Source organism: Diabrotica undecimpunctata, chromosome 6, assembly GCF_040954645.1.
Source record: "Diabrotica undecimpunctata isolate CICGRU chromosome 6, icDiaUnde3, whole genome shotgun sequence".
In the NCBI taxonomy this organism is placed as follows: Eukaryota; Metazoa; Arthropoda; class Insecta; order Coleoptera; family Chrysomelidae; genus Diabrotica; species Diabrotica undecimpunctata.
The window spans coordinates 117,667,827-117,719,436 of NC_092808.1; the positions used below are offsets into that span (position 1 = coordinate 117,667,827).

General features: G+C 32.0%; 2 protein-coding genes across 4 annotated transcripts in view; both read right to left on the bottom strand.

Annotated features, from left to right (window-relative positions):
• The window catches only part of LOC140442796 (uncharacterized), a 12,941-nt gene extending 10,336 nt beyond the window's left edge, over positions 1–2,605 (bottom strand). For all 3 annotated transcript variants that reach the window (XM_072533772.1, XM_072533771.1, XM_072533770.1), the window contains exon 1: positions 2,486–2,605. In XM_072533772.1, coding sequence (XP_072389873.1) covers positions 2,486–2,537 — 52 coding nt within the window. In that variant the 5' untranslated portion in view covers positions 2,538–2,605. The remainder of the gene's footprint in view (positions 1–2,485) is intronic.
• A 17,631-nt stretch (positions 2,606–20,236) lies between these two features.
• On the bottom strand, positions 20,237–47,882 carry LOC140443781 (uncharacterized). The gene is made up of 4 exons (XM_072535224.1): positions 47,724–47,882; positions 36,624–36,779; positions 30,367–30,645; positions 20,237–20,547 (listed from the first exon to the last, which is right to left on the bottom strand). The coding sequence occupies exons 1-4, from the start codon at positions 47,749–47,751 to the stop codon at positions 20,507–20,509; spliced, it is 504 nt and encodes a 167-aa protein (XP_072391325.1). The 5' UTR covers positions 47,752–47,882; the 3' UTR covers positions 20,237–20,506.
• Between the last annotated feature and the right edge of the window lie 3,728 nt (positions 47,883–51,610).

A 51,610-nucleotide genomic window follows, 5' to 3' on the forward strand; every position in this document is an offset into this window, starting at 1 on the left:
GCCACCAACGCGAGTCGCGCGGTCTTTGACTATATTATGAAAATAGATGAATGTTATCTCAGCGGATTTTTCACGAATTACAACAAATATCTGCTGGCTGCTTGGAAACACTGGCATATACTGGAGTTTGTGTTTGGTTTTCGAATTTTGATGTTAGACTTTATTCTGAGTACATGACAATGTATGAATGTTACCTCGGCAGATTTTTCACAAATTATAACAAATATCTTTTCTCCCATTGATCAATTGGATGATAAAATATAAAATCCTCAATTTCAGTGCTTACTTTTCAAATATTCATGCTAGACGTGCTCGAAAACGACAAAATTAGCTGTAATAAAAGGTTGTAAAGTAATAAAAGTAAAAGCATCGGTAAGCTTTGAAAAAATCACAAGATGTATTTAGATTATATTACATTTCCAATAATTTGTTGTATTATCATAATCCAATCCCATCGGTTTATTTTGCTATGCATTCAGTAATATTTTCTACGCCTTCGGTGTTGGATGTCTTTTGGTTTTACTGTGAGCCATTACACGTGTTTAGCTAAATACCTCAGTTTTAATTATTTTTAAAATGTGTGATGAATATTGCCAACCTTCGACTTCTAAACGATGTAGGTGGGAAACTTCGCTGCCAATCTCAGATGATGAATTATTACACATGTTAGAAGATTCACATGACGACAGTGACGCAAGTGATGAAGATTTATATTGTAATGAAGATGATCGGGCAGACGATCCTAATTTACCAGAAGAATCTGAAGATGATGATGGTGATGATGAGTCTCAAAATATTATTGAATTGTTTTCAGAGGTTCAACATCCTACAGTACTACCATTTACAGCAATACCAGGATTGAAAATTAATGTGGGTGGCAGAAATCCTAGTCAGGCAGGGCTGTGTCCTGTCTCCTACTTTGTTTAATTTGTATTCAGAGGAAATAATCCAGAAAGCACTAGAAGAACTAACTATGGGAATAAAAGTAAATGGCCGACCAAACAATAATATACGGTTTGCCGAAAGCACTATTTTATTAGCGGAATGTCTTGAGAATTTACAACAAATGGTTGACAGAGTGGTAGAAGTCAGTGAAGAAAATGGACTGTCCCTAAACACAAAAAAGACACAATTTATGGTAATTACAAAAACCCAACAGCGCCAAGAAAACATAACAATACATGGAGAACAAATTAAAAAAGTTGAAAAATATAAATATCTGGGTACAATAATTAACGAAAATAATGAGTCCACAGAAGAGATTAAGGCAAGAATAGGACAGGGAAGAAATTCTTTCAACAAACTGAAAAAAGTACTCTGCAGCAGGGACATTTCAATTTCTTTAAAGATAAGACTTCTGAGATGCTACGTGTTCTCAGTATTATTTTATGGGTTAGAGGCTTGGACTTTAAAGAAAGATGCTTCGGACAGATTGGAAGTCTTCGAGTTATGGGCCTACAGAAGGATATTAAGAATAAGTTGGGTGGATAGAGTCACGAACGTCGAGGTGTTGAGAAGAATGGGAAAAGATAAAGAGGTTTTAAATACAATTAAAGTCAGAAAATTGCAATATCTGGGACATGTCATGAGGGGCCAGCGTTATAACTTGTTGCAATTAATAATGCAAGGAAGAATACAGGGTAGAAGGAGTCGCGGAAGAGGACGCATCTCCTGGTTAAATAATTTGAGAGCTTGGTTTAACTGCACTTCTGCTGACCTCTTTAGAGCAGCGGCGTCGAAAGTGCGAATTGCCATGATGGTTGCCAACCTTCTTAGAGGAGATGGCACGTGAAGAAGAAGAAGAACGCATATGTGTCATATATGCATGTAAATTCTCAATATAATAGGAACAAACTACATAAAAGAAGGCTTTTTATAAAAGAATTGGCATATAAAAATGTTGAACTACCCGAGTGACAACAAACGTTCCACAAAAAATCCAAATAAATTTACATGCAGTAGCTGGAACAAGTGGAAATGCAAATGAAAGTCCAAAACGTTGAAGGTGTAAAGACTGCGGATGGGAAAAAGACAGAAAATCTCGTACAAGATGTCAAGCACGTAAGAAGTTTATTTGTCCTGATCATTCAAATATCTTTTGTAAAAGTTGCATACTTTTAATTGATTATAAAGTTTTATTATATTTTTTATTACAAAAAAACTGGCTTTAGTTTTGATACATCGATAACATGAAACTACAAAAGCTTCTACGAATTAATAAGAAAAAATTGGAATCTAATTCACAACAGGTATGAGTTTTATCCACTGGGTCCACCCGTACCCATAGACAAAGAATGTAACATTTACTTCGGAAGAGTAGGAAGGTTAAGATTGTGAGTATTGGCTTATTTCCCATATAATAGTACTTTGCATGAGTTGCCTTGTTATTGAGAAACCATCAAAGAAAGAGTTACTTAACTCTTAAAACCTTAACTGAGTTATACAGGTAAATAACTAAATTTACAGTTTGTCATTAAGTACTTACATATGAAAAACATGGTCCTAGAAATACACTTACTATTGTTACAACACAACATATACTAACAATTTATGACCACAAGGTAATACTTGGTTTACTTGTAAATTAGTATTTTATAGTTTCTAAATATTTAATTTATAACTAATGACCGTTTTTAAAAATCCTAATGAATCACTTTTAATGTATTTTTTTACCATTGACTGATTGTGTGAAGAGTAAATGGTATATAATATGTTTTTGACTAAAATACAAGAATTTTAAAAATTTAGCTGATTTAAACAGAGAAGACTAAACAAATCAACAAAGTAACAAATTATTCTTATAGTCCAGTAACTTAGGCGACAAATAGGACCTTAACTCCAAATTCTGTCGGATTTTCATTACTGTGGGGACATATATCTCCCAGCAGATTTTAAAAAATCAGCTACGATCTGTTTGTCCCTAAAGCCCATGTTGTTTGAACCATTATAAACGGTAAGTTGTTGCAGCTGATGATGAAGGGTAAAATCGAAGGAAAAAGAGGTCCTGGTAGACGACAAATATCCTAGCTGAGAAACATTCGCGACTGGACCTGGAACATCGCCTTTGCCGATGACGTAGATGCAGTAGCACAGTCAACATTAGAAATTAAGGATATTTTCTCGAGCTTTGAAGAAGCTGCTTTAAACATCGGTCTAAAAATAAATGAAGACAAAACAAAATACATGGTCGTCTCAAAAGAAGAACGACGGCGAATAAGGCAAAACATTACTATAAATGATCACAACTTCGAAGTGGTTAAAGAATTTAAATATCTAGGAGCAACAATCACAAATGACAACAAATTAGAGCGAGAAGTTGAAACTAGAATAATGGCAGGAAACAGATCTTTCTTTGCAATGCAACATCTAATGAAGTCAAAACTTCTTTCACGAGATACAAAAATCCGGATATATAAGACCATAATACGACCAGCAGTCGCGTGTGGAAGCGAAACATGGACGCTAACAAAAAGAGAAATAAATAAATTGCTGGTGTAGGAACGTAAAATTCTTCGAATTATATATGGCCCTTGCAGAGACAGCGTGACAAACGAATGGAGGGGCAGATACAATAACGAGCTAGAGTCTCTATTCGGAAAAGAAAATCTAGTCAGATATATAAAGGCCAATAGACTCAGATGGGCAGGGCATGTGATACGCAGTAACGACAATCGCCTTATAAATAATGTGTTCTGGGAAAGGCCAGAGGAAAGAAGGTATGTAGGGCGGCGTAGAAAAATGTGGAAAGATGCAATCAAAGAAGATCTAGAGAAAATGGGAGTGCGACAATGGGAATTACTGGCACAGGACCGACAAACATGGAAGGCAATAGTAAACGCGGCAAAGACTTACGAAGAGTTGTAGCGCCATTGATGATGATGATGATGACTGGACCTGGACCGGGTTAAACACACAGACACTCTTAAGAAAAGCAGAAGATAGAAACGAATTTGCAATGGTTATAGCCAACCTTCATTGGTGGAGATTGCACTAGAAAAAGAAGAAGAATTTAAACGATTCCCTATTTTTAGACATTCCTTACCCATTACCTAGTAGTATGCAACCTATATATCACGTCTGTAACCTATAAATTAATGCTAACTAAACACGTGCATCAACAACTCATAAATAATACAATTTTAGTAAAGAAAAAGTGACTGCTCTGTTTTTTTAACGGATTATATATAATTTGGTTGTCGATTAACACAGATATATATATATATATATATATATATATATATATATATATATATTGTTAATTTTTGATATTGTTTTTATCGATTTTAGCATAATTTCTAAACGGACTCTAGTGCCCCAGTAGTAGTTTATACCGGGTCGTATTTGTCCCATTAGTATTGTTTGGTTGCACACTTACTATGGCATCTAAACGTTTTCTAACACAAAAAGCTCTCAAATATTTCTGAAAATAAATCAAGCATTTCAAGGATAACTATTTTTTACAAATTAAAAGGAGTATGCGCTAGAAAACTTGGATACCCATCATTATTCGCTTATGAAGAGGAAATATGCTTCATATAATGCATTCATAGCCTTAGTGATGCTGGTTTTCCTGTTACTGGAATGAAATTGCGACAAATAATCAAGACTTATTTAAATCTCCAAGGAAAAAATAACTCGCTTTAAGGCGAGTAGGTATACTCACCTAATCCATACTCCAGGTATGGATTGGGTCAAATCATTTTTAAGTCGTCATAAGGACCTTACTGCAAAGATAGCCTAAAACATAAAAAGAAGTAGAGCAGCACTAATGACTGAATACATAAAAAATTGAAAGTGAAGCCACATGCTATTTTTAATTATGACGAGACTAGCTTAACAGATGATTCCGGACAAAAAAAATATTAGCTAATCGTGGGGTTAAATATCCTGAACTAATTTGTAACTCTCCAAAGACTAGTATTTCTCTTATGATGCGTGGAAATGCAGCTGGTAAGCTACTACAGTCTATCTACATTACAAACCGTTGCACGTCATCGGCGTCATAGCCCGTGACGTCACATGATACCAACACGAAATATTTAGGCGATAGGTGTGTTCTTTTTTAGAATCACTTTGCCGAGTACACTGGCATTACAGCCACTAGACATATTTTATTATATACGCGTAGAACTAATATTTAAAGATTTCTATTAATGTTAACTTAAAGAAATAGACAACAATATGTTTCATTTAAGTTGTATAAATGCATTATAAAGCGTTTTTATGAAGAACATTTGTTCGGAACACACTGTAACTGTAATCGAACGAAGGTGAAATTTTGGCATAAATTGGTAACACTTATTTGACAGTTGCGGTGTTGACACTTTTTGTACTTTATTATTTTAAATTATAAAGTGAATACCTCTTGTTTTATATTTTTACCTATTTAATAAAATCTGTTCTTTTTAGAACAAAATTAGTGTGTTTTATTTCAAAAATGTCACGTAAGAATTTAAATAGTCGTTGTAAAGAGTATAATAATAATTATGTGACCTATTTGATTTAAAATGGATTCAGGATTTGTTTATACTTTGGCAACTATGTCAACTTCGATCTCTGACGTAGATAATGACGTGCAACGGTTTGTAAATTAGATGGACTGTATCTCCTTATGTGGTGTACAAATCCAAACATTTGTGGGACACATGGACTGAAAAAGGCCTTCCTGGTACACGTTATGCAAATACAGCATCTGGTTGGTTCGAAACAGACATTTTTAAATTGGTTTAACACTATTATATTGCCCAGACTTAAAAAATTCAGGAAAAGAAGGTCGTTTTAGGAGATAATATTTGTCTTCTCATAATAATGTTGAAGCCTTGGATTTGTGTCGAAAACACATTCATTTTATATGTTTGCCTCCAAATAGCACCCACGTTACACAACCGTTAGATGTCGCATTATTTGCCCCAATGAAAAAGGCCTGGAGGGAAATTTTATCTGAATATAAGGACACTCATGTATTTGAGAAACAGCATTTTCCAACATTTTTACGGTCATTAATCGAAAAACTAAAAAATAATAGCGATGAGATAATAAAGTCGGGATTTTACTCGAAGAGATATTAAACTCTTGGAGCGGTTAAAAACAACTAAGCAATCTAATGTGATAACTGATAGTGATATAACAAATAATAACAATAAAGTTCCTCGGGTATGGAAAACACTTTAAATCGCTATTTAGAAGATAAAAGACAGTAAGCCATACAGTTCTAGTTCCAGCAGGACAAAGTATTGCCCATTCTGAAATTAGTTCAAAAGATCTAATTGAAGCATCTACTTCCACACCTCATCAAGCTGTTGAACCAGAAATAGTAGATGGTTCAGAGGACATTATTTTGGACGACCACTTTCCACTGGGCAGGGATTCATCAGATGATGAAATAACTAAGCTATAAGAGATGGAAGAAGAAAGCAAATTTAATGAAAAACTTGCCTCAGGTTCTCTTGGAACAAATATTGCTGAAAAAGTTAAAAAGTCTGAATTAGATGATGTTAAAAAAATATTGGTGAGAACGTTTTATTTTTCTATGAAGAATATGTTTACCTTGGGGTGATAACATGAATAGAACATGACGGAGCGATGATCAATGCCATGGCCAAATCATTAAAGTTTTGGAAATCTCCAGAAAGACGCGACGAAATATGGTATTCGTGGGGCAATGCAATTGGCGCCATAAACCTTCCCAACAAAATTTCCAGATGAATATTGAACTTTGTTCCAAAATGCGACAAATTGTGTTGGTATTAGTTTTAAACTTTTTTTTTACTATTGTCGTTATAATACAGTTTGTTCATTTAAAATATAGCAATGTTCTTTACTTTTATAAATTTAGGTAGACTCAAACAACTGAGCAGATGATTTTTTCTGAATTATGCAATATGTCTAAAAAATAGCTGTAACAAGAGCTATATTACAACCTGTTCAATAAATATTTATAATAAAAAGTTCAGATCTTCTTTCGAGTGACGTTATATCCACTTTAACAAAATAAAATTAAAAAAAAATGTTGCCAATTAACCCCGATTTACGTATTGTAAATTTGGATATGTGTAATAATCACACAAGAGTTCCTTTTTGTTTTATTGTAGTTCGCTATGACTCTTGTTCCCAATTTTAATAAAAACTTCTTGTTTCTTCTTTCTGTATTCCCAATTTGTGCATTGTTTCCCGTTAAAGTTTCGTTTTCGTGATTGAGTATTAAACCTTTCTTACGTCAACAAATAGTATGTGTATATTCTTGTTTTTTTTTGTTCTTTTTAAGTAATAGTTCTAATTTGTAACTGTGGTGTCTGCGTGTTCTTCTTTCTTCTTTAACAGCCTTCTTTCTTCAGTCTTCTTTCAATATTTTTGATGATATTACACTAATTTTATTATAGGTCTGGTATAATTATTTTGGGTTTGCTTTAGTAATTATTGATGTTATGTATGCTTGTATCCATTTCTTCGGGAGTTGTTTTCCATTTTAGAATAATACTTAGTGTAAATATATAAAAGCGTTAAAAAAATTATAAAAAACCTAATAAATAAATCTGTTATTTGGTGTAAACAAACGAATAATAATTTCAATATCATGTGCAAGTTCACCCATATAATAAACACCTTTATGTTATATTTTTGGTAAATCGTGTAAACAAAATTCGAGACCATAACACGCGATTCTTATGGGTAGAGATTTATAAAAGGCGAAAATCATATGATGACCTAGAAATGATAAATTCTTATTGAAACAAAATCCTGATAAAAACGAACGTGTAGTGAAAATCTACGACGTCGCCGACGTTTATAGACTTATGGTAACCATACACGTATCGACAATATTTATTGTAAAAGACTTCCATATTTTCTTACAATTTCCTATGTTACGTAAGGTCTTTCATTAAAAAAAATGTTTTGTTATTTGGATATTTATTTGGAATTAGTTGACAAATTTACAAAAAATATAAAATAATACAAGCCCAAGACAGTTCAAGATAGTGAAGAGACGCGAATACTGGGGGCGCAGTGGCAAAATTTGTAAAGGTGGGGACAGCTTGACAGTTACTTGAATGCAGTGTTATAACGTTGTGATATAAATATGGAAAAGGCGCAAAAACGATAAGTTCTAAATCATTAAGCGCAAAAAATAATTTACAATGTTAAAATTTACAACAAATGAAGCAGAAAATGGGCAATTATTAATAGATTTAATGAAAGTGTGTAACGGATAAAAACAATCTATAAAGTTTTAATTCATGTAGGTACTTTAAATTCCGTTTTCTATGAAATTTTAATTCACATATTTTAAATTCCATTTGATTCACACAGCAATAACTTTTATTCGATCCTGTATAAGATTTTAAAAACACGCAATACATATTGTCAAATGTTTATATTACCTTGAGTAGAGCGCTTCCTCTTGGAATTTCGTAAGTGGCAATAAATATTTATAGCTGTTTTTAAAACTTTCTTCCTTGATTGAACACGTCACCTCTTCTTAGAACTTTGGATACAGAGACCTCTCTTCTTACCGATGTAAAAATGGACCATTTAGAAAAGTACCTCGTTTCCTATTTATTTTGTTAACAGTTTAGTTTTAACCTGACATATTTTTTTACTTCAACAAAAAGTTAAATGGTTATAAATTATTAATTTTTGTTTAGTTTCCTTTTTTAAAGTTTGTAAAAATGGTAGTTTGTGTGAAATGTTAAATAATTTTAAAATTTTCATCCTTTCTTAGGTACTTTATGAAAATAGGTCAATATTATTCTTTAGATGCTGCCACAAAAATTTAAAATTAACTTAACTTATTACATTATACCTTGACAAAAATAGGTTAGAAAGTATTAATACAAAAAAAAGTACTTATACAATGTAGTTGTTTATTTTCATTTGATTAAAAATATAATCAAAGTACTTTGACATCATATACTGTTGTATTTCATTTTATCAATCAAAGATAGAATAAATTTTTTATTTTGTTATAGAACGCGGACACATAAATTTGCAACGCCCTCTACATCGATTTGTAAATATTTGTTATAAGTTAGTTTTAAGCAGTGGGTTTATCTATAATGAGTTTAACCCTGAAGGACTGAAAAACATTAGTACATACTTAAATGTGAATAGACAATTGTTTCCCGGTATTGGTAGATATTATATTTTAAAAGCCTTTGGTTTTGTTTCGCTGGAAAGGCCAAAGCCACCAGGTAGTTATTATATTTAGAAAGTATAAGATAAAACCGTTATCATTTTCAAAGAAAGTTGTTTAGAAGCGATGCTTGGGTTTTTCTGATGTAAAATAAGAGGAGGGATATAGGAATTGTCTGATTGGTTAGCGAGTTTGGAATGGGGATGAAAGAGAGTGAATGTTTTGAAAGTTTGTAGTAGAAAAGATTATTATGTAATGGTCATCCGAAAGAAGCAGTTGACGTTTTGTGTAGTCAGTTAAGAAGCAAGTGCCAGTGGTGTTAATAGTTACAAGTGGGTGGCTGAAATGTGGAACGAGAGATAGGTCAAAGTTGAGAAGTCGAATACCTCCTTGATTCTATAAAGTCCAAGTGAGTAAGTCACAAGAACTATAACTATTAAAATATTTGCGACAACAAGTAAAAAAAAATACTTGGGTTTCAGGAGATTGTTAGTATATGAAAGAGAGGAGAGAATTTTGGAGTTTGTTGAAAGAGTACTGGTAAAAGAGGCCTGCTCGTGTTTTGGAGAAAGAGTTGCTGGTATGCTGATAGTTTGATACTTAAAACGGAGAAGGCTTTGATTGGTAGCTTAACACAATCAACAAGTGGAGCTGTTTTGGTCGAAAGGAGACGTCGTCTTGTGTGAATTAAAAGGTCAGTCAATAATTTTTTGTGACAGAGATTTTTTGTATGTTCCAAATAAAAGACTCTATACCATCAGAAGATCAAAAATTATCGCTATTTTAAATTACCATAAATTTTATAAAAGCTTAAAAAAAATTAATTAAAGTTTTCTAATTTACATTGCAAATATCATAAAGTTTTTTTAACGTCAAAGGATAATTATTAATATTGCTTAATAAATTTAAAACGTTTCCTTTATAATATTCAGAATTTTATTTTTTTTTGAGTACAAAAACATATGAACAAAGGTTCCATTATTTCAAAATATTCATATTATTTCTTTTGATAATAAAAGTTATTTCTATTTGTTTATTTATGTTATTTCTATTTATTTTCTTTTTATCCCGATAAGGAACAACTAAGAGATATTGGAAGTTACGAAAAAATATAAGTATAACCTAAGCTGATTTTTTTTTTGTATAATAAAATGGCACCCTGAGATTTTTTTTTATGTATGATTTGCGACACTTAGATAATTAATTAAATAATTAATTAAAGTAATTAAATAAATAAAAAGTTAATATAAAAGAAAGAAAAAGCAGATCATAGTAATACATACAATGCTCGACGTTTCGGCACCCATTTTGGAGCCATTTTCAAGATGGATACGGTTCCGTTCGAGTTCGGGGCCTCAATCTGCCTACTAGTATTGTGTTCTGTATAAATACTCGTGACTCGACCCTTAGGAGTAGGCAGATTAAGACATCCGTGCCGTTTGACGGTTCTTTTATTTAAAAAACACCATTTTATTTTTTTTTTACGTTCTCTATAAGCTTTGGACCGTTCAGCACTAGTTTTTGGTGTAGCTTTTGGATTAAGATCTTTTGCATTATTGATGCTCTTATGAATTGCTTTTTTGCGTTCACTATAAGATTTAGAACGTTCAGCAACAGTTTTCGATGGTGGGCCTTTTGAATTACTATGCATAGATCATAGATTTTTCTAAATTCAAGATACTACGATATTTTCCTGTGATTGTGGTAATTATTGTGGATTTATAAAATTAAGTCTTTACAAACAAAGTAGGTGTATTTCATTTGATTATCTTTATAAATCAAAAATCGAAAATATCAAATTCGATATTATTTATTTATGTAATTAAATTATATAATGTACCTGTCAAAGCAATGCATATTATTTTGTACAATCTTTACATTAATATTTGCAATATTGATTTGTTTTTTACGTTTTCTATAAGCTTTAGAACATTCGATGTTTTCTATATCCCAGATATACCCCAGATATAGCGACATCTGAGAATAAATCTCCAAAGTAGAAATGCGAAGATTTCTTTGACGAAACCAAAATTCAGATTTTGCTTTAGGTAATCTGTACCTTCTATAAATTGCAAGGTAAAACAGACGATGATAAAGGTGTAAGAGAGATATGGGGTATCTAAAAGTTGCATTACTCAACATATCTCCTCAACTAAGCAAACATCCTTGATGAACTGGTTTCTTGTACTCATAAACAGTAAACCGAAATAAAAGAAAATACAGTTAAGATTTGATTTCACGAATAGTGCCTCTGTATATTCACTATATTGGCTTATACGTATTTCATCCCACCAGGATTCCTCAGAGCGACTGATATAGAAGCTCTAAAAGTGAAATCAAATATTTTCCGTCAAAAGAAACAACAATAAAATGGCTTCAATATGGACGCTATAACGAAATCTCAGAATAAATCACCAAAGTAGAAATGCGAAGATTTCTTTGACGAAACCAAAATTCAGATTTTTGCTTTAATCTGTGCCTTCTATAAATTGCAAGGCAAGACTTTGAATATAGTTTTATAAAGATTCCCGAAAATATTAGTAAATATATTTTGTCATGTTCTCTTGTGTGCTTTTTAAACTATCTCTGTGGCCACATTAGTAACTGGACGGAATTCCTAGATGCGTTTCACAGTATAAACTTCTAATATTTTCTATCTTTTGATTTTTCTAATATTTTGTCATATATCATAATATTAATCTGTCGATAAATATATTTAGAAATAATAATATTTGACACGATCTCATTTAAAAAATGAGCCTGGCACATGATTACTTCCACTAAAACAAATATTTTAAAACGATTTGATAGATATTTTTAATGATTTCCTTTTCACGTTATGGCATCCAAAACCAATACATTCACTAAAGGTAGCCACACATGTATAGTTTTTTCTTTTAGGTGCTTTTTTTGGTAGGACAGTTAATGCTCTTAATTAATTGTATAGTTGTGGTAAGAACGCTAAAATTTGTAAGTTTTGAAGTTCTGCTTTAAAAATATTTATTTTTTAGTTACTATCCGTTGCAAGATAATTCGGATGGAATTTCCCATATTCAGAGACTAGTTCAATATTAATCACAAAATGAATGTACTCCCTCAATGCTGTAACGAATAGTTACCAATACATTAGGTTCAATTTTAAATTATATCGAAAGTTTAAAGGTTACTTTACTAAATGATACAAAGTAGGTGTAGCCAGGTACGTACTTCAATTTTGAGTTGTTAACGATTGATAAATAAAATTTTAAGCATAATTTCGTGTAAACTTCATTCACAATAATTATAAGAACTGATTTTTTAAAAGTATCCCGCTGATAAAGTCGAGGTCATAAAGGGATTTGCCTCTTCAGGTAAATAGTAAAAAGGGTCGGCTTAACGAATTTTATATTTTATTTGTTATTTACATTACATATTTAATTTAAATAAATATCTAGATAATTAAGGGAAAAAATACATAAACTGATGGAGTATTAGAATTAATTAACCCTTAACTGGTATGGTGATTTAAAATTACACTTAAAGTATGGCGGGGTCAGATTTGACCCTGTGCCTTTTTTTGCATGCAGCAAATAGAAAACAGAAAAATTTTCATTCAGATCGAATATAAATCCTTTTTATTATAAATAATAATGTTTACATATACTTTTTAATAATATCTGGCCTACTTCTGGCTAAACTTATAAAAATTAACATGGCTTTTCTTATCTGTAAAAAAAAATAGAGAAAAAATTAAAAATAATTTTAAACGGAATTGTTTTAATCAAAACAAACCTAAACCTAGGGAAAAATACTTAAAAACATGAAAAAACATAATAAACAAAAATTCTGACAACTACATTTTGCGCAGTATTTTATTGTTCGGAGCAATTTGTACACATGTTGGACGTTTTGCAATGGTCTTTGCAAATATGCCTGCTACACTCGTCACATACAATTGGATGTTTGTTGTCACTGTAAGGGCATAAGAAGCATCTGGCACGCTTAGGTTGTCGACGTTGAGGGTTATCTATGCTTCGTGGGGCCTCATCTGGGATATTGCTGATTCGCCTTATGGTTACCTTCAATTCCCGAGGAATGTTTTTCATTTGACTTCTTCGAACTAAGTGTTCGTTGATCATTTCTCTCCCTAAATCAATAAGGAAACGGTTACGAACCATCTCATTATTTGGATTAGCAGCATTATAAATTATGCCTGCATTTGCGGCGGAGATGTCCATCATTCGGTACCACAAAGTTAGAGGCCAACGCCGAGTACGTCTTCCTACTTTGTAATTGGCACAAATTTGGTCCAGTACATCAACGCCAACTTTCGTTAGGTTATAAAAGGAGATGATGTCTGGTAATTTCTTTGCTCCTTCTTCGACCATGTTATTATGGTGCATTGTAGACATCATGCAAACTGAGCGATTTCTTTTTGGAACGTATGACGCAATTGTTATATCCTTAGTAAATCCAAAAAGCGAGGAAAGTGGTTCACGTTGCTTACTAGCTAGGAACTCTTTAGGTAACTCCCTTTTATTCCGTCTAATAGTACCTACGTATGTCAAGTTTTGGCGTTGCAATTCTTCAACCAGCTCTAGTGACGTGAACCAATTGTCCCCTGTAATATTACGGTTCGAATTTGCTATTGGTTCAATCAAAGTTAGCACAGTTTGGGTTGGAATAGATAGCTTCTTTGGATTTGCCCTATTTTCATCTTTGCCCGTATATACAAAAGCATTGATCAAATAATGTGTACGAGCGTCACACAAACACAATATTTTTAGTCCGTATTTCACAGGCTTGCTTTTTATAAACATACGGAACCTACACTTTCCCCGAAATCCAACCAACATTTCGTCCACGGTTACGTATTCCCCACAAGAATAGTTTATCTTACAGTTTCCAATAAATCTGTAAAACAAATTTGAAATTGCAGCAAGTTTATCTCCGTCTTCAATACGTTGTCGTCTAGTGGCTGGATTGTCAAATCTTAAGGCTGTTAGCAGGAAACTGAATCTCTTTAGAGTCATTGTTGCACGAAAAATGTCACGACCTGTTCCATCTGTTGCAAAAAGCGAATTTATGTCCTCGTGACTCGACTTGAACACTCCAGCTAGATAGAGAAGACCGAGAAATGCTCGCATTTCTACTTCATCGACATGATTAATAAACTGACATGACAAGGCCTGATCGCCATAGGTTGCCTGCAGTTCAGTTATTTTCTCATTCGTTCTTGCGATAACTTCATTTATAATGTATCCATCGAGAAAAAAACTGAGCGCCTGCAAGGGTGTAGTTGGCTTATTGGTCCGACATGGTCCCGAAAGGCCAGGAATATGCGACACTATGTTGGTGACGCGAGTACGGCTAGACGCAGGTGGCGTTTTCGCCCACTTTTTTCTATTTTTTCCGTAGAAATAGCCACTTTCATCCCCAACAATTTCACTTTCAACAGATAAGCTAACTTCTTCGACAGAGTGCCTATCACTGCCATCAACAGCTTCATCTTCACTCTCACTATCAGCATTGTAGTCACTATCCGTATCGTGATCACTAACAATCGTCTCTGCATCGGAAAGGTCGTTGTCGGTATCCCATAAAGTTTCAGCAATATGTTCAATTTCCTTTTGTGTCAAAGGCGCCCTTTTGTCACGCACGTTCGACATATTATACTTCGATCACAACTCTAAATTGAAAGAACAAACAAAATTGTATTTTTTTCTGGAAAAATAACAGTATTGTGCTTCTTACCCGAAAACGAGAAATTATCCTTTAACGGTATGGCAGGGTCAAATCTGACCCAATTCACAATATTCACGTGGAGCCACTAATTGCTTGCGGGCGACTGATAGCGGAACTGAAGCAGTTGCACGCCTTGAAAGAATACCTCAAATGGTATGTTGCCATATCGCCTAGTTTTTCCGAAAATTACAAAAGAATTTCCAATAGGGTCAAATTTGACCCTGCCATACCAGTTAAGGGTTAATTATTATATTTTCTGTGTCGATTCTTTATTAAATATATCCAAATTTTGAAAGTAATAAACAATTTTTGTTTTATTAAACAAATTGCAAGTGAAATAATAAAATAGTGAAGTGAAAATTAAACTGAATTAATGTAGGTATATACATATAGCTAAATATGATTATATTTTATACTTCATGTAAGGGAAGAAGTTTTTCAATTGTTAGTAAGGTATAAAGTATGTCTGAAAAAGTTGGAAACAAAAGGGAAATTTCTTTATTATTAATTTCATGAAAAAAACTATTCTTCATAAACATTTCTGCATCGAATAGAAATCAATAATCAATAATCAAATTTATAAAATTTTAAGTGGTATACAGCGAAAATCAAAAATATTGATTTATGCTTAAAAGTGAAGTGCTTTTAAATTTAGGTGCAGCATAAAATGTTATTTTAATTTGGTTGTAGGAATTAAAAATTATTTTTAAATTTAGATTCATGCCCTTTTAATGATGTATCAGTAGGTGCATTAATTTTTAATTTTATTTCTAATTTACCTTATTCGATATACAAAATCAACAAATGCAAAAGTATTTTTTTATTTACTTTTTACTTTAAATGTATTATTTAATTATTAGAAGGCCATGAATCTAAACTTGGACATAATTTTTAATACCTACATTTTAAAATTACATTTTCCTGCATATCTAAACTTAAAATCACTTTCCTCTTCAGTATTAATTAATAACTAGGGGACCAACTCGACATCGAGTTTTTTAAATGAAATTTTTATTTTGCGAGAAAAATATACAATATATAAAATGACCGGAAGTAAAAATATTTTTATCAATAACTCAAAAACTATAAATGATAATTTCGTGAACTTACATTTTTGAACTCTACGTTGAATTCTCTATTGATTTGACTAATAAAAACGAAACCGGAAGTCGACCTCAAAACCAGAATGCAATTTTTAGTTCATCAAATGTCGACATGGATATCATTTAGCAGTTAATTTTGCATGCTGATCACGAGTCCGGTGTCAGATTTGCTCTATCTTGACGTTTTATGCGCGTTTCGGGTCACTTCCGGTATCGGATCGCAACCGGAAGTACATATTTAGATTCGTCTCGACGAGACCTTTCGATCCATATATACATTGTGGGGTCTAAAACTTAAAAGTAAATTTTAACTTCCGGTCATCTCAAAACCGGAAGTGAACTTTTGTACCAAAAGTATATCTTGACAATCTCATACGTAATACTAATAATATTCCGAAAAATATTTTAATTATCTAATATGGTTTTTGAGTAAAGTGGTGGACAAGAAAAGGGCTTAGCGTTTTAGTATATAAGATTTTGATTTTCCCTATCTACTACTTAATATTTTATAAGATTATCGATTAATGAGTTCTATGTGATGCATAAACTTTAATGAAGAATAATTTTTTTCGTGAAATTATTAATAAAGAAATTTCCCATTTTTTGCCAACTTTTTCAGATATGAAACGGAAAACTTAAACATAACAAGTCAACATGAATAAATATGAACCTTTTAAAACGAGTAAATCGGTACACACCGAAGGGACCTCAGACGTTCAGATACAATTAGCGTCTCTTTGTAAAGACAATGAAGTCGACTTTACTAAAGTAACAAGACATTTACTTAACACAGACACTATACATTACTCCCATGAGTTAGTGATAAGTTATAGTCTAAAAAAATCAATATGAAATTGACTGGCCAGTGTGAAAACCAATGCCAATAAAACACAAAACACACACAAAACATTTTTTTTTAGATTGTAGATTTAATTAAGACCGAATGTAATATTATTATAGCAGATAATTGGAAAAAATGTATAGAGCATGTCAAAAAACTAGAAGAAACATAATTATAGTTCCAAAACATTATAAGTAGAGTAGTTATAGATTTAAACGATAGCGATGATAGCAATACCGATTTAAATATAGACGATAGTTAAGTTTAAAATAATTTTTTTTTGGATTTTTTCGTTATGTTAAATATATATTTTAATATAAAAGTATTGCTTATATGTATGTTTCTTTTACTTTGTGGGATTGCCGTAATTTTAATAAAATGTATCAGTATATAAGTCCGACCCTGTATGCAACTATACCTAGAAAATTAAATCCGAAATATCTTGCAACGGCAGTACGTATACACCGTTAAAATAGGACATATCGTATGTGCAAAAATTAATTTTGACCATTTTTTATTTATATTTCACCTTATAGGGACCCACCTTCTCACTGCCTGCTTGCATTGATACAAATTAATTCACAATTTTTTAAAGAAAATTAAAACTTTAAACGGGTATAACTTTAAGACAAATAAATAAAAAGTAATTTAACAAATTTTGATTGGAACTTTATAAACTAAGCTTTAAAATTAGCTATACACAAGCGCTACACAAATTATCTAGCTCTTTTAATTTACGAGCTAAAGCCCTATAAACAATTAAATTGTTTATACCAATTTTTTGACCAGTCGGTTCCAAATCCACTCTCGAAATTTGTAATCAGCAGTCAAACATATATAATAAAAAACTTAGAGGATCCATCAGAATTGAAAAGGCCACGATGGCCCGGGTACACGTAAACTCATCACCAATTATCATAAATACCCTCGTACATAGTACAAACTCATCACCGCCATAAAAGTAAGGATTTTCAAATAGACCCCGAGAGATTGGTAAACTCATCACTGGCCTACCTGCACCCTGTGGCAGGTATAGACCATAAACCCCTTGCAAACCGCTAAGATTGGGTAATTTGGACAGAATAAATCTAAAATAGATGTAAAAATTTATTAAAATCCTTTATAAAAGGTATATAATACATAAAACAATACAATATACAATAAAGGTATATAATATTATATACCTTCTATAAAGGATTTTAATAAATTTTTGTGATACATGGTATAAAGACAGCTACAGGAACTTAGTTTCCTTGCGGAGATTAAAATAGATGTATTAAATGCAAATGCAATTCATTGGTTTTTATTTGGGAATTCCTCAAAATTCTATTGATATACCTATATATACCTAAAACTATACGCCTAGAAAAATTTCTCTTTATTTGCCATTGTTCCTTTAACATGGATAGTGAGCTGCTCATTACGTTTTGAGCCAACGCGGACGAAAAATGATAGATATCAATAATTTAAAATTAATTCAAAATTAATATTTACAAATCTGTTGTATATAAGTACAAACCAAAGTATGTATATAAAATATGTATGTTACTTATGCATTATCCATTTCAGAAAAGTACGGTAATAATAAGTGTGAATCGGTGTAATATTGAAGATGGTGTTTTATTAAAAACTACCGAAATCATGCGACATGCAACATTTCGTATAGCCCTGCATATTTAGAAGTTTAAATCTAAACACAAATGTATGTCAATAATGTTCTTTAAAGTTTGTTAAGAAATACTCTATTTCTCTTGCTAGATATTTTTAATAAAAATTCGAAGTGCCAGGATTGAAAAATCATTAAGTATAAATAATTAATTTCTGTGTAAAATTGCAATTGTACTTTTATAATAAGTTTTACAATACCAGCTGAAGATCCAAATATTTTTTTGACTTAACCATAAATGGATCATTTTTTATAATTCAATCAAGTAGTTTTTCACATGAAATATGTATCCAACAGCTCTTGTATTAGGAGGAATATGAGCAACGATCGTTTTCCTTTTATGCCACCTGTACATAAGACAATGGAGAAGCGCATCAAGCAATCCGACACATGAATCTAAAGACGAACCCCGATGAATGTTTTGTGTTGGATAACGATTCGCAACAATGTATTATTTTTGCCATTCTTGAGAATTTACGATACTGACGAAAGCAGGGACATATTACTTGGATGGTACATTTCAATACGTTCCAAAATTTTTCTTACAATTATTTACGATCCATAGCTTATTAAATGGGCAATACTCAATTAATTCGTTGCTTCAAAGAAGTTGGTGTCATTTTAAGTCCATTAAGCTTTGTGGCTGATTTCGTAATTGCCGTTCGACGTCTGTGAACCGAATTGGGTGTTTATTTCACTTGGCACAAAGTTGGTTTCGCAAAATCCAAAAACTTGGTTCTGTAATCACTTACAAGAGGGGAGATTACAGCGGCAAGTGGCTGCACCACTTATTTGGTTGGCCATTTTTGGACCCAGAACGAGTTGGCGATTCTTTTGTCAACGACTTCATGCGGATGTCCCTAATTTGTCTTCATTTAGGAAAATGGCCGATTATATGTTAGAGAACTACGTAAGTAATGAGTCTCTATTCCTTCTAACTGTTTGGGTATCCCATTCTAGCCATATACATTTCACCACAAATCCATGCGAATCCTTTCATTCCCATTGTTCCAACCATTTTTAACATTCTCATCCCAATATCCCCACTTTTGTATATACGCTTCTACAGTAGTGTACATAAAACTGCAAAGTTTACATTTACCTGTCCTGTTTTCACAGGACAATGTTTCTTAGGCTTTAACCGTTTATAAAAGCCAGGAGACTGTAAAGCATTTTGATTCCTTCTGTCATAATAAATAGATTTCTAATTAGTTAGTTAGATTTCTAATTAGTTAGTTAGATTTCTAATTAGTTAGTTAGATTTCTAATTAGTTGAGAACTATTTCCGATATATACGGAAACAGCACACCGTAAAAAAATCGATATTAATATCTATTTTAAAGTAATGTGCTCAAAATAATTTCTGAATTTAATAAATTACCACATAAACGAGAAGTGTAACAGGTAACTGGCAATCTTCCGCATTAGAAACCAGCGCTATGGGGCAAAAATACTGGTGATCAGTTTACCTATCTGCGGTGATGAGTTTACCTATCTCCAAAGGATGCCGGTGATCAGTTTACTATATCTCGGAGGGTCTAATAATTTTATGGGGGGCTATAAAGTAATGAGTTCGTAAACGTCCGATGGCCCTTAGCTGGCCCATAGACTAATTGTTCTAGTTCTATACTTACTTCGAATAAAATATGTTTTATTCGGAAATTCCCTATGCGATTCAAGTGGAATACACTTATGTTTATTAAAGAATATATATTTTATTTGCCATAATTTATTATAATTACTAACACTAAGCTTTTAAATGATAATTAACATTAAAAGCGTACATTTTATTATAATTAACATAATTTATTTTTAGATAAATAACTCAGTAAAGTTATCGAAAATTTTTTAATATACTATCAATAATTTAGAAATCTTGAAATGTCTATATCATAAATAAATTAACTATTTTTTTTTAATAAATATCACATTATTACACTAATTTAAGCAAAAATATCTAGAAGGTCAATGGGATAAAATTGTTATGCAATAAATATAAATATAATCAGTCCTGAATGTTATTCATTTATGCAGTTTAAGCCTTACAATGGTTGGCATGTTCCTCCTCTTCGAAGTTGTACATCTGAAATAAAGTAAACAGTATTAAGCAACATTTTCAGGATAAGTTTAACAGGGCTTTTATATCTATGCTCATTTTAGCACGATGATCGCTTATGCCTTCGACATAAGATCGCACAAATTACTTTCATTCAAGAGACGGAATTCAAACTAAAAAGAAGCAAAAGAACTAAATGATGGACACAACTTTTTATGATCAATTAGTAAAGATACTAGATGACTTGAGTTTGGAACTAGAACTGATGCTGTAGATGATATGCGGAAACTAGTAATAGTACTAGATATGGTTAACATTTTTTTGGGCCAATGCTGATTGATACTGACTAATACTTAATGGATGACTCCGGGCAGAACTTTATAGATAAATATACTCGGAATTAGGGATGCTTTATAAAGGCAAAGAGAAAAATGATGAAGAATGCTTTTGCAAGATTCTCAAAAGTTACTTTTTTTTTAATTAATTGGTTTAAGCAGTAACTGATTCGGTTTATGAATTAACTTTTTTTAAGTTCTATAATAAGTTGAGATACAGGTAATAGTAGCTGTATATACTACCTATTCTTTTACCACTCTGTTAATTTTTTATTTTTTCAGAGATGTCAGTGATAATCGGATTATGTGAACAAATTCAAATGAAACAGACTTACACCACACAATTGTTCAAAGCATCAGTCGAACGTAAAAGGTAATTTACCTCTTCCGTTGGTATTTTTATTTCAATCAATTATTACAGTCGAAAAATGATTAACTAAAACTTCCTGCATATTGTGGTTCAGCATTTTGTGGTTGGGTTAGGTTAATGATTATACTTCATATAAATATCTTACAAAATTATTAATAAGATAAACCGAATCTTTTTTAATTTAAAACGGAAGTAAAATTTGGTTAGGAATTGCATCATTGATTGATTTGCAACAGCTAGTTAGTTATTTACGAATTGAATGGAAACTGAACGAAAAATATTATTTTTTAATATAGTTTATTATTTACCAATTAATGATCCAATGCCCACTATTAGTTTTTGTTAATATTAATGATAGTAAGTTGACTAATTTATTTTTTTTCTAACAGAGGTATTCAGATGAACGTGTCACCGAAGGTAAGCAACGTAATCAAGAAATCAAGGAGAAAGAAATCTACACTTCATTTCCAGCATTAAGAACAGATAAAAATTGCTTTTTCGACAAAATAAAATTTAGATACATTTCACATTTTAGCACAGAAGATTTTAGATTGATCCAAAACCCCACAGCGAAGTGAGGTTTATTGGGGAAAGGAAACCACCTCAGCTATTATGTAAAACACACTCCAATAGCAGAAAAACGCAGGAACCTGGATATAGCTGTAAGAAACCTACAGACGACAGTGGATAGAGTAGAAAAATGGAGTAGACTGGGAAAGTTAATTTAAAAAAAGAGGAGATACCCCAGAAGATCAGCTAACAGTGCAAATACTTGGGAGTCACAATGGATTAAGGTTTAATGTTCAGGCCATAGGAGGATTCACGAGAAGAAGAAGTTAGCAATGAAAACCAAATTAAGATTGATTCCTTTTTAGAGTTTTTAGCAATAAAAAAATACGAACAAAAGCCTCGAAAAGAAGAGGCCCGCACACTCGAGCGCCGAGTCACCGAACTGGGCCAAGCTTAGGGCGGGGACTCGGCGTCTTGAAAGCAAGAGCAAACGAACGATAAGTTAGTTTAGGACGATAGTGGGACTATAGCGCCTCACACTGTCCCGCATTATTCAGTTAAAATTTCATATGAGGAACTTTGTATCCAGGACCTCCATATGTCAAATAATTTGATGAAAAGTAGCTTTCATACTGCATAGTGCATAGCGTTCTAGGGGGGTGGAGGATAGCCTTGGAATCATTGGGGTTCGGAGGAGTGGTCTCTGATTTACTCGGACCAATTCTCCTTACCCCCATGAATTACATGTCCGAATAACCATATGAGTATACAAGTCACCACAGGTTGGGTTTATTTCTATTGCTTGCTTGCTTGTACTTGAGAAAAGGGGCAAAAAATCTTGAAAAGAGACATTATTGTTTTTGTTTTTGATATTCTCGCCAAATTTTATCCGTGGTGTTTTTATATTTGTCCGGTTAAAAAAAACTTAATCCATACTGTCTAGAAATGAGATTTGTCAGAGAGACGATGCGATTCACCTGCTATTCAAAATCATCACGGACGAAATAAGACAATTGTGTAAAATTACAAGAAGTATAGATATAAAATGTAAGAAAAGAAATTAAAATTTTATGCTACGCAGACGAAGCATTCTGGTAGTGGTCAACAAAAACGATCAGTAACAAATATATCAATGTATTAAAACCACCAAATCTTTTGGCGGCTATAAACAAAAAATATTTGACAAGATCAGGGATACGTCCGAAATATAAAAATAAAAATACGAATAAAACATGCCAGGAACATCTACAATAAGTAATCTTAGATATCCCAGAGTCGCATTTAGGTCAATTGACGCCCTAGGCAATTCTTTAGTAGCCGCCTTTCAAACATGTACCATTTTTGCGAAAAACAAATTGCAAGCAGAATTTTTTATTTAAAGAAGAATACATTAAAAATGGATTTAAACTACGATGTTTATATACATATAACAGAAAAAATTGTCATTCCAGTTCGATTACATCAGAGATTTCTTCCTTGATTTTTCTTTGACAAAATCATCTATAATGTCGTCATAATTTATCGCCTCTCTTCCGCCACTTTCTATGGAAAAAATCGAAACATTTTTAAGACGTCATTACGTCATAACTGATCGGAAATCACTTTTATTTTCTAAAATGACCTTCCAGCGGACACGTTGGCCACTGGAATGCACAAATAAATGCGCAAAACAATGTCAAAATTAGGGAAAATATCTTTCAATCCACTCTTCTTTAAATATTTAGATATGTTAATTGGTAATTTTATTGTGGTGTCCAAATGACACTTTAAGTGAATGCATTCATGTATAAATGATGTATCCAGGCCGTCTTTATAAATTTGTATCAGATTTTCAGCTTCTTTAAGAATTTCTTCATTATTTAATTTTGGCAAATCTGTTAATACACGAAAACGTTAATAAATAAGTTGATAAGATTCCAGACGTCTATTCAGGTCTATTATCAGAGTGTCTCTTATAATATAGAATGTGCGGATTTTCATCTCATTACTAACTGAAAAGTTTAGTTCATCATTGGCTCCCTCGTCAAATTGAATTTCTCTTTTTTTCTTTCTTATTTCTTTATATGTTTTATTTGGGCATAATTTTTTGGCTTCCTCTTCATAAATGGCAAAATTATTTCTTATTGAGGTAAAGTAATTTAAGAGAGCTTCATACTCTTTAACAGAACCCATATCCATTCACTCCACTCACTCACCCAGATCCACTCTTTTAAATAAATAATGGTGATGTGTTAATAACACTCTCTAAAATATGTTGCAAAATGACAGCTAATAGAGCCATTTCAAAAGTGTCCATTTTTTCAAATATAGAAATTGCTTGATTATTCACAGCTGCAGTTTGATATTCGTAGTTATTAAAAAGCTCATTTTTTATTTCGCTGAAACCAGTGTAAAACGCTTTTGTTGCGTCCGCCCTTGCGGACCACCTAGTTTCACTAAGAGATTTCACAACAGGTGATTTTAAGTTGTCAGTCAAAAATTTCCATCTATATGTGGAAGCCGAGAAAAATGTATGCAATTCTTGTAAAAAAATGAAAAAGGAAGTGGAGTTCAGACAGGATTCTGTTGCCAAAGATCCTACCAAATTGAGAAAATGTCCAGAGCAAGGTACGTATTCAGCAAGTTTATTTGTAATCTTTTCTTGGTACTTCCAAGTTTCAGTATAAATCAAACCAAATCAAGTCTTTAGTTTCTGCTTAATGTGCAAAATACATTTACATTGAAGTGCTTAATGACTAGCCGCCTTTACGGTGCTACCGGCTGCCCAATAGGGGAGGGTGTTCCACAGCGAAACATGTTCCACACTGAAACAAAGAGATTTTAACATTCAAATACCGCGCCAAATCAACGCAACCTTCGCTTCAGAGAAGTTCCCGCCGTCCTCTACTTGTTATCTTAACCTCAGTGTGTGTAAATCCGCCGTTCTGTTGCGACGAAAAAAATATTGTTTTTCTGGTTCCAAGTAAATTTTAAGTTGATATATTTTCAACCCGGTAAGTCTCCAATTATTTAATTTAATATTTGCTAAGAACGTTGCGGGGTAAGGTACATAATTGATTGATGATTTCTGAAATTTGCGGCATTTTGAATGTTTTAGGTTAGGTTGTTAAGTTAATTGTTGGGAAAAGTGCTTAATGGTCCAGATTGAAACAAGTCCATGTGGGGCACAGTGAAACATGTTTCATTGTACCCCATGACACATGCAACAATGTTTTAATTATTTATTTTTTAGTTGTCATCCAAGTTTAAGATGGCTCGTAACCGTAAGCGCAAAACAAACATTGGCAGTTTCAGTCAAGAGCAGATGAAAGCAGCTGTGCGTCTCGTTGTTCAAGAAAATCTGCCTATAAGACGAGCGGCCGAATTACAAGGTGTTGCCTATGTTACTTTGTTTAGGTAAGAAATCAGATGCATTTAAGTAACTTTTTCTGTTGTATGATGCACTATTTTTCATTTCTAAAAATAGTTTTTCTTTTATTTTAGGTATGTATGCAAAGTTAAAGCGAACCCCGATTCAGACACTGTTTTTCGTCCCAAATATGATGTGAGGTTAATTTTTACACATGATGAAGAGAAAACCTTATTTGACTATATTTTGACCTCTGCAAAGATGTGCTATGGACTTACTCCACTGGAATGCCGCAAGCTTGCGTTTGAGTCAGCAATAAGAAACAATAAGGAAATCCCTAATAATTGGAAAGAACAAAAAATGGCAGGTAGAGAGTGGTATTTTGGCTTCAGGAAAAGGCATCCAGAATTAAGTTGTCGAAAATCAAAAGCTTGTAGTTTATCCCGTTCTACTGCGTTTAACAGGCACAATGTTTCAACTTTTTTCAAAAATCTTGAAACAGTTCTTAAGTGTGAGTCTCGTTTTAGTGATGGCAGTAGAGTCTTTAATTTAGACGAAACTGGAACCACCACAGTTCATGCTCCTCCTAAAATTCTTGCCAAAAAAGGTATGAAACAGGTCTCTCAATGTACTACTGGGGATAGAGGGGTTCTTGTAACGACATGCAGTATCATTTGTGCTGGTGGTTATGCCTTACCTCCGGCCATGGTATTTCCCAGAGTTCATTTCAAGGAAATGATGATACAAGATGCTCCAGCTGGTACGTTGGGATTGGCTGCTTCTTCTGGATGGATGAACAGGGAATTATTTCCGCAAGTAATGGAACATTTTATAAAATATTCTTCTAGTTCTTGTAACAACCCCAGCCTTCTCATCATGGATAATCACGAGAGCCATTTGTCAATGAAAACCTTGGATCTTGCAAAGTCGAATGGGGTCACAATATTGACACTACCTCCACACTGCTCAAACAAAATGCAGCCCTTAGATGTAGCAGTATTTTCATCGTTTAAGGCGCATTATAACAATGCCATGCAAGGTTGGCTTCTTAATAACCCTGGTATTCCAGTAAATATTTTTAATGTCGAAAGTTTTATTAAAGTTGCGCATGAAAGATCAATGACACCTACGAACATCAGGTCAGGATTTAAGAAAACTGGCATCTTCCCTTATGATCCAGAAATATTTTCAGATAAAGATTTCCTCATGTCGGCTGTAACAGACAGACCAGAAAATCATTCTGAACCAACAGTTATTCAACAGCCTGAGCAAGAAACAGAAAAACAGCAAGGCATCGAGGGAACTGATGAAACGCCAACAGAAAATAAAACCAATAATAAATCTTCTTTCAAAAAAGAAAGATTCAGAAATCTAGAAGGCAAGGAAAAACAATTATTGCGACTGACACTCCTGAAAAGGACGAACTAGCTAAAAGGGAATTGAGTAGAAAAAAAAGTAAACCAAACAGCTGTTAAAAAGGTGACAAGAAAAATTACAGATGATGATGATGACGAAGAACAAGAATGGCAGGAATCATCAAGTGAAAGCGATTGGACACCGGAAGATCCAATTCCAGATCTTACTGAGGAGTTAACCAGACCTCCAACTAAAAATAACTTCGTTTTGGTACAGTTTACGACCAAGAATTTGATTTACTTTGTTAGAAAAATATTGAACGTTTTGGAAAAAGATGAATTTGAAATTTACTTTATGAGGAAAAGCGCAAAAGTAACTGGCAAATTCTTCTTTCCTACTAATCCAGATATTTCAGTTGTTCGGTTAGAAGATATTAAAATGCTTTTACCTCAACTGATTCTTTCTGGCTCAACGTCAAGACAAAATGCCTACATGAGTTTTGAAATAAATTTTAACAATCATGACGTTCGGTAAAATATATCTATTAATAAGTTCATTTAGGTCCTAGTGAGTAAAACTTGTATGACACTACATATTTTACATTAAACATATTTTTGTTTAGAAAGTGTTTCATTGTACCCCACCGATAGTTTCAGTGTGCCCCATATTTGGGCACACTGAAACAAATGACATGGTAATAAAAAAATAATAAAAGATAGGTAATATTATTAGGTAATTCAAACCAATCGCTGCTATAATGACAAGTAATGTCTAATATTTGCGATATTACAAACAAATTATACAAAAATCTAATTTTTCTAAAAAAAATGTCATTTGAAAAAAAAAAAATGATCCACTGTGGAACACTCTCCCCTAATCCCTAAATTTACGACTTCCGTTATTTTGGAATGAATAGTGTTATAATCTATTTCTAATGAGTGTAGAGTAATAAAATCTCATGAAGTATTCAAAAGCGCTACAGGGTAATCCGTCAATAATCCGTCAATAAATTCCGTCCGCATTGCAAAATTCTGTCGTTTCATAAAGAGCAGGTAGGTATCACCCTGTTTTAAGGGATTAGTCCATTGTTATCGACAGATAAACACTGAGCCAGAGGCGCGCTAGTGGGTTAATTGACAAAAGAATATGCATTCTTAAAAATCATATTATAGGAAATAAAAATGTAATACAGCAGAACAGTGTTATCAAAAAAATATAAAATGTAACAATAAAATATATACGAACCGAAATCGGGAAATACTCACAAACACACACGAATGAACTTTACATATTGAAACACTTGTGGGGAGTTTAAATCAATTTATTCACAAAAACTACAAAAACTTTACTGGATACGTTATTACAATTCTACATCACTATAGTCTTCATCCGAAGAACTGTCATCATCCCCTGGTGTTATAATTATAGGGTCAACCACCTGATCGACCAAGTTGTCCAGTTCCCACATTTTATCTTCCTCTTTTAAAACATGCTGGATTGCTTTTTGCCAGTTTTCTGATGTGATTTCCATAACGGCTTGATCAAACAATACCTTGACATCTTTCATTTTAAATGTGGTATTGTGCCTTGCAACATATCCTTTAACTTGTGCCCATATAAGTTCTATGGGATTTAATTCGCAATGATATGGCGGTAGGCGTAGCACAGTAACTTTATACTTTTCTGCTACATCTTCTACGGCATATTTTATGAAGCGAGATTTATGTTGTTTTACTACGGCTAGTAGTTCCTTCTTTATTGAATTCGTCTCAAACTGAATACCTTTATTTGACAGCCAGTTAATAATTTCTTGCTTTCTCCAAGCTGAAGTTGGTACCTTCTCTATGCGCCTTGAATGGTAGCTTGCATTATCCATAACCACGACCGAATCAGCTGGAAGAAATTTTAACATTTCCCCGAAGTAGTCTTCGAAGACATCCGAATTCATGTCCTCATGATAATCTCCCGTCCGACACGACTCAAAGCTTAACAAACCTTCTTTTAAAAATCCTTCTTCGCTTCCAATGTGAGCAATTATAAGCCTCTTCCCTTTTCCCGAAGGCACTTTAATACCCGTCGAAAGGCCTTCTATGAAAGCTTGGCGAGCACTTGTTACATTTTTATCTTGCCACATTTTTTGGACTATATAACCTTCGTTTATCCACGTCTCATCAAGATAAAAAATTTTCTTGTGCTCTCTGCGGTACTGTTTTATAGTTCTCAAATATTTTCGTCTCCAGCAAATGATTTCATCACTTTCCAGTAATAGTGCCTTTCGATTGTGCTTTTCCCAGGAAAAATTCATACTTTTTAAAGTTTTCCATAAAAGTTTTCTGGATATCAAAGGAATATCGTTATCTTGGCTTATCTCCATTAGTATTTTGTCAAGGGTGGGTATTTCCTTTTTAAAATAAAACGAATGAACTTTTCTTCGAATGTCACGTTTGGTGTCTTCACCTAAGATTTTTATTGGTCTTCCTGATTTTCTCTTGCATGGACTTAACTGGCCTGATATCTTTCTTTCTCGCAATAATTTAAAAATCGTGGACTGTCCAATTCCAGTCATTCGGGCACATCGCTCAACACTTTCTTGCACAGACAAACTAGGGTGATCGTGTTTTATGCAATCATATACATTTAAAATTATAACTTTTTCACTAACAGATAGCGGAGAATTTTTTACACCTCTTTTCTTTGGAGTAAATGTCGCCATTTTATAACTTTTTCACTATTTCTATATCACAATATTACTGTACGTTTAATTCGTGTAGTAACAATTACTAACTCGAATGTCGAATGTCGAATGATAATAATAAAATAAAAGAGGGATTATAATGAAAGTGTAAGTAAAACCTCATTACGCGTTATTAGTCTTCATGTTGATTTATTTTAGTTCTTAGTAATATTAGGAGGTGCGTCATACCCTTATCAGTTTCTTCTAATGCTTTTATTCGTTCAGTAAGGAAGTGAATTTGTTTTTATAAATAAAAATGTAATTAGCTTAAATGACCATATAATGGAATACGAGTTTGAAGAATAAGTTAATCGAAAAATTAAATAAAATTGGTTATCACAAAATATCCAAAATATGATATTTTGAGGTACATCAATTTTTGACGACGAAGTTGACATCCGTCCATTTGCCTACGCCCATGACGACACCGAAATTCAGGCAAATTTTATGACACTTCATGATTTATTACTCTACACTCATTTGAAACCAATTATAAGAGAATGCAATTTGTTTTCTAGAAATAAATGCCCACTTCTATTCCATTGATGGATGTACTTAAATTTTATTCGATTTTAATTTTTATATACAAATATTTTTTTGTGCAGTATTTTTGCTGCCCTCTCATAATTTTCCGCCCTAGACAACTGCCTATCTAAAGCGGCCTTGAAATACCCGAATTAGAGTTATTAAATGCTACATTTGGTCAGTCCTTTTATATAGAGTTGAAGCCTAAACATTAACATTAAATACCATGAGATTGCTAGAAGCCTTTAAAATGTGGCTTTATCGCAGAATATCATGGACAAAATACATAATGAACGAACAGTATTAAATACCAAACAGAGTTGAAACTTCGTACATAGGCCACATAATGAGAAAAGACAAATATAACCTGCTACGAATAATAATTGAAGGGAAGATACAAAGCCAAAGCGGAGTAGGCAGAAGTACAAGGTCATGGCTTTGCAATATCGGAGCTTGGACGGACATGAACCTTTAAGTTTAAGTACTAAGAGCGGCGCAGAATAGGGAAGATTTTGATGTAATGATCGTAAACCTCTAGTAATGGAGTGTACCAAAAGAAGTAGAAGGGATTAAACAGTATTAGAGCAAATTACTATCGTTTTTTGTAAGTTTCACTAAGTAATTGATATATGACAAACAAGTTAGGTATTTATAAACTTTTACTTACTTCTTCCACAACCAGCGGCACAATTAAGTCTTTGAAGGTTGTCATAATTATTTCCATCAGTACCACAAACAGGATTATATTCACTAGTAGTTCGGCAGTTCGTATAGCATCTTGTATAACTGGGCGACGCTGTAGTGGTAGTTGATCCATCTGGAGTAACACTATTATCCGTAGGTAGTTGGTTGTTATTAGGTACCTGAATACTTGGTATTTGGATATTTACATTTGGATTTTGATTAAAATCTTCATCTGTGAAGTCGGGTATATTTGGATTCCATGCTGAAGACACAAATAATCTATATATTATCAATTCGTTAAAATGTTAATACGTTATGTACATATGCAAGGTGTCATTAAGAATTTGTTCTAGTCATTAAACTATGAAAGATACAACGGTAAGGCGGTGGTATGCCGTCTGTGCAGTACGTTCAAACATTAATATTTTGAAAGTCATATATGTAATAATTAGACTTAGGCAAATATGAAAATTGCAAAAGTAAGCATAAAGTGCATATAATTTGAAAATTTGGTGTTAACTATATATTTTTATAGTCAAACTTACAGATAGCATGAAAATGCCAATATTTAATATTGTTTTATAATCACTTCGTATTCAAATTCTTGGTATAGTAACTAATAAAAGACAGCGGCTTATAGTTTTGTCACGTTTTGTCCTGGAATTAAGTCCTTGGTTTCACTTTTGTTGTAAAATTGGAGGCATAAACAACGCGTATTTCTAATTGTGAATAATTATTGTGCTTTGAAAATACCGAAAATAAGCAATGTTTCAACTTGGATAAAAAGAGCTATCTATGAATATGGATAAAGTTTATTGCTCATGTTGTGGCAAAACCGTAAGTACAAACGTATTATTTTTTATTTTATTTTAAAAATTTACACGGTGGTACACAGATTTTAAAATTGGAGATTATGTTTAAGAAAAGTACCGACACAACGCTAGTTCGCAATAAATCGATGTATTTTTTTTTCAAGCATTTCTTAAACTCCTTGCGATAAAAATAGGATACCTATTTAAAATTCAAATCATTCAATAGTCTACTGAAAGGTCGCTAAAATTTTTTTTAAGTTTTTAAGTTTTTTTAAGTTTTTTTTAAGTAACAGTTTGCTTTAATTTTGCTAAAAACAAAAACATATTATATATTGGACTTAATTAATTAAGTTCTTTTAATTTATGCTTACAGTATTTTTTTTTTAATGTAAACAGAAAAGACCAAGAGCCTCTAGTAAATATTTGGGGGTTGATTTTTACTTGATTTAATTTAAATATTTTAATTGCTATGCAAAAACGGTTCATTTTTAGTTTATTTCTACAATCTTAGATTTTAAAAATGGGTACAACTATAGATTATTTATATTCTTTTTAGATTTCATCTGAAAAAAAAAATTGAAATAGATCAGCATGTCATAACCGCGAAACATTTAGCTAAAAAAGTAAAATCCATATCCGGTAAAAAATATCAACCTTCAGTATCCAAGTTCTTTCAGTCAAGTTCCAAAAAACAAACCGAACAAGAAACTTTGAACGAAGACTTGTGTCGTGCATTAGTATCTTCAAATATACCACTTACAAAATTATCTAATGAAAACTTTAGTTCTTTTTTAAAAAATTATTGCAAACAAAACATTCCCAGTGAACGAACTCTAAAGAGAAATAATTTCAATTTGTTATACTCCTCAGTTATCCACAACATAAAAGCCGAAATAGGTAATAATTACTTTTACATATGTGTGGACAAGACCACTGACTCGTCAGGAAGATACATTGTGCACTTATTGATTGGTGTACCTAGCGATGAAACCTTTCCAAAATCGTATTTAATTTCCTGTAAGCAAGTGGAAAAAACCAACGTTCTAACAATATCACGGTTTCTACAAGAAGCATTAGCAACTTGTTTTCCTGCTGCTGTGCCTAATGATAAAGTATTGCTTACTTTATCTGATGCCGCACCATATATGGTGAAAGCAGGACAAAATTTAAAAATATTTTATCCAAACTTAATACATGTCACTTGTTTAGTGCATGGGATAAACAGAGTTGCGGAGGAAGTAAGAAAAAAAATTCCACTAGTTAACAGTTTAATTGCGAGCGTCAAAACGGTATTACTGAAATCACCTGTAAGAATACAATGTTACAGAGATATGATTCTTGCTGTTCCACTGCCACTGCAACCCATTTTAACACGTTGGGGAACATGGTTGGGAGCAGCTAATTTCTATGCTGATCATTTTGTTGATTTAAAAAAAAAATCATTAACCTTTTAACGGATGATAGTTGTAAATCTTTATTGGAAGCTAAGCATCCTCCAACAGCAACTGTCATTCATAAAATCAAATTATAGTTTTGTCCAGAAAACTATAACTCAATTAGAATCCTCCAAATTATCATTGTTAGAGAGTACAGTTTTAATAAAAGAGTTTAAGTCATTGTATCAAAACGTTAAAGGTACTATTGAAAAGGAAATTTTTCAAAAATTTAAAGCAATCATAGAAAAAATAGTGCTTACCAGGTTCTTTCTGAAGTGGTTCAAGTACTAGCTGGGACATTTTCAGAACCACTTAATTTAGAACCATCTATTATAGTAAATTTGAAAAATGCCCCAGTTACATCAGTTGATGTCTAAAGAAGTTTTTTTATTTACAAATATATGTATTCAGATAAAAGCCATAAGTTTTTATCAGAAAATTTTGAACATCATTTGATATAATCTATTGTTACCACAATTCAAAATAATATTTATATGTTAAAATAATTGTATATGTTATCTATTTATAATATTGTAAGTATTTTTGTAAATAAAAAATATTGTAAATATTTTTTATTGCATGCATATTTTCTAGATAAATATGCTTATTTTGCATAAAATACTGCATATTTATGCGCATATTTCATTCTTTTTTATTTGCATATTTGCCCAAGTAATATATACTATATGAATTAATGAGTGACAAAAAGTTGTCGCTTATTTTTTCTGTTCAATCTGGTGTGTGTCGTACAGTCTATACGTCAAATTTAATAATAGGTATGTGCATATTTGTCGATAAAGCTATTCCCCAATCTGCAGGACGGTGTAGAAAAATTAATGATCTGGACAAAAAGTTATTTTCATTTTCAAATTTAAAATCCTTTAGCTTAGAAACATACGTTCTTTATTAGCCTTATTATTGTTAAGTAGAATATTATTATTAGAGATTTATTAAAGATATGTTTTATGTGTCATACGCAGTTTTGCGTTCTTTATTTTTGTCCTTTAATAAAATACAGGCCACCTGTGTTTATAACTATTATTTAAGTTACCCTTATTTTGACGGTGCAAATTCTGCGGTTTATCTCTGCGGTAGTATTATTTTCAGTGGTAAGGAGCGCTCCCAGGTATAGAAATTCGTTCACTCCTTCGATGACGTCGTTTTCTATAACAAGTGATCGTAGTATTTGTCGTTGCGTGCTTATTTTCATATACTTCTTTTATTGATGTTTATCTTCTTCTTCAAGTGCCGTCTCCATCAATGGAGGTTAGCGGTTATGGTGGCAAACGTTTGTCTATCTTCAGCTGTTCTTAAGAGTTCCTCAAAATTGATGTTTATGATTAAACCCATTTTTGTAGCCGATTCTTTTAATTCTACATACGCCTCTCGTACAGTGTTTTTCGTTCTCCCAACAATATTGATATGATCAGCATAGGCCAGGATTTGCACTGATTTATTGTATATTGAACCAGTGGTTGTGATTTGTGACATACCTATTACTTTTTCCAGAGTCAGATTAAACAGTATACAGGAGAGAGGACCTCCCTGGCACAGCCCGTTATTTGTTTTAAAAGGTTCAGACAGTTCCCCCTGAATTCGTACTCTACATTCATCTTTTTCAAGAGTTAGTTTTGTTAAACTTACCAACTGATTTGATATTTCTAGCTCTTTCATGGCTTTGAACATTTCTCTTTTATTCACAGAGTCGTAGGCTGCTTTGTAGTCTATAAATATGTGATGAGTATCAATGCCATATTCAAAAATTTGTTTCAGGGTTGCAATCTAATGAATTGTTGATTTACCACCTCTGAAATTAGCCTGATATTTTCCTACAATCCGTTCTGCATATGGTGCCATACGATGACATAGTACCGTGGAAAGATATTTCCTTTTTTGTGTATGGTGCAAAGTATTCCAATATTCCAATCATTGGGGAGGGATTTCTGTGTCCATATTTCTTTTATAAGCTGCTGTAATGCCATTATGGTATCATAGCCACCTTCTTTATATAGTTCAGTTGGGAGATTATCTATTCCGAGTGATTTGATTCTGATTCGTTTAACTGCATCTTTAACTTCAAGAATCGTTGGTGGTTCCTCTTCCCTCTCGTCTGTTCCTCCTACCTTATCGCTTTCATCTTCCATATTTTCTACTTCTTTCTCTATATTAAGTGCCTGGTTAAAGTATTCCACCCATCTATTCATTACATCTTTCCTTGTTATTAATATATCGCCATTCTGACTTCTACATTTTTTGTGGTTGCCTTGAATTCTTTTCTGTTAATGTGAACTTTCTTATATAATGCTCTGAATTCTTTCTCCCTGTTGAAGTTTTCTATATATTTAAGTTCTTCATTTAGGTGTTTCGTTTTTTTCTTTTGTGTATCCTCTTTTCTTTTCTTCTCTTTGTCTGATAATTCTCTACAGTTGTTCTAGTTCGCCAGGTAAGCATCTTTCTGTCAGCTTCCTTTTTTTTTTCTTTTGTTGCATTCTTGCATTCATTGTCAAACCAATGATTTCTACGGGCACACATTCCTGTTCCTATTTCCTCTTTCGCTGCTGTTTCAATGTCTTCCTTTATTCGTAGGAATCTATATCTGTCTGACCTTCTTCATTTACATTTTGATTCCTTAGCTTGTTAGTAAAGTTTTCTGAGTACCGTTCTGCATGTGTCGCATCTCTCAGCTTTTGCATATTCCATTTTTTTGTATTCATTTTATTTTATTTACTAGTATTTGAAATTCTAGCCCTTAATGTTGAGATCACTAGGCAATGATTTGAGTCTATGTTTGCGCCTCTATACCTTCTGCAGTTTATTACGTCTGATCCATACCTTGAATCTATTATGTGATCAATCTGACTCGTTGTTCTTCCATCAGGAGAGGTCCAGGTTACGTTGTGTATGTTCTTGTAATCCATTATCGCTCCTGATGTTGTGTAGGCTATGCTTTCCTATCGTGGGCATGAAAACTCGCTCTCGTCCTATTCTTGCATTCATGTCACCTAATAAAATCTTAATATCATTTCTGAATATCTCCTATAGTCTTGCCCTAGGTCTTCGAAGAACTGTTGTTTTATTTGCTCTGGTTTGTCATCAGTTGGGGCATGTGTATTGATCAAACTAGTTTTATATTATACGAAAGTATTTAGTGTCATTTGTCAAAATAAAAGATTTCTTAAACATGATGGTAATAAGTCTCTTTTAGTCATGAAGTACTTTATTAAAGGATCCTGTAATAAAGACGGATGACATCTTATGGTTTCAATAACTCTCTATTGTTGGCTTCTAATATATTTATATTTATTTACTGATTTTTACTTTTAAAATTATTCTTAGACATTAAAATAAATATGAAGGAAAAGTATATTAGTTGCACAGTATTGATCTTAAGCCAACATTCCTATCAGATTTACAGATTTTATACTTCCTCATCTTCTGGATATGATTTTGGCTTGGGTTACCTATGCAGGATATTATCTTTTCTTCCGCTACTTCTTTTTGCCGTTATTTTTCCTGCACTATAAATTTAAGATATTGTAAGATATTATGTGGCCCACGTATTACATGTTTTTTTCTTTTGCCGTTATTTTTACGTCTTTATCTTTCCTCATTCTTCTCAACAACCTCATTATTGGAAGCTGGTAAACCAATGATATTCTCAGAGTTATCTCGAATCTAAGTTTCAAAATATTTCTTTAAAATCGAACTTATTACAGTTTTTTTTATATTTTATATGAAGTATGTTATTTTTCATAAGGTTGAAATTTGATGTTAATAGACAATTGTAATTACTATTCACCTTTCTATTTTCTTCCGGGAGAAGTAACCAATATAAAGTGTTTTCTATGTCTGACATTAATTTGACGTTTTGATTTGTGTACCTATTGTTTTTGATGTAGATTGCTTATAGAGGCCCATATTTAACACAGACATAAAAAAGTTTACTACTTTCATAAAAAAATTAATAATCTTTCTATCTCAAGTCAACTTACAATTTGTTGGAATCTGTCTTCCTCCTGCTTGGTTCCATGAATTTTGTCTTGTACCCCGGTTTCTAGACCAATTATTGCCGTTATTTTCCCAATCTTCCCAATTGAACTGGCGCCGTTGTCTTGAAGGTAAGCAACTTACACCCAAAACGGTGATTGCTGAAAATAATAAAAAAGTAGAAGTTTTTAAATAAAAGCAAATGTATTATAATATATTTATAGTAAATAAGAAACATTTATGTATATAGATAACTTTTTAGTTATACATTTTTGCAGAATTTTTAAATACTTATTCTTTGTTTGAAAATGATTTACGGAGTGGAAATTGAAACATCAAACATAACTTAAAAATTTAATTTTCATTACAATAAATTGTGGCTTAATTCCATATAAACAGAATATTTAACTTATGACAAAAATATTAGAATGTATAGAACATAATAAGAAGATCACCAATGTAGCTTGGACGTATCCGAAACTATAAAAAAAAAACTAAACGAAAAAAAAATCCACCTCATAAAACGTATAAAGAAGACGAAATAGACCGTCTGCCTATAATCTACATGACCAAAAGGCATTGATGAGCATGATGTTGTCTTTATCTTAAAATGCTGTTCTACTTCTTGTTAAGTTTTCTTTACAAAAGCAATTGAAATATGCAATATAATAAGGTTAGTTTCGTTAAATAAATGGCAATGACACATAATATTCTTCTTCTTCTTATCCGGTTATTTATACATTGTACGTCACATTTTGTACTATAGTTTATTTTTATGAACGAGAGAGTAATTAGCATAATTTTAACTGGTAGCTCCGACCACTCCATGGGCGTGCTCAAGATTAATTGAAAAATTACTTTGAATAATTGTAAAAAATAAATGAATTATTTCAGTGTTATAAAGTGTTATGTGTATGTAAACAAAAGTGACCTCTTTTATCACACACTATATTAGAACTGACTGGCCTACATTAAAAAGGGTTTTAAAAAATTCACATTTTTTTTAATTTTTAAAAATTACAAAAGAGAAAAAGAGTTTTTAAAACCGTCTAAGGTATGTTAAATAGATGAATAAAAATATTAATATAAAACTTACAGCTACTTGTTACAAATCCAAATCAGATTCAGAAGATGAACTTTCAGAACCAAGATTTATAATAACTGGCTCGATCATTTTATCAGTAATATTGTCCAGCTTCCACATTTTTTCCTCTTCTTTAATAGTGTGATTTACTGCCTTTTCCCAGTTTTCAGGTTTTACATTATTTACGGCCTCCAAAAACAACTGTTTAACATCATGAATTTTAAAAGTGGTATTTTTTCTTGAAACTTCACTCTTTATCTGTGCCCATACCAGTTCAATCGGGTTTAATTCACAATGATATGGTGGGGATCTAAGTACTGTAATTCCACGATTTTTGGCAATTTCATCAATATCGTATTTTTTAAATTTTTCTTTATGAAGGGCACACAACGAATAAAGTTCCTTTCTTATAGATCCGGGATGGTACGTAATATTTTTTGAACTCAGCCAATTCTGCAAGTCTTTTTTTAACCACTTGGTTGTGGGCAGTACTTCTATAAGTCTGGAGTGATAACTTGCATTATCCATTACTATTACACAGTTCTTAGGAAGAAGATCTATCATTTGTTCGAACCATTCTTGAAAGACATCAGCGTTCATATCTTCATGGTAGTCACCGGTACGAGTTGATTCAAAAGTTAATAAACCACCTTCAACAAAACCGTCTGAACTGCCAATGTGTACTATTATCAGCCTGCGTCCCTTTCCTGATGGTGGGTTTAAACCAGTAGATAAGTTATTTACAAAAGCGTGCCTTTGACTTGTAACAGTTTCATCCTGCCAAAATTTATTTGGTGTATGACCCTCGTTGATCCATGTTTCATCAAGATAAAATATTTTTCTTTTTTGGTTTCTCATTTCCTTTATGGTTCTTAGAAAATGTCTTCTTCATATGACAATATCGCTTCTTTCTAATAAAATAGACTTTCTGGGATTCTTTTTCCAGCGGAAGCCTATTTCTTTTAAAAGTTTCCATAACGTACTTCGACTCATTTCTGGGTAATCCTTATCATCTCGAACTGAGACAAGAACTTTATCCAATGTTGGAAATTCTTGTCTAAAGAAGAATTCATGCACTTTCCGTCGAAGTCCTTCTTTAAAATGATATTCTATTTGAAATTTTGGTTTCCCTGGAGCATTACGTGGCATTTGAAAACTACCACATTTCTCTTCTTTAATAACTCTGTAAATCGTAGATTTCCCAACACCAAGTGTACTGCTAACTAACTCAACGGTCTCATCAACACTTTCACATAAACGTTTGTCTGTAAATGATTTAAAACAATTAAATATTAATGTTTTTTCATTAACTGTTAGAGGACCAATTTTTCGGCGTTTACACGGCACTTCCAAATTTTCCATAACACTAGTATACACAATAAACTGCACCTTGCAACTGAAGTACCTACTTTTAGTGAACTGTTAAGAATTTTGAATACGCCACTTGGACCTTCCTATATACAAAATGGAAAAACCCACTATCACATTTTCTGTGGAATAAGTTTAGAAGGTAATTATCTAGTCAATTACTGTCGTAGATTCCTGGAATTAAAGAATTAAATGTTTGATTGTTGAAACCCTTACTTCGTGGAATGCACTCATTTCAGATAAAATAAAACGTTTTATTTTATCTAAAGAATTAAACTTTATTTTGCAAATAGGTAGGTACTTATTGAACTTTTATTGGTTATATATAACCAATAAAATAAACATCTTACATTTCTTGCAAATTCATTAGTACCTGTTAACCTCCATCACTCCGACACTGGCAACCTTATTTAGGGATTAGTAACCCTCACAACTATTGTATTCTATTCTGCTCCAACCTTTATACCTGGTGGTCATACTCAATTTAAAATTGTTTTCCTATATACTTCTGTAAACTTGTTGACAAATATCTGTTTTTCATTGAGTCACCCGTATCAACAGTTTAGGGATTTGCATACATAATTTATTGTTTTATTACTCTCTCATACATAAAAATACACTATAATGTCTGAACTTCTTTTTTGATCTCTCAGCGCATTTCCTGTAATTCTACTCAGTACTCTCATCCCTGCTGTTCCCAGTAGCCTTTGCGTTGTAACTGTGTCGGGTCTTGTTTCTGAAGCATATGTTATTATTGGTCTTACACTGGCTTTATAAATTCTTGACTTCATCTCAGTGTTAATGAGTCTGTTTCGCCATATAGTATTATTTGCTTTTTGTACTTGATCTCTCACTTCTTTGTCCAGGTCTCCAGAGCTAGACAGTGGAATTCCCAGGTATTTTATTTTCATTACTTGTTCAATACTGATGCCATAAATTTCTATTTTACATCTGGTTGGTTCTTTGCTGACTACAGTTTTAGTTGTTTGAGATGAGATTGTCATATTAAATGCTTTTGCTCTTATGTTAAATCTGTGGACCAGTCTTTGCAGACTATCTTCATCTTGGGCTATCAATATTGTGTCGTCTTCGTAACAGAGTATTTTGATTTCTTTATTTCCCATTCTGTATCCTCTTCCTTTGTTAACGCTTTTGATGATTTCATCCATGATCAAATTGAAGTGCATGGGGCTCAATGAATCCCCTTGTCCATCTATTTTGACTTCCATTTTGTTGTTTTGGTAGATGTTTTCGATAGTTTTTATAATATTTAGGGGAGCTTCTCTATTATACAGAAGATGGATTATATCTTTGAGTCTTACTCTGTCAAACGCTTTCTTTAGGTCAATCAGACATATAAATGCTGGTCTATTATACTTTAGTGATTTCTCAGTAATTTGCTTAATAACGAATATTGCAGTTGTAGACGATCTTCTACTACGAAGACCCTGTTGTTATTATTCACAATTTTAATTTAAACTAAGTTATATAATGTCCCTTATTCTTATGTTTCCAATTTGTTTATGATATAGGTACTATTATTTCTACGTTAAAATCTTTTCAACAAAAGCTATAATCAGTTTATTACAATATTTTTAATATAATTTGTTATCGGTTTTTAAATTATTATTAATTGACCTTTTGATATTACTTCAGTATTTCTTGTTGGTTTTTCAATATATCTGTTACGGCTGCGTAGCAATTTTAAAAGTATCTAGATATAATATCTTTTGTTATTTTTTTTTTGTTTATTACGTTTATTTCTTAGATTTAATGACGCCTTACAATTGATTTGAATTCAAAACATGTATTTCTTTCATATTTTTATGAGTATTCAAGGTCGGTGATTTACAGAGATTAAATATAATTTATATAATTAATGTTAAAACGTTTTTAAAGAAGTAAATGAATGATCTTTATAGTCAAAATTGCTCTCTTGGAACAGTCGACATTCTAACAAATAATAATATCAAGTTCATGGACATACAATTGCATAAGATTTGCCGGTATTTTACACAAGATTTTTAAGAATTTTTTTTGATTAATGATACTATTTTTTAAAATCATTTTAAATATATTTCCACATAAATTCTAGAAAGTGTTTGGTTGATAGATATTTCGCAGATTTTTGCATGTCAAAACAGCAGACTCTATGAAAATCATAACATATAAAATGTATACTAACTTAGATCCAAACAAAAAGAAAATTTAGTAATTATCTGCAAAATTTATTACAAATATAAAGAACAAAAACTGGTTATCAAATTATTTGATCATTATAATTCATACTGAACGATAAGATCCAATGCAGGGTATGGTTTTCCCTTAGAATGCCTAAGCTGAATATTTTACTCAGTATTTGCACAAAAATAAGAGATTCTTGATAAGAAAGGCCTTGATACTCATATATTTTGCATTTCTCTGTGTCAGCGTCCACTTTATATGCCATTTGATTTTCTCATTGTTGGTCTTCTAGGTCTTGAACTCTAATCGAGTCGTTCTTTTAGTCTTTTCCTCATTTGTTTCTCTTTAAATACTTTTTTGTATTTGTTATATTCTTCTTCTTATTACGCCGTCTGCTTTCAAAGGTTGGCGATCCAAATGACAACTGTAGCTTTGGAAACTACTGCACAAATGATTTGATGGGCGGTCAAACCATCTCCTCAGGTCTTTCAGGTGACGAGTTCTGGCGTCTTCCTACTGATCTTTTACTCTGTACTTTTCCTTCCAATATGATTCGAAGTAATTCATATATTTCAGCTCTCAACACATGATCCAAGTATTGTATTTTCTTCTCTTTGATCATGCTTAGTTTGTTATGTTACCATTTTATATGTGTTTTGTGGTATTAACTGCTGTTTTTGAGGATTTTTGTTACACTTGTAAGTGTTGTAGATCGGATAAATGTATCTTCTTTATTTTAATCATTGCAAAATTTTCTCTATCCCTGTCACACACTATTTTGTTCAAACTTGTTTATTCAAATGAGTATTTGTAATAAATTTATTGTTTTTTTGGTGGTCTGGTAAGTAACGTCCTTCGCCGATTGGGATGACACGATCACAAAGATAAACAGTAGTTCTACAAAGTGGAAACATTTTTTAATCATATATGTCAAATTTTAATGCGATACGGCCAATAGTATATTTTTGACAGCAAAAACGGTTTTAGATCTCTCATTAACACTATTATTTGAGAAACAAAACTGCGAAGAAAACAAAAGAAAAACTGGATACATATTATGGGACTAATACTCCTTCACAGTCAAATTTTGGTTCCTTGAATTCCGTAGTGGTCGTATATCTGTATTGGATGAAACACCTACTGGACGGCCCTTCGGTGCAGTGACACCAGAAAATGTGAAGAACGTCCACTAAATGGTTTAAGCTGATCGTAAAGTGAAGATGTGTTTATTGTTAGAAGCTACAAGAATTAGTAAAGTCTGCACTAGTCATATTTTGAACAAAGTTTTTAATATGAAAAAATTATTCTGCCGATGGGTGCCACGTTTGCTGACTATTGATCAAAAACATGATCTTGGATGGTCAGCAATGTTTGGACCTTATAAAGCGCAATTTGTTAGACTTTAGCCGTTGATCGATAACCGTTGATGAAATCTGGATCCACTACTACATATCTACTACACTACTAGCAAAACTATCAATAGCCAATATTATTCTGCATTATAGGACAAATTGAAGGAGGAACTGTGAGAAGCGCCCCATATCCAGAAGAAAAAAGTGTTGTTTTTCCAAACCAATGCAAAAATTCATGAGTTAGGCTTTAAATTGCTATCTCATCCAGCTTATTTTCCTGATTTGGCCCCTTTCGATTATTATGTGTTTCCAAATCTGAATCTATGGGTCGTAAATAAAAAATCAGCTCGAACGAAGAGATAATTAATGAAACCAATGCCTATTTTGCCGAGTTTCGAGAATCGAATTATTCGGACAGCATAAAGAAGTTGTAAAATCGCTGGAACCACTGTATTGAGCTAGATGAAGACTATATCAAACAAAATAAAAGAATTTTCTGGAAAAGCATGTTTTTCAGTTCAACGAAGATTACTTAGCCCAGCATTATATAAACCATGTTATTGTTTTTTTTTTCGTCCACTTGACGCATTTGATTATAAATATTTCATTTAAAATTAAAATTGTTATTACTCCTTACTTTTGTACATAAAATTTAAGCTGTAGTAAAAGTCAGTGTTTATTTTATTAATGGATTTTTATTTGCAAATGCTTGAACAAGTAAATAGCAATATGATAATGTTTAGCATTGACATTAAGTAGGAAATCCCAAATATTTAAGTACAATCCACAATTTATTAATGTATTCTTCTAGTTGTTTTGTTTGAATTAGATAAAATTCGTAGTTTCACAATAGTAAGCAATAGTTTCACAATATAAAATATTCTGGTTTTTAGAGGACACAAATTTTAACAAGAACTAAAGAAAAATTAAAATGTCTTGGGTGGTTGTTGAGAACATAGGTTAAAGAGTAAGGAACAACTGATTGAACGAAATTGATTGAGTAGGCCCGAAACCATAGGACAAAATACGAATTAGTAACTTAGGATTTTTGGTTCGTTTTTAAATTCACTGTGAATAGTTACGATGAGAACGGAAACCTCTACAAAAAAATGTCGAAATAGTCGAAATTAAAAAAAAAACTACAGAAACTTTAGATAATTGGTAATTGTAAAAATATAAAAACATGACTTTCAAAAATCGAAATGTATTTCAGAAGGAACGCGTAAAGAAAAATTATGGCTTAATTTCGGCTTCCTTATTTTGCTACACTTTTAAGCACATTTTTTCTTCAAAGATATCCACATCTATTATTAGAATTTAGATTAGAATGAATAAAAAATTTAATACATCAATATAAAGAAAAATAAAATTAAAAAGACAGTCAAGATTTCATTTCACGTACAAATCGTCTATGTATCTGTTGATACGTATTTCGCTTTAATAAAGCTCATCAGAACAGTTATTCATAGGCGTTCTCAACGTGAAAATTAATCTTTTCTGTCTTTGGGAAGCAACGATAAAATGGCTTCGAAATGGCTAAACTGCCTTAATCTGGAGCCTTCTAAAAATTGCAAGACATAGCCAGACGTTGATAAAGATGTTAAATGAAAGGAAATAAAATATAAAGAATTTTAAATGTTTTAATGTTAAACAAATATTTTTTTATTAATTATTTGTATGAAAATATATTTTTCAATAAAAATTTATGGTCACTAAAAAGGACTGCGTGGTTATTATTAATTTCAAGCGCTTTACTCCAGTCAGCAAAGATTTGACCTATAAAAAGCATACGAAAAAGCTGACTTTTGCTGAGTATGGGACCTCAAAAAAGATGCAAAAAGTTTACCACTACTACCCCCGATGCTTTCCCCTACAACACCCCCTAGTAGAAGGGAAAAATAGAAAAAATCAATTTACCAAGAATCTGTACGCCGTAGAAAAAATTCAAATAAAATATGTAACTGAGATAATTTTGAATAAAAATGTTTATTAACACTTTTTGTGTAGAATGAACCGTTCTCTTAGAAACAACGCTTGAAATGACCGTCGATTTTGCATGTCAGTTACACGCGAAATCGATAATTTTAAATAAACTTTGTATCAACTCGACAATGCAAATTTGATTGATATCTTTTGAACACAGTGTCGTATCGATAAAAATAAATTTTTTTTTATTTTGCTGCAAATAAAGTCATAAACTTTGGCAAAAACTATAAGGCACTTTAATTATACCTAAAAACGCAGAATTTACACTTTTACAATCGCACGTCATGGGAAGTCACTTCACGAAGACGGTATTGGGTGGAGTTTGTAGTTATGTAGTTTCATAAAACGTACTTGTGTAAATGAAAAGAAGCAGTTTTAAACATTTTAGATCGTTTTTTATGTAAAAGTTTATTTAGGGTTTTTTAGGCATATTTCAAATGCCTTACATTTGTTGCTAAAACTCAAAACCGAAATTTCATGTCAAGGGCTTTGAAGATTAGGCTCTAACAATGCAAATTTTATAGTCATCGGTCTATAAAAGTGATAAATTTTATTGATCTGATGAGAATCATAAATAATGACGGGCTATTGAGCTATCCAACAACTTGGTAAATGTCATAAACATTAACTGATACATTTACACAACACGAGACACAGGACAGACCGTTTAAAATTATAATAAATTCGAAGAAGCTACATATTGGGTGGCACCAGGAGAGAGAATTAGAGAGGGAATTCTTTCTCCTGATGTCACCCAATATGTAGCTTCTTCGAACTTATTATAATTTTAAACTGTTTGTCCTGTGTCTCGTGTTGTGTAAATGTATCAGTTAATGTTTATGACATTCAACATATATTGTTGGATAGCTTAATTTTGACGAAATGTCCCTGAAGATGATCTAGGAGCTAAAGTACTTGGGAAAGATTTAATAAAGATTGACATTCAAAATATCCCACCACTTTCCAGATTGGAGATTTTTTTCCAAGACACTTTTAAATCGTTTTTTAACAAAAAAAAATAACTTTTATATCTTTAATGGTGATTGATAACTTATAAAAAATATATGTAATTGTAATTAAAAAATTTGTTAAAATCCTTCATAAAAGGTATATAATTATATTTAATTATATAGGTACCTTTATAGCCAGCTACAGGAACTTAGTTTCCTTGTGGATTATAATTGTAATTAATAAGTAAAATAGTTTAATTACTATTTAAATGGGAATAAGCCACAATTAAAGGTTAAAATACGTTTATTGACGTTTCAATTTCCACTTAGGAAATCATTCTCAAAATACAAACATTAGTAAATTAAACAAATTTTGTTTTTTTGTGAAATTTTTGTTTTTTTTTCACTTAGTGAAAAAAAAAACAAAATTTGTTTAATTTACTAATGTTTGTATTTTGAGAACGATTTCCGAAGTGGAAATTGAAACGTCAATAAACGTATTTTAACCTTTAATTGTGGCTTATTCCCATTTAAATAGTAATTAATTTAAAATGCCACAAGAAAATAGCTTCAGAACAATATTAAAATAGTTTAGTAACAACGTTTTTTTTATTCGTGAAAAATCAAAAAAAAAGCAATTTCAGAACAGAATTATAAAATATTTATTCCTTGTTATTAACGAAAAATCTTATAAATAAATTAAACAATTTTTTATTTGCCATCTTGGGGCGCGTATCGTTGAAAATTTACGTTTTTTATTACACAACTTGCAAAAATAAATAAATAAATTAATTAATAAACGAAAAAATTTAGCAATTATGGAAAATTTTGTATGCATCTTAAGGATCTTAAACATCGCAAACAACTTGTGAGACAAGTTTTAAAATTATCTATTTTTTTTTTGGTTTATTCTAATTTAAGACAATTGGAATTACAACGACTTTTTGTCAATTAATTAAACAAATTATATATATTTTATTTAGAAAGTCTAAAAAAAAGAAGCCTCTTTTTTTAAACTTTCAAGAAAATAAAGTCAAATCTTTTAAGGGGACGGATTTTTTTAGGGATCTAAAAAACTCATTTTTAGGTAATATTTACGTTTTAATCAATATAGAAATAAAGAACCCTGTAAAATTAATTCGATAATTCCATAAAAAATCATTTTTTACGGCTAAACTTTGATTTAGAAAAGTACATAACTAGAAATATTATACAATATATGTTTTTTTATTTCAACTGGTCTACAAAGCTTTTAAACTTTGATTTGGAAAAGGACACAACTTAAAACCTTATTCAATGAAGTTTTTCTGTAGTTTTTTTGCTCCTTTGATTAAGCTATAAAATATTATTTTAAATAAAGCTAAAACAGATAATACCTTTTACCCCTTTTATAGTGTTATTGATAAAGGGGCCTAAATGATGATCAAAGTAGATGAAAAACATTTGCGAAAGCGAAATACGTCATCAGAGCCATGAAGAAATAATTGGTCGTTGATCATTATATTTAAAATGTTAACTCAATTATATCTCAACTTATCAAATTACTTATCTAACCACAAATAAGTGGGACTCAATAGACCAAATTAGCGTGTATACTAGACTACTTGAAATCGCATAAATATATGCAAGATTGATATTAGTATATAATTCAAAAATAAAAAAATTATAAAAGAAGATATAAAAAGTAAGAAATAGGTTTAAAAACTGGATAAATATTTTAAAAATAAAAATTACTAATTGTCGTAGTAAAGCAAAGTAAACGACACTTAATACAAGCTCTAGGAGCTTATACTTAAAAAAAATTGTATGTAGAAAGAAACAGAAATAAACAGTATGTAGAGATGTATTTATACTACAAAAGAAGAAAAAATATAGCAACAACTTATCCTGCCATATAAACTAAAAATATTATGATGGACAGAATCAATTTTTATGGAAGCATTTATGTACCCGATGAATTTGAGAATTATTAATAATATAAAAAAACATTTTAACAATTATTATACTTAAGTGAAATCATTTTTTTACTACGAAAAACAAAACAAAGAAAACAATGTACTACCTAATCATAACAAAAGATGCATTTTGTATTTATAAAAAATTAAAAATTGTACACATTAAAAAACGAAATATTCAATTACCCAGAGTCTTAGGTTAACATAAGTTCTATTAAACACTTACCCACGAAAAAGATGCACAAATATTTCATTTTGCAGTAGTTTGTTTTGATACAATATTGTTGAAGGTTGTGTAAAAACAAAAGTAACCTGACGACTTATCTTCCTTATATATTTATATTCTTAAGTTGAGCTGAAAATTCCCATTTCCGAAGAGACGCCAAACCACTTATCAGTGGTAGTGCTAAATATTTTCTAAGAAGGTTATGACTTGTTATTTCTTTTTAGTGATTACTTTTTCTTATACAGTTCATGAGAACTTTAGATTTTAATAAATACTTGTATAATAAACACATAAAATGGATTGTGTTTTTAAATTAAAAAATTCATCTCAGTTTCACTCAGTCAGATTCTGGCGAATTGCAGAAGCTTACATATTAAACAATATTACATACAAAATGAAGTATTCCTATTTAATCAATATATTAAAATGTTTTGTATGAGTGTTACATAAATTATTTATTTTCAATTTTCTCAGTTTCTTCTTCTTCTCGTAGCACTACAACCCGGGGTGGGTTTTGACTGACTGCACAACTTGCTTCCATCTTGAACGGTCGTCCATAATAATAGGGTCAGTGAGTAGCCCCATTGTTCTTAGATCTGACCATATATTGTCTCTTCATCGCATTCGTGGACGTCCTAAGGACCTTCTTCCTGTGGGGGCTTCCTCCCATATTAACTTGGCAAGGCGGTTATTAGGGAGTCTATGGACATGGCCAGCCCATCTTAGACGTTGGGATTTAATCTTTTGGACTATATCGCTCGCTCTATACATCTGCTTGACCTCAGCATTTGTTCTCATTCAGTATTGGTTGCTATTATTGTCATGATAAGGACCAAAGATTCTTCTGAGGATTTTCCGCTCAAAACATTTAAGTTTTCTTTCAGTTTCTTTGGCAGGGTCCACGTCTCACACCCATACATGAGCACCGGTCTAATTACCGTTTTATATATTCTAATCTTTCATGTTCGTGTTAGGCTTTTAGATTTAATAGTATTGTGGAGGCTGTACATACATCTGTTTGCTGCCTGAATTCTTCCTTTAATCTCTTCCGCGATATCGTTATCTGCAGTGATTGTTGCTCCGAGATATTTAAAACTCTCCATTCTTTCAAAGTTATATGGGTCTATTGTAACAGGTCTATTTCTCAGTTTCTGCATTGTGTGATCTGTTATACCCATTAAATTATAAGTATCTCGTTTCGACAAATCTTTCTGATCTTGCTTTATAGATTGATCTCAAATAAATCAAATTTTTTATCCTTTGTATCATTCATTGGAGCCTTTTATATGCTTGATTCTGTCTTTGCGTTGCTTGTGCACATTGCGTACCAGTCTGACCTGGTTTTTACACGATTCTGTCTTCCAATCACTTCAGTTGCTACCTCTACCAATATAGTTCTACACTGCCTCCAATAGTTGTTAACATCGTCAAATATACCTCATGTACAGTTCTCTAGCTTATCTTCCAGACTTTCCTCAAATCTCTTGACTATCGCAGAGTTTTTAACGCTTCCAACGCATTTACATTGGATACTCTAGCTTTTATTTTTATTTGGAATAGGTAGTGGTCAGACTTTATGCTTACTCCTCGTCTTTCACATACGTCTATTACGTCGGTGAAAAGTCTTGCGTCGACTACTACATAGTCGATTTGATTTACTGTCTTCCGATCAACACTTCTCAATGTTTCCTTATGTATATATTTGTGCAAAGAGCATATGCTAGAGGCTAAGTGTATCAGGCAACTTTCGTTGTTGTTCGACTCTTCATGTACTCTATGGTTTCCAAACGTTATCGCGTAATCCCTCTCCTTACCTTAATTTGTTGTATTGTTATGTTTTTATTAATTCTAATTTATTGTTCTTATTTTAATTTACTAAAACACGATAATTTATATCAATTTATTAAACCACTCTACAACAATTTATTTGACTAATAATTACATAATTTATCTATACGAACGTTACAATTTAAACGCGAACGCGAGCTTCTTTTTTGACTGGCTGTTTTCTCCAAAAAGGTCCTGTTATATACCCAGTACCGTTAGACTAGAAAAGTCGATGGCCCTCTCGACTAGACAGAGCGGCGAAATGGTCTCAAAACTGGTATTTTTACATCGGCTCGTCTCCCGAAAGTTCGATTGTTGTTTTTATAGCGGAGGGGGACCCATCGTGTGTCAGGTAGGTATTACCTAGAAAATACGTAAATGAATGAGAATATTAGTAATAAATATGTTTACGGTTTTGGGTCAGAATTTATCGTAACAGTACATAACATTACATATTTTGTTAACTTTTTAATTTTTTAATTTAATTTTTTTGTTAACGAATTTTAACATATTATATAAATAAAACTTTTAAACTTATATAACTCTTAGGCAGGTCGCACATTTGACGACATTTTGCCAACATTTTTGTTAACGACATGTTTTCAACGCTCGTCACATGCGAATGTAAACAAAAAACAATACCTCGCACATTAATTCAACACATCATGTCGTCAGATGAAGTTGTGTTATTATTGTCAGTGGTATTGTGAAGGAGAAAAAGCAAACATCGAAAGTATTGGGTCTACCCATACAGTACAGCAAATATTCACCAAAGTATACTACAAAGTTGCACTGACAAAGAAATTACTAAAGAGTCACTAAAATTTCAGTCATTTTATAGAATGTCTCGGGTAGCATTGTAACATTTTCATTTTCACGAAGTAGGTCACAAAAATCGATATAGTTTATATCTTTTTGCGTTTTAAAACAGTAGTTTATACCACTACAAGGTTTTGCTTACTTTAGCAGAAAGTTGTTTTCGAGTGGGAGTATTATTTACTCTATTTTTTTGATCCGGAATCCGGATTAATGGCGGAGGTTTTAAATAAAATTTGACGAAATGTAGGGTTCTGCTTCGTATTACGCATTAGAAGAACATTTAATGGCACTGAAATTGTTTATTGGTTTAGGAAAATTGGTGAAAAGAAAACTTTTTCGTTAAGACAGCACCGATAAAGATAGTGAGCGGTCGGTCTCTGGTGGCTACGGGACTGGACTTCAAGTAGAAGGGTGGAAGATAAAGCCGCTACCTAAACGGAACTTGCAGCAAAAGATTATGCCGCTGAATTATGAGTGTGCTACAATCTTATTACTGTAATCACCAAAGAAGAAGAAAATTAATAAAGTTATTTACGAGGTAACACAAACAAAAGTAAACATACGGTCTATAATAAAGCCGGGCATGTGAGGTGCTCTTCGCCAGTTCACATCGACGAAGAGAAATATATAATAAAAAGGGATTAATCTTTGTATATGGGTATATTTTATAAAAACCCTTAAAAGGGCTACATTAAAAACACGAACGTTTTCGGAACAACAGTTCCATCATCAGGTTAAAATACAGGTTACCATGCCTGAGCCACCAAAATACTTGGGTAAAAAGCCTTTAAAATATATTATGTTACCAAAGATAGTACATGATGTTGATAATATTATTTGATGTTTAATATTTTAATTAAATTAAAATTTAATTTAATTAAAATATTCAATATTCAATTTAATTAAAATATTAAACATCAAATAATATTATCAACATCATGTACTATCTTTGGTAACATAATATATTTTAAAGGCTTTTTACCCAAATATTTTGGTGGCTCAGGCATGGTAACCTGTATTTTAACCTGATGATGGAACTGTTGTTCCGAAAACGTTCGTGTTTTTAATGTAGCCCTTTTAAGGGTTTTTATAAAATATACCCATATACAAAGATTAACCTCTTTTTGTGATACGTGGTATACAGCCAGCTGCAGGAATTATTTTCCTTGTGGATTTTAAATATATAATAGATAACAGTGATAAGAAAAGAAAACACGATGGGCACCTCACATTACCGTGAA

Bases quoted from the DNA above. Each gene is read 5' to 3' on its own strand.
- LOC140443781 (XM_072535224.1), bottom strand. From the start codon at position 47,751: ATGAAATATTTGTGCATCTTTTTCGTGG. The intron at 36,780-47,723 runs GTAAGTGTTTAA...TATTATTTTCAG, and splicing joins TTTGTGCATCTTTTTCGTGG to CAATCACCGTTTTGGGTGTA. The intron at 30,646-36,623 runs GTAAGTTGACTT...TTGTGTCTTCAG, and splicing joins AAGACAGATTCCAACAAATT to CATGGAATCCAAATATACCC.